The sequence below is a fragment of the Pygocentrus nattereri genome, chromosome 7 (assembly GCF_015220715.1).
Source record: "Pygocentrus nattereri isolate fPygNat1 chromosome 7, fPygNat1.pri, whole genome shotgun sequence".
Classification (NCBI taxonomy): Eukaryota; Metazoa; Chordata; class Actinopteri; order Characiformes; family Serrasalmidae; genus Pygocentrus; species Pygocentrus nattereri.
The window spans coordinates 40,303,819-40,375,364 of NC_051217.1; the positions used below are offsets into that span (position 1 = coordinate 40,303,819).

A 71,546-nucleotide genomic window follows, 5' to 3' on the forward strand; every position below is an offset into this window, starting at 1 on the left:
TTTTCTTTGAAGCGACCCTCTCGTCCCCTGGGACAAACTCCAACTGCATAGCAGCCAGTCTGGGACTCATGAGTATTTCCACACCCTGTGCAACTCCTGAGTAGGAGAAGGACCAACCCCTATCAAGGATTTTGGATCCAGAGCTGACACTGTGGGTGGAGGCAAGCCCAACTAAGATAAGATAAGATAAGATAATCCTTTATTAGTCCCACAGCGGGGAAATTCACAGTATTACAGCAGCAGCAGAGTAACAGGAGTAAGGCACTCAGTAGTAGAAACAGGAAACAGTGTAAACATTATCAACATTATAAATAATAAAAATTAAAGCTAAATCTCTAGACTATTTACAACAAAATAAGGATAATAATAAAATAAAATAAAATAAGAGTTGCATATAAATCTGTATTGCACTTAGCCTATTGCACAATGAAAAATGTTCGCATTCTGAATGTAAGTGTATATTGTATTGTATGTGGTCTACTGGGAGCAGTGCTGGTTGTACATTCTCACAGCAGCAGGAAGGAAGGACCTGCGATAGCGCTCCTTCACACACTTGGGGTGAAGGAGCCGGTCACTAAAGGAACTGCCCAGTGCTGCCAGAGTCTCACGCATGGGGTGGGAGTCGTTCTCCAGCATGGATGCTAGCTTGTTCAGCATCCTTCTTTCTCCCACCGCCTGCACTGGGTCTAGAGGAGTCCCTAGGACCGAGCCGGCCCTCCGGATCAGTTTGTCCAGTTTCTTCCTGTCTGCAGTGGAGATGCTGCCGCCCCAGCAGACCACTCCATAGAAGATGGCTGATGCCACCACTGTGTCGAAAAAGGTCCTCAGGAGTGGCCCCTGCACTCCAAATGACCTCAGTCTCCTGAGCAGGTAGAGTCTGCTCTGTCCCTTCCTGTAAAGTGCAGCTGTGTTGTCTGCACTTTACTACATCTAGTAGGTACCTCTCAACCTCCTGCAAAAGCTCTGGCTCCTTCCCCCTCATTGAGGTTACATTCCATGTATAAAGAGCCAGTATCTGCTGCAGGGGTCTGTGCCATCTAACACTGCCTATACGGCTCTGCAACAGTTCCCCATGCTGGGCCTTGTGGCTGGTGGGCCCACATGGCCGTCCCACTTTTGCCTTTTCGGGTTGAGCCCAGCCACCAGGCGCTTGCTGCGGAACACTACTTCCAAGGCCTGGCTCCAGGGGTAGGTACCTGTAACCCTCTCCCAGTCAGGGTACATGATTTTTGCATCCATTAGTCATGGATGATTTTTGGATCAAATTAGTCTGGGTCTTCAAGGCAGACCTGTTTGCCTTGGAAGTCCATACCGGTAGCATATTGCTGCAGACAACTTAGCTCTGAAGATCCCTAGACTACAAAGGGTCTTCTGCCATGAGAAGGCCCTGATCCAGGAAGGGTTATAGTAAACATGTGTGACGAGGAGCGAGGAGGCGGACGCATACGCTGAGATAAGCGACTTTTATTATGGGCAAATCCAGGGTCGTAGTCATGACAGTCCAGGTTCAAGTATCCAATATGGAGAGAATGTGGGTCAGACATGATAAACAAAAACACAGAACCTCTACCAAGAATCAAACAAACAAGATCAAAACATCTAAACACCATCCAAACAGAACAAGCTTCCAAACATCAAACATTATAAAGACCAACCCAGACCAAGGCAAACACTGGGCTTAAATACACGAGGGCTAACAGGGATCACAGGGACACAGGTGGAAACAGGTGGGGACAATCAGGGGTGGAGTAACCAAACAAGGGGCTGGACTAAAAACCAAAACAAAAACACATGGGCTAAACCAAAACACAATATGAACACATGGACAGGACTGGGAGGGGCCAATCGTGACAGTACCCACCCCCAAAAGGCGCGCACATTGAGGTGCGCCAAACAAACACAAAACAGACTGGGACCAAAAACAGACAGAACCAAACTAGACTGGGACAGAAGCCAGGACAGGACACAGGAGAGGCACAGACACAAACAGGCACAGAAGCAGAGGCAGAAACGGGCATAGAGGCAGAGGCAGAAATGGGCACAGAGGCAGAAACGGGAGAACGTGAGACAGAAGAGGGGCACAGAAACAGGAACAGAAGCGGGAGCAGAATGAGGACGAAAAACGGAGGGAGGATGAGGAGGCACAACAGAACAAGGGAAACAAGAACGCAAGACAGACCACGTAAACGACAGGGGAATGTAGACCAAAACAGAAACCAGAACAGAAACTGACACAGACAGACACTGGGACAGAAATGAAAGGAGAGACAGAGACAGGAACCACCACAGGAACAGGAAGGGGCACAGAAACAAAAGAAGGGAACAAGACAACACCAGGAACAGAAGAAGGCAGAAATGAAGGGATAAACAAAACAGGTGACACAGAAGCAGACACAGGAGGAACAGGGGGTCAACGGGGAACAGCAGACACAAGAGGAACAGGGGGTCAACGGGGTACAGCAGACACAGGAGAAATGGGGCCAACGGGGAACAGCAGACACAGGAGGAACAGGGGGTCAACGGGGTACAGCAGACACAGGAGGAACAGGGGGCCAAAGGTGAACAGCAGACACAGGAGAAACGGGGCCAACGGGGAACAGCAGACACAGGAGGAACAGGGGGCCAACGGGGTACAGCAGACACAGGAGGAACAGGGGGCCAAAGGGGGAACAGCAGACACAGGAGGAACAGGGAGCCAATGGGGAACAGCAGACACAGAAGGAACAGGGGGCCAACGGGGAACAGCAGACATAGGAGGAACAGGGGACCCACGGGGAACAGCAGACACAAGAGGCAAGGGTGGGATAGGCAGGAGCTGTGATGTCCATGGAGGCAGGCGAGCCTGCAGCGACGTCCACGGGGCAGGCGAGCCTGCAGCGACATCCACTGGCAGCGGGTCCGGGTGCGCGGGAATGCCATGGGATGCGACCACAGGATCAGGAATGCTGTGGGGTGTGGCCACGGGATCAGGAACTCAGGCTGAGGAGTCGCTTACCTGCTGCCTCCTTTGGTGGTTGGTCTTTCTGTGATGAGGAGCGAGGAGGCGGATGCACACGCTGAGATAAGCGACTTTTATTATGGGAAAATCCAGGGTCGTAGTCATGACAGTCCAGGTTCAAGTAGCCAAAACAACAAACAAGATCAAAACATCTAAACACCATCCAAACAGAACAAGCTTCCAAACATTATAAAGACCAACCCAGACCAAGGCAAACACAGGGCTTAAATACACAAGGGCTAACAAGGGATCACAAGACACAGGTGGAAACACAAAACAAAAACACATGGGCTAAACCAAAACACAACACGAACACATGGACAGGACTGGGAGGGGCCAATTGTGACAACATGAACTGAGCAGTTAAGTTTCTTGACAGAATATATGTAGGTCTTAAAATGTTTTAACTGAAGTTTTTTGTTACCACCTCTGACTTTTGGTTATCACAGAAAACTTTTCCATCCTCCATGGATGCAGAAAGCAAGAAAGTTAAATAAATAAATACATATTCTGTGACTGATTAATTTTAGGTTTTTGTTTTACTGGAACTCTCTCTACTGCTCCATATGTGACCTACTGAATGCTTTGTTTACTCTTGCTACCTCCCATGCAGCATTATTAGCCTTTTTTACTAACCTGTTTTACTGAATGCAAACTTGTATTGATCATGTCCTCTCTAGTAAGCCCTAACCTGTTCTGGATTGCTCCAGAGCTCCAGTTTTTTGTATAAAAGATGGCCGCTGTATTATTTGAAGCACTGTGTGAGAAAGATGGAAACACTAAAATCTGGAGTCTGAGCTGCTACAAGTCACCTTAAAGCTCATTTAAAAGCAGTGCAACAGCTGTCAATATTTCCACATCAGACACATTACTTTTGATACCTCCTTTGGTTTTTGGACTCTATTCCATCAATTTTTGATGTTCAATTCCAGATTTGAATCCAAAGAAAGAGAATTAAGATTTAATTTTTTTTTTAATTTTTTTTAATTGTGTGTATATATATATATATATATATATATATATATATATATATATATATATATAATTAAAAAATAATAATATATAATATAAACTTTAATATAAAATATATAAAATTATATATATATATATATATATATATATATATATATATATAATTAAAAAATAATAATATATAATATAAACTTTATGCCCTGCGATGGACTGGCGACCTGTCCAGGGTGTATCCTGCCTTCCGCCCGAAGACTGCTGGGATAGGCTCCAGCATCCCCCCGCGACCCTGACGGAGAAGCGGCTTAGAAAATGGATGGATGGATGGATGGATATATATATATATATATATATATATATATATATATATATATATATATATTGTGAAACAAGTTAATTTTGTTCAAAATCTCACTCTTTTGTGTGGGAGTTTAGGGTTAGGCTTAGGAGGTTCTCTTAAAGCTTCTATAAATAGCCACATACATGCATTAAAAATATGCATTTTAACTGTATTTTCATAACACTAACTTCACACCAAATGCAGTTATTTGAAATTTGAGTTCATAATGTGCACCTTGTAGCTTATGTTGACATAGGCAGTGCCGGTAGAGTGACAAAAAGTTATATGACTTGTTGCTTTCACCAGTGTCTTGAAACTATTTGTACAGGTCAGCTGTACACATACTCTGTACAGAATTTGTTTGTATCGTTCTATAGCATTGGTTGCATATTGGCTTGCTTATGTTCTTTGACTTGCCAAGCATACAAAACAGCGACCTCTGCCAGCTTGTTATGTCTCAGTCCTACAAAATACACCCAACAATGAAGGTTGGTTTAACCTGGAGTTGAACTATTTGTGTAAAGGGGAGAAGAGGAAAGAAACTTGAACTGGCTTACACATGCAGATATCTTCATCCAGTGAACCAAACATTTGAACAACGTGTAATGTGGAAAGTGTGTTCAGAATGTTCATGAAAAAAAATGTTCTTTTTAAACTATTTATAGTTTAATATGTTAGTATAACATTTAACAGAAACTTTATTATAAATGTATTTGATAGTATTTTAATCATAATAGTGCTGATTAACAATGTAGTACATTTAATGGTGTAAAAATGCAGTTAATTTAGCTATTAGCTAAATCAACAATTACAGCTTGATGTTAATTAGTTAAATGGTTCTGTAATAAATGATCAAGCTTCACGTGGATATATATAGTTTTTTGGTGAAAAAGAAAATGAAAAAGATAAATTACATAGTTAATATCTACATAATATCTACACTGGTGCCTGAAAAGTCGGGCAATCTGAGGTTTCACTCATGTAAACCTGTAAATAACCTTTTTTTTTTTAATATGAAAACAAATCAAAGCTATGGCAAGTGATGAAGAAAAAATGTTCAGGATTCTGTATTTTTCCTAATCATATATGAGCAATTTGGTTACACCCACCATGTTAAGGCCTTGTACGGCCGATATTTTTTCTTCCATTGAAGTTTGTGTTTAGTTTGTAGAGTTCATGCCAAATTGAGTGCAGACTGACATTAAAGCAGAAAGAGGACACAAGAAATTCTGTCATTCGTGGAAATATTTCAGTTTCTCCTTTTCACTTACACTGTTATCCTGATATTCTACTTTGTAATTAAATATTTTATTAAATTAGAAGACATTGCAAAATAGAATTTCCACTAGAAGTCTCAAATTTTGAACCTCACTGTATGTAATAGCTATATCACAAAAAGCTATTGTATGGTGTTGTTTGGCAAAATAAGAAAATATTTTTAAACATTTTTACCACTATTAACATTTTAAACACTATATATAAAAACTGAAGACACATGTAGGCTTACTGGTAATTCTGAAATGCAAATTAAATACCTATATTTGTGTTGTAGGCATTGTGAACCTTGTTTGCTGGACCATCATTAAGGGAATAAAATGAAGGAATAAATCAGTTGCTCTAAAAGGTTTACAACAAATCAGTCTTATTGAGTTTCTTCATATCTCAACTGAATTACGCATACTTAAAAGAAAAGAAGAATAACTGCATTATAATACATGCAAAACTTGAACAAAGTAAGATTACAGTTATAGGCCATGTTAATAATGGACATTTTGCTCAGTTAACTGGCACTTTACCCATAATTTGTTTTTTAGTGTTCTTTTCTGGTTTCAGTATGATTGTATAACACTTAGGAAGAAAGATGCAGAATAACAATCCAAAGCTTGAAGCCAAAATCGCAAATATCTCCACAGCTACAGTGAACTTTCCGGGAGAGCTGACATAAGCTGGGATGAAGGTGATCCACACTGCACAGAATATGAGCATGCTGAATGTGATGAACTTGGCTTCATTAAACTTATCAGGCAGCTTCCGAGCCAGAAAAGCTAAAATAAAACACAGTAGAGCCAAGAGTCCAATATAACCCAGTACAGCCCAGAAACCTATAGCTGAACCTAACTGACATTCTAGGATGATCTTTTCCTTGTAGTGCTTTAGATTTTTGAAGGGGAAAGGAGGAGATGTTGTTAACCAAAGTACACAAATAAGGACCTGTATGAGAGTGAAAGCAAGAACACTGAGTCTCTGCTGTGGAGGCCCAAACCATTTCATGACATTACTGCCTGGAAGTGTAGCTCTGAAGGCCATTAACACCACTATTGTTTTCCCCAGAACACAGGAGATGCAGAGGACGAAGGTGATCCCAAACGCTGTGTGGCGAAGCATACATGACCACTCAGATGGCTGACCAATGAAAGTGAGTGAGCAGAGGAAACACAGAGCCAGAGAGAAGAGTAATAAAAAACTCAGCTCTGAGTTGTTGGCTTTGACTATTGGGGTATTTTTATATCTGAAAAATATAATTGTTATTATTATTGTCAGAAATGTTCCAGTGATTGAAACAGCTGTCAGCAAAATTCCCATCGTTTCCTCATATGACAAAAATTCTATTTCCTTCTTCACACATTCATTCTTGTGTGAATTTGACCAGAAGTCTTGGTAGCATTGTTCACATTTAATTGAGTCTGTCAGAGAGACATAAATAACACACAAAAAAAAGATAGCATTACTGGAAAAGTAATTGTCTCAATGCATTATATATAATGTTGCCATTATCTAAAACCTACAAAACTTTAATCAGTTTAGACTTATTCTAGAATGTTTTGTTATTATAGTAGTAATACCAGCCATCAGCTTTTGTGATTGTTTGTACCTGTCATATTACTGATCTCTCCTTCTGCACATGGTATACAGTCAAAGCAGCAGATAGGCTTTCCTTTCTGCACAGCCTTCCTGGTGCCTGGAGGGCAGCTCTCACTGCACACAGACACCGGCACCTGTGATCAAAGTAAATGTTCAGTTGCCTAAACAAACATTTATTTTATACAATATATGCAAAATGTATGTGAAGTATACATGTTTTGCTGAGAATGAACAGCAGTTTTATCCATGTACCTGATTTGTATATTGTACCCACACAATTGAGGCCATTTTTATTGCTAATCGATTGTGAGCAAGTGAAGAAGAGTCATAAAATCCAACAGTGACAAACTCATGGTGATCTTCAACAGTTTGCCAATTTATTATTTCATACTTCGCCACAGGGTCACCATTTTTATCAAAATAAACCTCTTCACCATCTTTAGTTTTGAAGTGCACCCTTTTGAGTTGTTCCAGAAACTTACAAAATAAAACAAAATTTACACATTACACTTTACATATAACAAAAATTTGAATAAGAATTACATTATTGTCACTGATTTTTCTTGATGAGTTCTACAAGCATGTGCCAGACCTGTGAAGCTTTTAAGTATAATATCTGTACTTAAGCTTTTAACTTACAGTGAGAGGATCAGGCTGCTTCTTTGTTGGACATGTCTGCGTGCAGCCCAGAAGATTGTGTAGGGTATGGGCAATAGCGTATACTGCTTTATACACATTACTGAAAATGGGCATGAGGGACATGTCTGTGAATTCATTGTCCATTTCAGAGAGCTTCTCCTGTCCTGTGCACACAGTTGTATCTTCTGAGTGATTCTGCACTGTATATTTACAATTAAATAAAGCCTCCCAGAATTCATTAAATATGGCACTGCCTGCAGACTGCAGTGGATTTATATCCAGTATGAAGTCCTTCAGACCAGTCACCTTTGTTTTGGGGATAGCAAGCCCTATGGCTCCTTGCAGTATTTTGTGCTTATCCAGTCTGGATACAGTTGAATCAGAGATCCAACCTTCAGTTCCCACCCACTGGTATCCAGTAATGTTGTGCTGATAAAATACATCCAGCAAAATCTCCAAGTCCCAATAAGTGACAAATGCCACAATCACTCGAGAAGTAGAGCTTTTGATCTGCTGGATTATTCTCAGCACTTTTTCTTGTGAATATGTTCTAAAAAATGGAAGCGAATATTCTAAACAAACGCCCAGCTGCTCTGCAGCTTCGATGAATGCAGCCATTCCACTGTTACCATATTCATCATCTCTTCTGATTCCACCCACCCATGTCCAGCCAAAGTGCTTGACCATCTCTGCCAGCGCTCTGCTCTGGTAGTAGTCACTGGGAACAGTGCGCAAAAATGAGGGATATTTCTTTTTGTCACTGAGACACTCGCAGGTGGAATAGTGACTCATCTTAAAAGAGATTCACACAGTAATGACAGGTTTATATATATATATATATATTACTATATACTTTTTTGCCAGATATTAATTACATTAACACTACACCTAACTTCTTAAATGATTTTACTAATTGTTCATAGTTTTGATATTTTAAATGTGTAAATATTGATAAAATTGGCATTAAATTCTCACCACTGGAAAACTGAAAGATCCAACACTGTTTGCAATAGCCATTGATACTGGTGAGTGTGTCTCACCAATTATGGCTTGCACCTGTGCTGGCTTTGTACATTGCTCATTCAAGTTTGAATTTTCATTTCCATTAATAAGTGCCATAGCCATTCTGACCCCCATTGGTGTTGAACTGCATGTGTCATAGAGCTTGTAGCCCAGTGAAACACCAGGAAGTAAAGAAGAGCTGTTGTTGATCTCTTCTACTGCAAAGAGCAAGGACTGTGAAAACTGGAAAGATCTGAAATCAAGACTGGATCAGGGAAATAAAAAAATATTTAAAAAAATATATATATATAACAGACATTTTAAGGATGACATTTGCGTTGTTCATTACTACTGTGTAATGTAAGTGCTTAAAATACTACTCATTCATTCAGTGTATGAAAATATCAGATTGTTTTGCTTCTTACCTCATGCATTTCAGTGGAGATGGTTTGACCATGTAGGAGACTTCTGTGAGCTCCCAAGTCCTGTGGAAGGGAAAAATCCCTCCAATTATAATATCACCTTCCATAGAAAGCTGTGGGTATACAGGCTGTCCTTGCAGGCTACAGAAGGTCCCGTTTGTGCTGGAAAATTTGATGATGGCCATCACCACATGCAAGAGAGTAAAGATAGACTCCATTTGTCTGTGTAAGTATTATGTAGAGATAGTGATTGTGTGTGTGTGCAAAGTCTGTTCTTTCAACTGGTAGAACAGGAAGCGTTTGTAGTATTTATACAGATAGAAATTCTCTACGGTCATTATACACTGTAGGGCCACAGTGAAAGGAGGTGTGACTTTCATATCTGAGAAGCACTGATCTGAAAGAAGTAGGCCTAAATGTCTGTTTTCTCTTTTTTTTCCCTTTTACATAGGTTTTGGTGGTTTCATGGTTCTTTCTGTGCACTCACACTAAAAAACTTTTTTTTCTTTTTCTTTATGGTCAGCTTTTGTCACTGTTAATAAGCTAAGAATTCCATTGTTTTTTTTTTTATATTATATTTATTTGCATCATATCAACGGTTTTAGCTAAAAAAAAATGTTTGACCTCTTAAATAAAAATAATTGAATAGGTAAATAAAACATGTTGCTCTATTGCTTAAAATGAGTGACAGTTGTTTAGGGGTATTCTGTAGAAATTAAATTCGTTCTGATTATTCTCTGGAAATTGTGCTGACTTTTTAAGTGAACTGTTTAATTTCATTTAATATATTGCTTTTTAGAGGCCATATTTGGCCTGGTTAATTCCTGCACAACCCTGTTTACTGCCATTGCAGACCAACTCAAATGTGGTCAGCTTCCCCACACCATCTTACGGCTTGCTATTCATCAAAGATTATATACTTTACCACTTGCACCAGTATTTCATATATTACCTTTATTGAACATGGATTAAACCGTCAAAGTCATTGACTGAGAAATATGTGAACCTCTTGGATATGTATCTCTCGAAAATGTTGACTGAATTCTCTGTTACCACATCTAGCTATGAATCATTGCAGAAGACTTTACCTTCTAATGATGCAGAAAGCCAGTGTTAAAGTATTAGAAAGTGGACAAAACTGATTGTGTGACTGAGTGAATGATTTCAGCTTCTTCATGTTTTACTGGAATGATCTCTTCTGCTGTATGTGGCCAGACATAAGCTGCCTCCTGTGCAGCATCACTTGAATTTTTTGCTCACCTACTTTGGTGATTTCACCTTTTTTTTAATCTTATTCTGTCCAGTGATCCTGTGCCTGTTCAGGATTGGTCCAGACCTCCAGAGAATTGTAAAAAATTACCATTCTTTTATTTTAAAATACACTGTGTAAGATTTTTTATTAGAATTGAAAGACCTTACTGTGTCAGGAGGGGGAAAAGTATGCTAAAATTTGGTATCCATGGTTCTGTTGTGAGTACTGCTGTAAACCCAGAAAGAGTAATGTAAAAATCAGGATTTCATATTTTTTTCTTTGGACCACATCATACGTCTTCATATATTAGCATCACCTACACTCAAAAAGAAGCTCCAGCTAAATGTTTAGCTCTTAAAAGTAAAATCATCATTATTCTGGTGAAGTTATGCAGTTAATAAAATCTTATTCTGTGATTCAATTAAGTCAATTAAATGCATGTCAAATGGTGTAGAAAGTCATTTTATTGTTAGATCAAGTCCTTTATAAGAAAAAAAATGCAATATATATATATATATATATATATATATATATAGTGTATGAATTGAAACTCCACTGATGTTTCAGGCCTGATAGCTTTGAGAGTGAGTATCATAAAACTGGCCAAATCTCTAATAGTCAGACTCACTTTGATGTAAAAAAAAATATGCATATTAACTTAGTTTTATGCACACCAAATACAGGTATTTTCAACACTTACCAACACAAACTCAGAGAGTTGCTCATGTTTGTCTTTTCAGTGTTAAACGAAAATGAGGCTCATATTCGCACAGCCAGTGCGACAGGACAAAAAACAAACAGTGGAACTACATTTATCAATGGCTGTAATAACCTGATACTTGACTTTGATAAAGATCTCCTGTGTTGTTGGAAACATAAAATGCTGCTGTTGGAAGAGTTGTATGTCTATTTTTCAGTTTTTGACATAATTTGAAAATGCCTGTTGCCCTTTTTATTATATTTAAATTTCATGATGAATGGACCAAAAGAAATGCCCCAGAATGACTTTAGAAAATTGCCTGGTTCCATCGACTTACATTAAAACTAAAGTAGGTTAAGTTACCATTTTGGAGATACAAGGTTTTCTTCTGACAACAGCAAAATGCAGAGGCCGTTATTGAATGCTTTGCAGTTGCTTCAGGTTAGCTTAGCTTTCACCGGCCTCTCCACATTCTTTGTGCAGGTCAGCTGTACAGGTAATTTGTTGTTTTTCCTGTCTGGATGTGTTTGCACCATTAGTTTGTACGGTTGTACTATTGTACCATTTGCAAATCAGGTTGCTCATCATTTGGCTTTCCAAGTATGCAACACAATGTACTGTGCAAGTACATTTGTACTGTCTTATCCCTACAAAATACACCCAGCAATGTAACTCATGAGAGGGGTTTATAACTTCCAATTATTTGAGTGAAGGGGGAAGTGGAAAGTAACTTGAACTGGCTTAAACATGCAGGTGTACAATGAAGTGAATACATAGAAAATGTAATGTGGAAAGTGTTTATGAACTGTTTATGAAAAAAATGCTTTTTTCCTATTTAATTTAATATAGTATGTAAATCATTTAACACAAAGCAAACTTTATGATAAAATAGTTTAATAGTATTTACTGATAAATAAGCAAGCTTCAGATAGAAAAAGTGGACCTGTATTTTTGCACATAACAGTTTTTTTTTCTGGGGGAAAAAAGGCAAAAAAAATAATGAAACATTTCAAAAACAAATTACACAGATCTTCACAAAAAAAATCTACAATTGGGTACAAAAGTCTGACATCACATTGAAAATCTGGGATTGCATTCATTCAAAACCTGTCCATGAGCAAAATTGATTTACAAAGCCATAACAAGAAAAAATTAATTATTCAATATTCTGCACTCTGTCTAGATCACTATTCAGTTATGAGCGCATTTATGGCATCGACTATGTTATGGCTTTGTACAAGGCCTTTGATGTACTCCTCAGACACTTTTGCACAAGCTTTTGGAGTCATTGCCAGTTTAAGGGAACATTGGCATTAAAGCAGAAGGGCCATATGAAATAATGACATTCTGAAATGCATGTTAATATTTTAGTGAGTCTACTTTTTACTTACCTGATATGCTGATGATGTACTTTGTAGTAAAACATTCTGTATTCAATTAGAAAATGATTAAAAATAGAAGCACTTCACTAGTTAGTCTCAAGATGTGGAAAGAAAAAAAAAAACATTTATCTGATGTGAACTTGCCAATTCAGAATTGATCACAGTGGTGGTGATAGGAACCAGACTTCCAGAGCATTTATTAATGGCCCTAAAATATACTGTTAAAAAACTATTACATTAAATGGCTTCCAATACTTTACTGGTTGCTCAAGACATTTTATTATAGATTTAAAATAAGTTTTTGAGCTTAAACTTTTACATTTTTTTAATCGATTCATGGTGGAGAGGTACAGTCCCAAAAGAAAATAAGCTGCAGGGAAAACAGGTTTTGGATGAACTACTTTTGTCACATTTACCACTATAAATATGACCAACGTTACATATAAAAACTCAAAAGACACACGTGTAACTCCTGTTTTTGGAAACTCAATATGGGGAAAGAAAAAAAATCACTTTGCCTAATATTTTCAAATCAAACCACTCACTGATTTTCTTCACACCTTGAAGATTTAATTAAACTGAATTTTCTAAAAACTGGTATTATACATTTTAAAATGGGGATAAATTAAGATGACAGATTTAAGTTAAGGAACATGTTTTATTTAAAGCCATATTAATAGTAAATGTGGAGCTCACTTAACTGGCACTTTACCCATAATTTGTTTCTTAGTGTTCTTTTCTGGTTTCATTATGATTATGTAACACTTTGGAAGAAAAATACAGAATAACAAGCTGAAGCTTGAAGCCAAAATAGCAAATATCTCCACAGCTACAGTGAACTTTCCAGGAGAGCTGACATAAGCTGGGATAAAGCTGATCCACACTGCACAGAATATGAGCATGCTGAATGTGATGAACTTGGCTTCATTAAACTTATCAGGCAACTTTCGAGCCAGAAAAGCTAAAACAAAACACAGTAGAGCCAAAAGTCCTATGTAACCCAGTACAGCCCAGAAACCTATAGCTGAACCTAACTGACATTCTAGAATGATCTTTTCCTTGTAGTGCTTTAGATTTTTGATGGGAAAAGGAGGAGATGTTGTTAACCAAAGCACACAAATTAGGACCTGTATGAGAGTGAAAGCAAGAACACTGAGTCTCTGCTGTGGAGGCCCAAACCATTTCATGACATTACTGCCTGGAAGTGTAGCTCTGAAGGCCATTAACACCACTATTGTTTTCCCCAGAACACAGGAGATGCAGAGGACGAAGGTGATCCCAAACGCTGTGTGACGCAGCACACAGGACCACTCAGAGGGCCGACCAATGAAAGTAAGTGAACAGAGGAAACACAGAGCCAGAGAGAAGAGCAATAAGAAACTCAGCTCTGAGTTGTTTGCTTTCACTATGGGGGTATTTTTGTGTCTGAAGAATATAATTGCTATTATTATTGTTATAAATGTACCAATAATTGAAACAGTTGTCAGCAGAATTCCCATCGTTTCCTCATACGACAAGAATTCAATTTCCTTCTTCATACATTCATTCCTCTGTTGATTTGACCAGTAGTCCTGGTGGCATTGTTCACATTTAATCGCATCTGTGAAGTAGAGTTAAATAGCATAAAAAAAAAGATGTTTCATGCAGGGTGAAAATAAATGAAAGATTACGTATAATATTGTGATTGTGTTTTATTTCATGAAACATACAGAAAAATCTCTAGACTTTAAACAGTTTAGACTTATGTTCTAAACTATTTAATGATTGAACTAACAATACTTTCTTTGTTTCAGCTTTTGTGGATGTTTGTACCTGTCATATTGCTGATCTCTCCTTCTGCACATGGTATACAGTCAAAGCAGCAGATAGGCTTTCCTTTCTGCACAGCCTTCCTGGTGCCTGGAGGGCAGCTCTCACTGCACACAGACACTGGCACCTGTGGTAAAAAAAATGTAATAAAAAAAAAACAATAATAATAATAATTCCATATATATATATATATATATATATGGAATTATATATATATATATATATATATATATATATATATATATATATATATATATATATATGTATTACTCCCCTATACCTGATTTTTATTTTGTGCCCACACAATAGAGGCCATTTTTACAGCTAGTCGATTTTGAGCAGGGAAAGAAGAGTCATAAAGTCCAACAGTGACAAACTCATGGTGATCTTCAACAGTTTGCCAGTTTATTATTTCATATTTAGCCGCAGGGTCACCATTTTTATCAAAATAAACCTCCTCGCCTTCTTTGGTTTTGAAGCGCACCCTTTTCAGATGTTCTAGAAACTGATGTAATAGAACAAGTCACAACATTTGAAAGAGATTAATGTTTACTACTCCATAAAAATACATGATCTAGCGAAATTTTCTGAATTAGCACTACATACATGTGCTAAAGCTAAAACTGACTTTTAACTTACAGTGAGAGGATCAGGCTGCTTCTTTGTTGGGCATGTTTGCGTGCAGTTGAGGAGGCTGTTTAGTGTATGGGCAATAGCGTATACTCCTTTATATACATTATTGAAAATGGGCATCAGAGTCATGTCTGTAAATTCGTTTTCCATTTCTGACAATTTCTCCTGTCCTGTACACACCATTGTATCTTTTGAGTCATTCTGCACTGTGTATTTGCACTTAAACAAAGCCTCCCAGAATTCAGTAAAAATGGCACTGCCTGCAGATTTTAGTGGTTGTATGTCTAAAATGAAGTCCTTCAGACCTGTCACTTTTGATTTGGGCACAGCTAGCCCGATGGCTCCTTGCAGTATTTTATGCTTATCCATTCTTGCTACAGTTGAATCAGAGATCCAACCTTCAGTCCCCACCCACTGGTATCCAGTAATGTTGTGCTCATAAAATACATTCAGCAAAATCTCCAAGTCCCAATAAGGGACAAATATTATAATCACTCGAGAAGTAGAGATTTTGATCTGCTGAACTATTCTCAGCACTTTTTCTCGTGAGTAGGTTGTAAAAAATGGAAGTGAATATTCTAAACAAACGCCCAGCTGTTCTGCAGCTTCAGTAAATGCAGCCATTCCACTGTTACCATAATCATCATCTCTTCTTATTGCGCCCACCCAGGTCCAGCCAAGCTGCTTGACAATCTCTGCCAGTGCTCTGCTCTGGTAATAATCACTGGGAATAGTGCGCAGAAATGAGGGATATTTCCTTTTGTCACTGAGACACTCACAGGTGGAATAAGGACTGATCTAAAAACAGGTTCACAAACACATGTCAGGGAGTATGTTCATATAATATTAAAGGTAAGTTATGAAATACGTTCACTTGTTTCTAATAATTGCAACGTTTTAATATTTATTATTTAACATATATTATTTAATATTATATTATTTAAAAAACACTACATCAATGCTTACTAAGGGAATGCTGAAAGGTCCAACACTCTTTGCAATAGCCATTGACACTGTTGAGTGTGCTTCTCCAATTATGGCTTGTACCTGGGCTGGCTTTGTGCATTGCTCATTCAAGGTTGAGTTCTCATTCCCATTAACAAGTGCCATAGCCATTCTCACCCCCATAGCCGTGGAACCACATGTGTCATAGAGCTTGAAGCCCAGTGAAACACCAGGGAGTAAAGAGGAGCTGTTGTTGATCTCTTCTATTGCAAAAATCAAGGACTGTGAAAACTGAAATGTTCTGAAATCAAGACTGGATTAGGGAAAAAGAAGATATGCAGACATTTTAAAGATGACAAATAGAGGCTTCATTTCTACAGTGTAATGTAATTGTGGTTAATACATATTCATTAAATGTATGACAGTATATCCTTCTACTTACCTCATGCAAATCAGTGGTGATGGCTTGACCATATACGACACTTCCATGATTTCCCAACTCCTATGAAAGGGGAAAATCCCTCCAATTATCATATCACCATCCCTTGAAAGTTGTGGGTATACAGGATCTCCTTGCAGGTTACAGAAAGTTCCATTTGTACCGGAAAAATTGATGATGGCCATCACCACATGCAAGAGAGTAAATATAGACTCCATCCACCTGTTCAACTATTGAGTAAAGACAGTGATTGAGTATGTGCAAGTTTGGATGTTTCAGCTGGTTGGACAGAAAGGATTTGTAGTATTTATACAGATGGAAATGTAAATTCTCCAAGGAAATGTTACCCTGCTGGGCCTCAGACAAAGGAGGTGTGATTTTCAGATGTGAGCACCACTAATCTGAATGAAGTCTCAGTTTCTCTTTTGCCAGTTTTTTCCTTTTTATTTTTTATTTTTTGGCACTTTCTTATTTCTTTTTGTGCAGTTGTTTAAACCATATTTTAAAAATTGCCCTTTTCTATATGTTAATTAATTTTCAATATTGATACATTCAGAATCTCTGTGTCTGTTAATTATGTTATACCTCTTTATCTAGCATTAACAGTTTTAGTTAAGTATTCAAATTTCCGATCAATCCTTCTTCAGATAAAATAAATACATTGGTAAATAACTCAAACGTTTTGCTCTGTTTCTTAAACAGAACATTAATTTAGCTATATAAAGTGAATATTAAATCAGTTATGATTATGTCTTGCAACTTGTGCTTGCTTTCACATATAACATTTAGCAGAGTGATGCTCAGAGACCATTTTTGACATAGCGGTTGACAGTATACGGGTACGAAAGTGGATTCAAACATACTCTAATGATATGAATTTTATCTATTGTGGATGTTGTGATTAGCCCAAAAACAGTGATGTACAACAGTAAGAGAATCATGAAACATAGGACGTGATGCTAAGCTGTCCATTTTGCCAATGGATGGTACATGAGGTTTGCCTTGATGTTGAAAGAGGTGTGAGGGCTGTGGGAAAGATGTAATTCAGGGACACATCATCAGTAGTGTGTACCTTTGATTCAGGGGGTGTTTCAGCCTTTCAACACTAGACACCCTTATCAAAGGTGGCCAGCTACAGGGTGATCAAACCTTAGCTTGTGTCCCCGTCCCCATCACGAGAATTGCCTGGTTCTTTAAATGGCACATCCCACGGGACTGTACAAGGCAGGGGACGTCCTCTTCCCTGAGTCAAGCCTAGAGCTGACTGCATACCTTGTTCACCTTCCACCTGGAGGGTTGTGACCTGGGTTCTCAAATAAGGAATGGGGTGGGGGGATTAGTGAGCGGATGATGCTCTTTGAGCCCAGCACAGGTCCTTCTGCTTGATCCATATCCACTAGCTGCTTCTTTTAGCCGCTTCAGAGACTGATCTAATTGTTTGTCGCAAAGCCTGTCCATGGATGCCCATGTCTTTCAGCAGCCTGATGGTGGAAGAAACCACAAAACATCTGCATCCCACCTCAAACAGATAGACTTTTGCATTCTATTCTTGTTGTTGAGTGTCTGCTGCCAGTTCTGTGTAGCGCAGTTTCTTGCGCTCATAGGCCTCTTCTGTTGAATTCTTCTATAGTCCTGTTAGCTCTGTGATATAAACAGACTTCAGTGAAGGGGACCAGTGTACCTGTGTCTCGACTAAGGGTGGTTGCTGCAATCTCAGGCGGAAAGATTAGTTGCTGGCCAGTATTGACTAGCATCTTCCAGGCCCGGGCCATGGCTAGCTGTCCAGCTTCTAGTTTGGTAGGGGGATGGTTGGGCTTTTTCTGTCCCAATCGGGTGAAGGTTGGGGCTGTGATGGACTTGGTTGCTCTCAGGGGCAAGGAGTTGGTGATATTCCTCTTGCTCTCAAGAGCTACTGCCAGACTCTTGAGGACCTGGTTGTGCCTCCAGGTGTAGTGGCCTTGTGTGAGGCTAGTCTTACAACTGGTCAAGATGTGATTGAGAGACACTGGAGCTGGTGGCTCTGATGAAGCTGATGTTGCTTGCCTCCATTTCCCAGAGCTCCCTCCAGCTGAGCTTTCTCCTTTCCAGACCTTCCCACCTCATCCATTGTCCCTACTTGGCCAGAGAGACAGCCTTTGCACTTCTTTCTGCTTCCTCCTAACGGCGGACCTCCTTGACTACCATTTTCCTCCTCTCTGATGTTGAGGCCTTACGCCAAGTTGGCTTACTTGCTGTAAGGCCAAAGCCTTGTCTTCCCAGCTGGACATGCCCCACAAAGTGCTTCAGGGCTGATGTACCATGCTGCACCATATTGGATGGTGTCCATTTCCGTCCAGTTAAAAGGGGTGGAGCAGCTTTGCTGATGGTCTGGTCTCTGGAGTCTTACTTTAGTCATACTCGTCTTCAGTGAGGCTAGAGATAGGCAGTTCAAGGACCCCTTCGCAATAGAGGCTTCATGTAAGAAGTCATGGTTCACTCCATCTTCTCCTCAGTTGTTAGTGGAAGCTTGTAGATAGTTGCTCAGACACTGTTGATATTGGGTCATCACCGGTGCAGAATTTCACATCTTTAAGCTGTCCCTTGACTATTGAGATGCTTTGTGACTTGTTCGGCTTGATTTTCATCTGGGCCCACTTGATGTTCTCCTGCAGTTTTCCAAGTAGCTGCCTGGTGCATGCTGCAGTAGTGGTCAGAGTGGTCATGTCATCCATGTATGCTCAGACAGGTGGAGGGTAGATCCCATTTTTGGTTCGCTCACCCTCCACCACCCATCTTGAGGCCCTGATGATGACCTCCATGGCCATTATGAAGGCCAAGGATGAGATTGTACAGCCTGCCATGACGTCTACTTCTACGCGCTGCCATGATGTTGTAATGTCATCTGTTACGAAGCACAGTTGCAGGTCCTCAGAGTATGCTTTTACTAGATTAGTGATGGTGGCTGGAACGTGGAAGAAGTTGAAGGATTCCTAGACGAGATTCTGGGGAACTGATCCAAAGGCATTGGCCAAGTCAAGGAAGATGACATGGATGTCTCTTTTGTCTTTCTTTGCTGCTTAGATATGGTGTGAGATGATACTGGTATGCTCTAAGCAACCAGAAAACCCACTAATGCCAGCCTTCTGTACGGATGTATCAACATACTTGTTCTTCTCCAGGTAGGTGGACAACCTCTGTGCTACCATGCTGAAAAAGATTTTCCCCTCAATGTTGAGAAGGCAGATTGGCCAGAATTGACTTATGTCTGTCGCACCCTTCTACTTGGGAATTAGCACACCTCCACCCCTTCGCCATGCCTTAGGTATTATTCCTTTCTGTCATACTGTTCTCATGAGCCCACAAAGATACCATAGAACATCTGGTGCGTTCTTGTAGAGCTTATATAGTACTCCATTCGGCCCAGGGGCTCATGCTGATCTTGCGCACCGTACTGTATTCTCTACTTCCTTCCATTTTGGAGGGCCACTCTCCAGGTTGAGTTCAGGAGGTTGAATAGGTGGAATGTCATGTGGAATAACTAGTTGTTTGTGCCTTTTTGTGTCGTGGTAGACTTTTTCCAGATGTTCTTCCAGTTCGTGCTTTGGAATTTTCAGAGTTCCGCTTTTTCTCCTTAGCCAAGAGATCTTTGATGAACTTTAAGGGGGTTTTATAGAACCGTGTTCTTGTGTGTTCCTTTTTTTTGCAAAGTTTCCTCAAGTTCTCTGCTTTTTGCAAGGTTGCCAACTGACACTAGATGTCCCCCTGGAGTAACATGAGACTTTCTCTGCATCAGAGGCCTTTTTCCACTGCTTTCTTAGCTGTCTTCTCTCTCTGACCAGCCTTTCGATCTCTTGCTGCCTCCTGGATTTGGCTGGTGCTGGTGTTGATTTGTCGTTTCTCCTCATATTCACTCCAAAGTGCTCTTCTCCGTAGTGGTAGATGATGTCACCCATCCTTTCCAGCTTTTTTTTCTGCTGTGCCCACTTGTTGCTCCAGGATTTTTGTCAGGTTGTCGCTCTCTCTTTTCAACAGCTTTGGGCCACTTCACACTCGGTCTGTGCACTTTGATCTTTTCCTCCTTGGGAGGTCTCTGTGGTTGGGTGGGTTCCTGCACTGGCATTTCTGTGCTTGTATTCTCCTCCTCAGCAACAGGGGTGCTGATGCTCTGTGAACTTTCAGTCCACTGATTTGACTGGTTGCTTCGTAAGAAGTATTGGTCAATGTGAGGCCCCTGTGTCTGCTCTCTCAAGCACCCTCTCTTTTCTTTGTGGGTCCACAACCCCCTGAATGATGTTATTTTCGCCCAACCACATGTGCACACCTGAAGTGAGTGTCCTGCTGCTGCTGTGGTTGTCTCATGTGCCATGTTCTTGCTCATAGTCGTGTCCGTTCCTGGGTCTGTATACATGTTGTCAATCGTTGAGCCATCTTGTGCCCCCAGGGGGGTATATTCCTTTGTTCACTTTCTGTAGTACTTGGCGGGTGTCTTCAACAAACTGAAACAGCATTGGAGCCTGTCGCCATGGGTAGCCAGCCAATGACAGCTCCAGTGGGGACTATTCTCCCAGTCAGCTGTCTCTCTAAGCTGTCACACAGACTTTCCTATGTTGTCAGCTGTCCTTTCACAGCGGTCACTGAACGAGTCCAGATACTCAAAATCATGAAACACAGGATTTTTCAGATGGTTTTTCAGATGGTAAGCTGTCCATTGTGCCAATGGATGGTACATGAGATTTACCTTGATGTTTAGAGAAGTGTGAGGGCTGTGTATCAGACATGGGAAAGATGTAATTTCGGAACACATCATCAGTAGTGTACCTTTGAATCGGGGGTGTTTCGGCCTTTCAACACTAGACACCCTTATCAAAGGTGGCCAGCTACAGGGTGATCAAACCTTATGATGGGACATGGGACACAAGCTGAGAATTGCCTGGTTGTTTAAATGGCACAGCCCACGGGACTGTGCAAGGCATGGGACGTCCTCTTCCCGGAGTCAAGCCAAGAGCTGACTGCATACCTTGTTCACCCTCCTCCTGGAGGGTTGTGACCTGGGTTCTCAAATAAGGAATGGGGTGGGGGGATTAGTGAGCGGATTATGTTGATGCTCTTTGAGCCCAGCACGAGTCCTCCCGCTTGATCCATATCCACTAGCTGCTTCTTTTGGCTGCTTCAGAGACTGATTTAATTGTCTATCGCAAAGCCTGTCCATGGATGCCAAGGACTTTCAGCAGCCTGATGGTGGAAGAAGCCACAAAACCTGCATCCCACCTCAACCAGCTAGACTTTTGCATTCCATCCTTGTTGTTGAGCGTCTGCTGCCAGTTCTGTGTAGCACAGTTTCTTGAGCTCATAGGGCTCTTCTGTTGAATTATCCTAGCTCTGTAAGATAAACAGTGAAGGGGACCAGAGTACCAAGTCTGGCCTAAGGGTGGTTCCTGCAATCTCAGGTGGAAAGATTAGTTGCTTGCCAATATCGACTAGCCATGATGGACTTGGTTGCTCTCAGGGACAAGGAGTTGGTGATATTCCTCTTGTTCTCAAGAGCTGCTGCCAGACTCTTGAGGACCTGGTTGTGCCTCCAGGTGTAGCAGCCTTGTGTGAGGCTGGTCTTACAACTGGTCAAGATGTGTTTGACAGATGCTGGAGTTGGGCAGAGGGCACAGGTTGTGTCCTTGCCATACCACTGGTGAAAGCATGAAGTTCACCAGAGCTGCACAGGTTACTGCTGGAATCCTCTTCCACTCCTCCATGATGACATCACAGAGCTGGTGGATGCCCCACTGGTGTTCAATTGGGTTAAGGTCTGGAGACATACTTGGCCAGTCCATCACTTTTACCTTCAGCAAGGCAGTTGTCATCTTGGAGGTGTGGGTCCTTATCGAGTTGGAAAACTGCCGTGCGGAGCAGTTTCAGAAGGGAGGGGATCATGCTCTGGTTCATGCCGTTTCAGAGCATGATGCTAGTACCACCATGCTTGACTATAGGCAAGAGAAATTTGTTATTTCTCACCAGGGCACCAGTACCCATACTGAACACCATCTGAGACAAACAAGTTTATCTTGGTTTGGATATGGTTCCAATATTCCATATTCTTGGACTTCTTGTCTTTAGCAAATTGTTTCTGGGCTTTCTTGTGCATCAGCTTCAGAAGAGGCTTCCTTCTGGGACAATGCATTGATGCATTGTGCAGCGTATGGTCTGAGCACTGGATGGTTTCTCACATCCTCAGAGATTTCTTTGCCATGAGGTGCCATGTTGAGTATACAGTGGCCAGTATGAGTGAATTTTATCCAAAACACCATATTTTACAGCCCTGTCCCCCATTCACACCTGGAACCTTGTAACTCTATCGAGTCACATGACTCCAGGGAGGAACAACGACACAGTCGGGCACAATTTAGACATGCTCACTGTTTACTCACTTGTGTTGCCAGCTATTTAGACATTAATGGCTGTGTGTCAAGTTATTTTCAGATGACAGTAAATCTATACCGTTACACAAGCTGTACACTGACTAAGTTATATTCAAGTTTCATTTATATAGTGTTGTCCCATGAAAAGAATAAAATATTCGCAGAAATGTGAGGGGTGTCCTCACTTTTGTGAGATACTGTATGCACCGTCCGAACTTTTTTGGAATGTGTTGTTGGCATCAAATTCAAAATGGGCATGTTTTAAAAAACTATATAATTTCTCAATTGTTGTCACGATTGGACCCTCCCAGTCCTGTCCATGTGTTTGTGTTGTTTTGGTTTAGCCCATGTGCGTTTGTTTTAGTCCAGCCCCCTCGTTTCATGACTCCGCCCCTGAGTGTTTCCACCTGTCCCTCGTCAGCCCTGTTGGATTTAAGCCCTGTGTTTGCCCCTTGTATTTGCTGGTCTTTGTCTGAATTGTTATCTGTTGTGTTAGATGTTCTGTTTGTACTTTTTGTTCTGATTTGTCATGTCTGCCCCCCGATCAATCCGTGTTGGCTCTATGACCCTAGACTGTTTCGACTATGACCCTGGATTTGCCCATAATAAATGTTGCTTATCTCCGCATATGCTTCCGCCTCCTCGCTCCGCGTTACAGTTGTAACATTTGATATGTTGTCTTTGTAGTTTTTTCCTTTAGAAATGTGGTCACAGTGGTCTGCTCTGAGTCACTCTGGAGAGTCTGAAATAATCATTGAATAGTCAGAGGTGTCAGACTGGATTTTGTGGGAGTTTTCAGATACCATCATACATCATAACATGTTTGGTGTCATTTGCACTGCCTCAGAAAGCAGCTGAAGGTTTAGCTCATCGTATAGTATAATAATGCAACATCATTTAATACTATTATACTCATAAATATGTGATGACAGTAGTAGATAATTCACTTACATCCTTTGAAGACTTGTCCTTCAACAAGTTTTGTCTGTGATGTCTTTGAATACTGTTTCAACATACACATTTCCACCATAAGGTGTTTTAACATGCACAGTTCCACCATAGGGCGTTTCAACATGCACAGTTCCACCATAGGGTGTTTCAACATGCACATTTCCACCATAGGGTGTTTCAACATGCACATTTCCACCATAGGGTGTTTTAACATGCACAGTTCCGCCATAGGGTGTTTCAACATGCACATTTCCACCATAGGGTGTTTCAACATGCACAGTTCCACCATAGGGTGTTTCAACATGCACATTTCCACCATAGGGTGTTTTAACATGCACAGTTCCGCCATAGGGTGTTTCAACATGCACATTTCCACCATAGGGCGTTTCAACATGCACAGTTCCACCATAGGGTGTTTCAACATGCACATTTCCACCATAGGGTGTTTCAACATGCACATTTCCACCATAGGGTGTTTTAACATGCACAGTTCCGCCATAGGGTGTTTCAACATGCACAGTTCCACCATAGGGTGTTTCAACATGCACAGTTCCACCATAGGGTGTTTCAACATGCACAGTTCCACCATAGGGTGTTTCAACAAGCACATTTCCACCATAGGGTGTTTCAACATGCACAGTTCCACCATAGGGTGTTTCAACATGCACAGTTCCGCCATAGGGTGTTTCAACATGCACAGTTCCACCATAGGGTGTTTCAACATGCACAGTTCCACCATAGGGTTCTTGCAATCCAAAAAAATCGTATGTAGTGGAACTTTTAAAAAGGCCAGATTGGATACCTTATTAGTCCAGGGTCTTGGACCCTTTGCTCTAGTGTTGTCGTGATGTTGAAATTTCCAACTTTATTAAAAGTTTTTTGAAAGGTATCAATATGCAGTACTACTACTAAAGAAGGAAAGAGTATCAGAGGATTATTTATATTTGTTCATGTCTTTTATTTTTTAGAACACACACAATAAATAAACTTAGTTTTTTTTTCATCAATCAAATCAAATTATTTTTATTCCGTTCAACATTCAGTTAAATAAAATGTCAAGTGTTTTAGAAATGTTAATTTTGTTAGACCAGGTCAAGAAAAGAGCAAAAATATGCATATTATTATATAAAGACACATTTACTTTGGCTTAGTCACGTAATACAATTAAAATATATCAAATGCTTTTGCTTTCTTATAGCAAAATAACATTGCCCTACAAGTGTGATGGTAGTCTATGAATTTAAACTCTGCTGCGTGTTTGATAGCTTAAAAAAGGGTAAATCATAAAAACCTCAATAATGGCCAAATCTCTGATAGTAGTCAAACTTGGCTTGACTTAAAAATATGCATCGTTGAATGCATAGTGGTTGCTTCAGTATAGCTTAGTTTTTAGCAACCTCTCAAAACTCTTTGTACAGGTCAACTGTATAGGTGCTCTGTAGATTTCAGTGTTTTACTAGTCTGGCCTACACATACAGATATATTTCTAGTGTACAATGAAGTGAAAACATACTCAAAAGAAAGTGTAATATAGAAAATGTTTATGAAGCATTCATGATAAGTGTTCTTTTTTTAACTGAAATGTGCTTTTTAAAATTGATTTAATGTAAAGTATATAACTTAAGGCAAACATAAACTTTGATATAAAATGATGTAATAGCATTGTACTAATAATGCAGTGATTTAATTTTATAAAACATTCTAAAGTGATGAAAAATAGTGCTTTTGGAAACAATAGCTAATTTTTAATTGAGCTAATTATTGCTACTAAAATGCTAAACTGTAGTTAGCTACTAATTAATTAAATGTATTTAATAAATGAACAGGCGTTAAGTAAATGGAAAAGGTATACATTTTTACATGTTCCAATTTTTGGGGGGAGAAAGAAAAGAAAGAAACTTTAATGAAAAATATTTTTGTCAAAGCACTAATTATTCAGACTTTTACAGTAAAGCTGTAAATCAACAGAAGAATCTTTGCAAATTTTAAACATTTAAAACAAAGTTTAAAATTTAGCATTACTGCCATTATCAAAATTACATATTAAATACTCATACAACAATCATTCAATTAATTGGCTTTCTTGTGTTTTAGACACTGTGACCTTTGGTTCCCAAAAGACAATTTTGAAATTATCATTTTGTTTCTCAGTTGAAGCCACACTTTTTGATTTCTTTTACATCTCAAAAATTTAATTATGCAGATTTTATTTTTAACTTAATGGTGTTTCTCTTTAAAGTAATGTTTTAAGGCGTTAACACATTAATATTACAGTTTCAGGTCTCATATGCATTATGGAAAGCCATATTAATAATGAATCTCACTTAACTTTACCCATTATTTGCTTTTTAGTGTTCATTTCTGGTTTCATTATGATTATGTAACACTTTGGGAGAAAAATACAGAATAACAAACCAAAGCTTGAAGCCAAAATGGCAAATATCTCCACAGCTACAGTGAACTTTCCAGGAGAGCTGACATAAGCTGGGATGAAGGTGATCCACACTGCACAGAATATGAGCATGCTGAATGTGATGAACTTGGCTTCATTAAACTTATCAGGCAGCTTCCGAGCCAGAAAAGCTAAAACAAAACACAGTAGAGCCAAGAGTCCAATATAACCCAGTACAGCCCAGAATCCTACTGCTGAACCTAACTGACATTCTAGGATGATCTTTTCCTTGTAGTGCTTTAGATTTTTGAAGGGGAAAGGAGGAGATGTTGTTAACCAAAGTACACAAATTAGGACCTGTATGAGAGTGAAAGCAAGAACACTGAGTCTTTGCTGTGGAGGCCCAAACCATTTCATGACATTACTGCCTGGAAGTGTAGCTCTGAAGGCCATTAACACCACTATTGTTTTCCCCAGAACACAGGAGATGCAGAGGACGAAGGTGATCCCAAACGCTGTGTGACGCAGCACACAGGACCACTCAGAGGGTCGACCAATGAAAGTAAGTGAACAAAGGAAACACAGAGCCAGTGAGAAGAGCAGCAGGAAGCTCAGCTCTGAGTTGTTTGCTTTGACTATTGGGGTATTTTTATGTCTGAAGAATATAATTGCTATTATTATTGTCATAAAGGCACCAATAATTGAAACTGCTGTCAGCAAAATTCCCATCGTTTCCTCAAACGACAAGAATTCAGTTTCCTTCTTTACACATTCAGTCTTATGTTGATTTGACCAGTAGTCTTGGTAGCATTGTTCACATTTAATCGAGTCTGTCAAAGAGAGATAGATAACATGAATAAAAAAAAAAAAGTTAGATGCACCGGGTAGGTAGTTGAAGGAATATTTTCCACATATTATGGCTTTTTTATCTCATAAAACATGGAGAATAAATTCTAGACTTGAAAAAGACTCATTTGTAGTAACAGCGGTAATACCAACTATACTTTGTTTGTTTCAACTTTTGTGAATGTTTGTACCTGTCATATTACTGATCTCTCCTTCAGCACATGGTATACAGTCAAAGCAGCAGATAGGCTTTCCTTTCTGCACAGCCTTCCTGGTGCCTGGCGGGCAGCTCTCACTGCACACAGACACCGGCAACTATGATTAAAAAAATGTTTAATAACCTAAAAAAATATTGGTACAGATTACACAAAGGTTATGTGAACCGTACTTTATTGAGAAAGCATTCTGTCACTGTACCTGATCTGTATTTTGTGCCCACACAATAGAGCCCATTTTCATGATTAATTGATTTTGAGCAGGGAAAGAAGAGTCATAAAGTCCTACAGTGACAAACTCATGTTGATCTTCGATAGTTTTCCAATTTATTATTTCATATTTTGCCACAGGGTCACCATTTTTATCAAAATAAACTTCTTCTCCTTCTTTGGTTTTGAAGCGAACTCTTTTCAGATGTTCTAGAAACTGGATGAAATAGAATAAAGTTTGAAACAGTATAACACCTACTACTTCACAAAGTGAACCATTTTAGTTGACTTTTTTAAAAAATGAATGGTACACAATTGTGCCAGAGCTGTGAAACTGTTAAGTTGAAGATCTATGTTTATATAGACACTTACAGTGAGAGGATCAGGCTGCTTCTTTGCAGGACATGTTTGTGTGCAGCCAAGAAGGTTGTGTAGGGTATGGGCAACAGCATATACTCCTTTATACACATTACAGAAAATAGGCAGCAGTGACAAGTCTGTGAATTCATTTTCTATTTCAGACAGTTTCTCCTGTCCTGTACACACTGTTGTATGTTTTAATTCATTGTGCACTGAATATTTGCACTTAAACAGTGTCTCCCAGAATTCAGTGAAAATAGCACCGCCTGCAGATTTCAGTGGATTTATATCCAGAATGAATTCCTTCAGACCCGTCACTGTTGTATCGGGTATTGCTAGCCCTATGGCTCCTTGCAGTATTTTGTGCTTATCCAGTCTGGCTACAGTTGAATCAGAGATCCAAGATTCAGTTCCCACCCACTGGTATCCAGTAATGTTGTGCTCATAAAATACGTTCAGCAAAATCTCCAAGTCCCAATAAGTGACAAATGCTACAATCACTCGAGAAGTAGAGCTTTTGATCTGCTGGATTATTCTCAGCACTTTTTCTTGTGAGTAGGTTCTAATAAATGGAAGGGAATATTCCAAACACACGCCCAACTGTTCTGCAGCCTTTGTAAAAGCAGCCATCCCATTGTTACCATAATCATCATCTCTTCTTATTGCGCCCACCCAGGTCCAGCCAAACTGCTTGACCATCTCTGCCAGTGCTCTGCTCTGGTAATAATCACTGGGAACAGTGCGCAGAAATGAGGGATATTTCCTTTTGTCACTGAGACACTCGCAAGTAGAATAAGGACTGATCTAAAAGCAGATTCACACATATGTCAGGGATTACGTTCAGTCATCATCTTTTTCCACATTTTAACTACATTTACCATGAAGTTATAGAGTGGTTTTCATAGGTTTTATTACTTTAAATATTTCAATGAATATAATATTGTAAATAAAATGTAAAAAAAAATACACAAAAGCTTACTACTGGAAAGCTTAAAGGGCCAACACTCTTTGCAATAGCTGTTGATGCTGATGATGATGTCTCGCCAATTATGGCTTGCACCTGGGCTGACTTTGTGCATTGCTCATTCAAGGTTGAGTTCTCATTTCCATTAACGAGTGCCATAGCCATTCTGACCGCCTTAGCTGCAGAAGTACATGTGTCATAGATCTTGTATCCCAGTGAAACACCAGGGAGTAAAGAGGAACTATTGTTGATCTCTTCTATTGCAAAAATCAAGGACTGTGAAAACTGTAAGGCTCTGACATCAAGGCTGGATTGGGGAAAAAGGAAAGAAAAAATACCCAATAAGCACAGACATTTTAAGGATGACAAATAGAGGCTACTGTGAAATATAACTGTAAAATAATACATGTTCATTCAATATCAGAACATTTTAGTTTGTCTTGCTTCTTACCTCGTGCAATTCAGTGGTGATGGTTTGACCATATATGATGCTTCTGTGATTTCCCAAGTCCTATGAAAGGGGAAAATCCCTCCAATTATGATATCACCATCCTTAGAAAGTAGTGGATAAACAGGCTCTCCTTGAAGACTACATACGGTCCCATTTGTGCTGGAAAAATTGATGATGGCCATCACCACATGCAAGAGAGTAAAGATAGAATCCATCAACCTATTTTATTATTGAGTAAAGATATTGAGAATATACAAGGTCTGGTGTTTCAATTGGTTTAACCTGAAGCATTTGTATATTTATACAGATGGAAATGCAGATCCTCTATGGTAATGTTACCCTGCTGGGACACAGTTAAAGGAGGTGTGACTTTCCAATGTAGGCAGCACTTATCTAAGAGAAATAGGCCTCATTATCTCTTTTATCTGATTGTTTTTACTGGTTCTTTACCAGTTTTTAACACTTTGTTTGTGTAGTTTTCTGAAAATATTTACTTTTTTCTTAATGTTCATCATTTTCAGTGTTGATTATAAATCTCTCTGTAGTTGTATTTATTAGTAAATCATTAATTTTAGTTAAATGTCCGAATTTCCAACCAGTCCTTCTTAAAGGATGATAAAGGAATAGGTAAATAACTAAATTGTTTTCCTAAACTGCTTAAAGCAAATGGAATCTGTTAGGGATATGCAATGGAACTTTTATGATTATGTATTGGCGTTTATGCTGGCTTTCTCATTTAGCTCTCATTATACAGTGTGCTTTTTAAAGGCTGTATTTGACAATATACATCGATCAGGCATAAAATTATGGCCACTTCCTTGTTTCTACACAGTTTCTTCATTGTCCATTTTATCAGCTCCACTTACTGAATAGGTGCACTTTGTAGTTCTACAGTTACAGACTGTAGTCCATTTGTTTCTCTGCATACTTTGCTAGCCCCCTTTACCCTGTTCTTCAGGGGTCAGGACCCACATTGACCCTCACAGAGAATATATTATTTGAGTGGTGAATCATTCTCAGCACTGCAGTAACACTGATGTGGTGGTGGTTAGTTTGTGTGCATTGCGCTGGTCTGAGTGGATCAGACACAGCAGTGCTGCTGGAGTTTTTAAACACCTCAGTGTCACTGCTGGACTGAGAATAATCCGCCAACCAAAAATATCTAGCCAACAGCGTCCTGTGGCCACAGCTATATGCTTGGGTTACTTCTACTGCCTTTAATGCTGTCCAGTGAGCTTTTGCCTGTTCATGAGTGTGCCAGAAAAATATTACCACTACATTATTTAAAGCAGGACAGAATATTATTTTGTTAAAATTGAAATGAGTTTACGAAGTAATGAAATTAGATCTGGTGCCCATTTGCTGCACCAAGATTTCCTTTAATCAAAGGTGGAAGAAGTACAAAAGCCCCTTACTTAAGTAAAAGTACTAGTAATCCAGAAAAAAAAAAATACTCGAGTGACTAAGAAATTTTACCCAAGTGGAAGTATGAAAGTACACAGCTATAAATGTACTTGAAGTAAAAAAAAAAAAAAAAAAAAAAAAATCTCTAATTTTTTTTTTTAAACAGTTTTTATTTCAGCAGTAAATATTGAACACCAGATCAAATAAATCCTTTTAAGTAAGGAACAGAGTGGGTGGAGTAGGAGTTGCACACACAAAACCTGCTCATGTCCTGCAGCGTCATTACATCAACATAAATCATCACATCATCAACACAAAACATAAATAAAAACAGAATATGCTGATTTGCAAATCCTTTTCAACCTATATTCAATTGAATACACTACAGAGACAAGATATTTAATGTTGAAACGGGTAAACTTTATTGTTTTTTGCAAATATTCACTCATTTTGAATTTGATGCCTGCAACATGTTCCAAAGAAGTTGGGACAGGGGCAGCAAAAGACTGGGAACATTGAGGAATGCTCAAAAAAACACCTGTTTGGAACATTCCACAGGTGAACAGGTTAATTGGAAACAGGTGAGTGTCATGATTGGGTATAAAGGGAGCATCCCTGAAAGGCTCAGTTGTTCACAAGCAAGGATGGGGTGAGGTTCACCACTTTGCGAACAACTGCATGAGCAAATAGTCCAACAGTTTAAGAACAACATTTCTCAACGTGCAATTGCAAGGAATTCAGGGATTTCATCATCTACAGTCCATAATATCATCAAAAGGTTCAGAGAATCTGGAGAAATCTGTGCAAGCAAGCGGCAAGGCAGAAAACCAACATTGAATGCCCGTGACCTTCAATCCCTCAGGCGGCACTGCATTAAAAACCCACATCATATTACCACATGGGCTCAGGAACACTTTGTCAGTGAACACAGTTCATCGCTCCATCTACAAGTGCAAGTTAAAACTCTGCCATACAAAGTGAAAGGCATACCCAGAATCGCCGCCGGCTTCTCTGGGCCCGAGCTCATCTGAGATGGACTGACGCAAAGTGGAAAAGTGTCCTGTGGTCTGACGAGTCCAATTTCAATTTGTTTTTGGAAATCATGGACATTGTGTCCTCCGGGCCAAAGATGAAAAGGACTGTCTGGATTGTTATCAGTGCAGTTCAAAAGCCAGCATCTCTGATGGTGCGGAGGTGTGTTAGTGCCCATGGCATGGGTAACTTGCACATCTATGAAGGCACCATTAATGCTAAAAGGTACATACAGGTTTTGGAGCAACATCTGCTGCCATCCAAGCAACGTCTTTTTCAGGGACGTCCTGCTTATTTCAGCAAGACAATGCCAGGCCACATTCTGCATGTGTTACAACAGCGTGGCTTCGTGGTAAAAGAGTGTGGGTACTAGACTGGCCTGCCTGCAGTCCAGACCTGTCTCCCACTGAAAATGTGTGGCGCATTATGAAGCTCAAAATACGACAACGGAGACCCCGGACTGTTGAGCAACTGAAGCTAAACATCAAGCAAAAATGGGAAAGAATTCCACCTACAAAGCTTCAACAATTAGTGTCCTCAGTTCCCAAATGCTTATTGAGTGTTGTTAAAAGGAAAGGTGATGTAACACAGTGGTAAACATGCCCCTGTCCCAACTTCTTTGGAACGTGTTGCAGGCATCAAATTCAAAATGAGTGAATATTTGCAAAAAACAATAAAGTTTATCCGTTTGAACATTAAATATCTTGTCTTTGTAGTGTATTCAATTGAATATAGGTTGAAAAGGATTTGCAAATCATCGTTTTCTGTTTGTATTTATGTTTTACACAATGTCCCAACTTCATTGAAATTGGGGTTGTATTTCCCTCGATACAAAACAATAGCAACCAATCAGAAAGCTGGATTCCACAAACACAACCATCTGCATCACTCTTACTATAAAGCGTGCTCACCATAGACACAAGATCTGCCTACAAAAATGCAAAACAGTTAAAATCAGCCAACTGAGATGTACACAGTTAAACCTACAAAGATTTACACACTTAAAACCTAAAAATGATCAAACCCCAAAGCGCAGGTTGCTGCCCCGTCGGGCAGATCTAAATGAAGATGAACGTAAAATCAAACCGCTCATGTGCCAAGATGAGGAAAAACAGCACAGCAATCTTTAAAAACAAAATCTAATTATTGTAGGCAAGAAGCATATTGCCATGGCAGGATGAAACATATCTATTGTCTGTTTATGTCTTATGTGTAGTGACTCCATCCAAATGTCCCTACAGGCTGCATTATTTAAGGTGGAACAGGGAAATGAAGCTAACTTCAGCTTCATCAAGTCTCTATCTACTGTTAGAGTTTCAATCACAGTCTCAGGGCTGTATCATTTGAGACAAGGGCTGCCTACGTTACTATAGATATACATTTGGATGTAACATTTACAGTTTTAGTGTTCTTGTGTTGTGTTTATCCATTAATTTGCAGTACCCAACCCCCAATTCTCATGACTATTCTGAGAAAGACCATAAATGCAGGTTTTATTCAGACTCGACATTCATATTAATTGGTGATTCAGTGCTGTCACTTTCTGTGGATTCCATTTTCTCATCTGTTCATTTTTCTTGCTTTTCTGGCCTGCTCACTGCTGGGGCCTGTAAGCAGTGAACGTAGCTAATCACAAATGTTTACTCGGCTTCCTCCTCTGCTGATTCACATCTCGTAGGATGCCTATTTGTGCTTCATTGGATAAATAAATAGATCACTACAATGAAATTGACCAGCCTATTTTGTAAATGTAGTTATACAAAAGTACAGCAGTTTCTTTTGAAATGCAGTGAGTACAAGTAAAAAGTATTAAGTGACAAAAAAACTCAAATACAGATAGTAAAAAAAATAAAAGAATACCTAAAAAAAAAATGTACTTCTCTATTTACCACCTCTGCCATTAATACCTGAAATAGCCATTAAAATGTCAGAGGTGTCAGATCAGATTTTGTGGCACTTTTTAGAAGCTGTCACACATCTTTACATATCGACATTATTTGCACTGGCTCAAAAAGTAGTTCAGTGTTTAACTCTCAAATGCAAAATCAACATTAGACTCTTAAAGATATGATAACAATAGTAGATAATTGACTTGCATCCTTGGAAGATGCATTTTTCACCAAAAATATTACTGTGTTCTCTTTAAATGCTCCTTCAACAAAATGTTCTTCTGCCTGTTGCAGCAGTTCCACAGTTCCAGAGTTCTCTAAAACCCCACATTTTACATAGTGCAACTTTTAAAATGTTCAGTTCAAATACCAGTATGATTGTGTAACACTCTGGACGAAAGATACAGAATAACAAGCCAAAGCTTGAGGCCAAAACGGTAAATATCTCCACAGCTACAGTGAACTTTCTAGGAGAGCTGACACAAGCCTGGATGAAAGTGATCCAAACTGCACAGAATTTGAGCATCTTAAATGTGTTGAATTTGGCTTCATTAAAGTTATCAGGCAGCTTCTTGATGTAGGCAATGAACAACAGCATATACTGTTTTATATAGATCACTGAAATGGGGCATCAGAATCATGTTTTTATTTCATAAATAAAGTGGTTCACGTTTGCACAGGCAGTGAAGATAGAGTGACCCGAGAAACAAAGAAATAATGAAAGTACATTTATCAACCATAATGAAGTAGTGTTTCATTTTTTGATAAAAAATGTATAATTTAATTTAAAAAGTAATCAGTGAACCAAAATAGTTTAATTTTCATTTAATTAGTTCATAATTCCATTTGGATCTCACTCAGTGCAATAAGCAAAATGTACAAATGTAGACAAGAAATTCATGGTATAAAAGCACATGCAGGGATTTATAAGGAGCTTTCAAATGATAGCATATCAAGATTACTGTTGTATTGTTTATATGCTTTATATGAAGCCATATTAATAGTGAACATGCTACTCACTTAACTGTGCCTTTACCCATAATTTGCTTTTTAGTGTTATTTTCTGGTTTCACTATAATTATATAACACTTTGGGAGAAAAATACAGAATAACAAACCAAAACTTGAAGCCAAAATGGCAAATATCTCCACAGCTACAGTGAACTTTCCAGGAGAGCTGACATAAGCTGGGATGAAGGTGATCCAAACTGCACAGAATATGAGCATGCTGAATGTGATGAACTTGGCTTCATTAAAGTTATCAGGCAGCTTCCGAGCTAGAAAAGCTAAAACAAAACACAAAAGAGCCAGAAATCCTATATAACCCAGCACAGCCCAGAAACCTACTGCTGAACCTAACTGACATTCTAGAATGATCTTTTCCTTATAGTGCTTTATATTTTTGAAGGGGAAAGGAGGGGATGTTGTTAACCAAAGAATGCAAATAAGGACCTGTATGAGAGTGAAAGCAACAACACTGAGCCTTTGCTGTAGAGGCCCAAACCATTTCATGACATTACTGCCTGGAAGTGTAGCTCTGAAGGCCATTAACACCACTATTGTTTTCCCCAGAACACAGGAGATGCAGAGGACGAAGGTGATCCCAAACGCTGTGTGACGCAGTACACAGGACCACTCAGAGGGCCGACCGATGAAAGTAAGTGAACAGAGGAAACACAGAGCCAGAGAGAAAAGCAGCAGGAAGCTCAGCTCTGAGTTGTTGGCTTTGACTATTGGGGTATTTTTATACCTAAAGAATATAATTGCTATTATTATTGTTAGAAATGTACCAATAATTGAAACAGCTGTCAGCAAAATTCCCATCGTTTCCTCATATGACAAGAATTCAATTTCCTTCTTCACACATTCATTCCTGTGTGTATTTGACCAGTAGTCTTGGTAGCATTGTTCACATTTTATTGAGTCTGTCAGAGAAAAACAAATGACATGAAAAACAAAAAATATAGATGCACATGGAAAGTAATAGAAGGAATACATTAGATACAGTACTACCACTATCGTATCGGCTTTTTTATCTCATAAAACATGAAGAATAAATTCTAGACTTGAAACAGACTCATTTGTAGTAACAGCGGTAATACCAACTATACTTTGTTTGTTTCAGCTTTTGTGAATGTTTGTACCTGTCATATTACTGATCTCTCCTTCAGCACATGATATACAGTCAAAGCAGCAGATCGGCTTTCCTTTCTGCACAGCCTTCCTGGTGCCTGGAGGGCAGCTCTCACTGCACACAGACACCGGCACCTGTGATCAAACAAAAATGTTTAAAACCTCAATATACAAATGAAACTCTCTATAAAGTATGCATGCTTTTTTGAGACCAATCTGCAATTTTATTTTTACCTGATGTATTTTTTGTGCCCACACAATAGAGGCCATTTTGACTGTTAATCGACTGAAAGCAGGAAAGGAAGAGTCATAAAGTCCAACATTGACAAACTCAATGTCATTTTCAATAGCTTGCCAATTTATTATTTCATATTTTGCCACAGGGTCACCATTTTTATCAAAATAAACCTCTTCACCATCTTTGGTTTTGTAGTGCACCCTTTTCAGATTTTCTAGAAACTGACAGAACAAAAGTTTAAATTACAACATTTGGAAGATATTAACACTTGCTGCTTTGTAAAAATGTCTAACATGACTGCATGTATAGCATGGGCTGATTTTTATGGATTAGTGGTAACGCTTGTACCAGAGCTGTTAAGCTCTAACATCTGTGCTTAAACAGATTTTAAACTTACAGTGAGAGGATCAGGCTGCTTCTTTGTAGGACATGTTTGCGTACAGCCAAGAAGGTTGTGTAAGGTATGGGCTACAGCATATACTGCTTTATACACATTAATGAAGATGGGCATCAAAGACAAGTCTGTGAAGGCGTTGTTTGTTTCAGACAGCTTCTCCTGTCCTGTGCATACTGTAGTATCTTTTGAGTCATTCTGCACTGTATATTTACAATTAAACAAAGTCTCCCAGAATTCAGTAAAAATGTCACTGCCTGCAGACTGTAGTGGATTTATATCCAGAATGAAGTCCTTCAGACCCGTCACTGTTGTTTTAGGTATAGCTAGCCCGATGGCTCCTTGCAGTATTTTGTGCTTGTCCAGTCTGGCTACGGTTGAATCAGAGATCCAAGATTCAGTTCCCACCCACTGATATCCAGTAATATTGTGCTCATAAAATACGTTCAGTAAAATCTCCAAGTCCCAATAAGTGACAAATGCTACAATCACTCGAGAAGTAGAGCTTTTGATCTGCTGGATTATTCTCAGCACTTTTTCTTGTGAGTAAGTTCTAAAAAATGGAAGTGAATATTCTAAACAAACGCCCAGCTGTTCTGCAGCTTCAGTGAATCCAGCCATCCCACTGTTACCATAGTCATCATCTCTTCTTATTGCGCCCACCCATGTCCAGCCAAACTGCTTGACCATCTCTGCCAGTGCTCTGCTCTGGTAATAATCACTGGGAACAGTGCGCAGAAATGATGGATATTTCTTTTTGTCACTGAGACACTCGCAGGTGGAATAATGACTAATCTGAAAACGGATATACAATAGGTACATCATGTGTTATGTTCAGTCATTTTTTATCAATATCTTAAGTAATTTCAAATTTTCTATTTTTTAACAGTTATTATATTTTCATAGTAATAATAATGACAAAAATGATCAAATAAATACTTACTAAGGGAATGCTGAAAGGTCCGACACTCTTTGCGATAGCCATTGAAACTGATGACTGTGTCTCACCAATTATGGCTTGCACCTGTGCTGGCTTTGTGCAGGGCTCATCTAACGTTGAGTTCTCATTCCCATTAACAAGTGCCATAGCCATTCTAACACCCATAGCCGTAGAACTACATGTGTCATAGAGCCTGTAGCCCAGTGTTACACCAGGTAGTAAAGAGGAGCTGTTATTTATCTCTTCAATTGCAAAAATCAAGGACTGTGAAAACTGGAAAGTTCTGAAATCAAGACTGGATCAGGGGAAAGAAAAACAGATATACATGTCCATTTTACATGAAGATGACAAATATTAGCAGTTTTCTGCTGTGTAATGTAGCTGTTTAAAATAATACAGATTGTTTTTCTAATTTAAGAAAAAATCATAATGTCTTGCTACTTACCTCATACAGTTCATTGTTGATGGCTTGACTATGTAGGACATGTCTGTGATTTCCCAACTTCTATGGAAGGGGAAAATCCCTCCAACTATGACATCACCATCCTTGAAGAGTTGTGGGTATACAGGCTCTCCTTGCAGACTACATACAGTCCCATTTGTGCTGGAAAAATTGATGATGGTCATTACAACATGCAAGAGAGTAAAGATAGAATCCATCCACCCATTCAATTACTAAGTAAATATAGTGATTATGTTTGTGCAAGGTCTAATGTTTCAGCTGCTTGGACAGGAAGGATCTGTACTATTTATACAGATAGAAGTTCAAATCCTGTTGGGAACTGTTGGGCTCACAGTCAGAGGAGGTGTGACTTTCAGATATGAGCAGAACTAATTTGAGAGAGGTGGGCCTCAGTGTCTCATTTTCCTTTTTTTTTCCTTTGTATTGTTTATTGTTTTCTTATGTATAGATTTGTTAAAAACCTTGCATTTTTTCTTTTTCATCGAGGTTGTTTTTATTATTATGTCATACTAACCCCCCACTCCCCACCCCCCCTTTGGAGGACAACTTTATTTTATTACATTCTCTGACTGCCACAGCTTAAACAATGATAACAACTGTAACAATAATCACAACAATGATAAATAATAATAGTAGATATTAAATGACACAGATCAATAAAAAACTGTGTTGGCCCATATGAACACACACAGACACACACACACACACACACACACACAATGTGGGATAGACAGACAGAGCCGTAAATGTTGAAGATGAATCAGAATTAACATGACACATCAAGGTAGGACAGACTACTGCTTTTGTTGTGGAGTAATTGTGGCAGGTAAACATTTAAAGATGCAATATGTTGGTGTATGTATTTGTGTGTGTGTGTGTGTGTGTGTGTGTGTGTGTGTGTGTGTGCGTGTGTGTGTGTGTGTGTGTGTTGCCATTTGACTATTTTCTAAAGCTATTGCTCTAGTAGGAGCAATCACTTTGGATAATATTGCTATGTACTAGATTTCCAGCACGTAATATCTATAGAATTGCTGGTCTTCATAGTTCATCGTTGTGGCTATGACAGAATTGAGAAACATGAATGGCTTTTTATTATGTGCTTGAAAAGTAGAAAGTCTGATAAGGAGAATTCCTTGCAGGCTTCTTGTTCTGTTTCTAACCCTGAATAATATTTTTCTTTGGAGTGTCTGATGTCTGCCCCGATGTAGATATATTGTATATCGTGATAGATAATATGGGTGAAAATTCAGTGCATCAGGTCCTTGTAGTTAGTTATTTATTTATTTTTAAAGTGTACTGAGTTTGATTCTAGGTTTTTTGCTTCTCCAGGAGAACTGTGGTACTGCAGGGTCCAGTGATTGGAACCCGCAATTGAGTCATTGAACAGGGATCCTCATGAATAGGTAATTTTTTTTTGGAAGGATCGGCATTTTTACATTTCTTATTCTTCTAAGCAGAGAAATCAGGAAGTTTATCCCGTAAATCATTCTCTGTTGTTTTCAGTTGTGGCTTGAAATTGAGAAAACGCAGCTGACGTCTTGGAGGATATATTTATGCCTAGGTAATTAATATTGCCCATAGAGAAGGCATGGGATAGTTTGGGATGTAACATTACAAGTTCCCTCATTATTAGGGATCATGAAAGATTCATTCCGATTAATTGAGTAACTAGTTATTTTGGAAAATCATTTTCTAGTCATCATACACAAAGGAAAAGAAAAACAGTTTGGAAAAGAAAATAAGATCTCACTGATAAATATGCTCAAGACCAAAAAGAAGAATTGCAACTGGAATTAAATTATTTTCAGTTGCAACTTAACTTAAAATAAATAAATTAATTAATACATATACACTTCAAACACAATAACAAGTTAGGGTAATACCTGGTAAATCAATTAAAACAAAATAAAAATTCAGTACCCGTTATAAAGAACTCAGCAGAGGAGTCCTTGCTCACACTGCAACAGATAGCAACAAAACCTACCCCTGCCTTCATTAAGCACCATCTGGTTGCAGGCAGCGTGGATTTCCAGCAGGTGAAGTAAAATGAGACTGGGGCGTGGTCAATGATTACAGTTGGGTGTTTATTTTATTGTTGGAGATGCTACAGGTTTACTAGATAAGAAAAACTCTTCTTGAGCATGTTTTGTAAACAGGTGAGTAATATTTATATTCTCGTCTGTGTAAGTTACTTAATCTTCAGCCATCAAATAGACTTAGAAGAGTTATAAATCAAGGGAAATATTTCATTAAATTGAGGCCATCTCAATGTTTGATGCTCTGATAGACGTACGTTTTTTGTAAGCACCACACATCAGCTTGTGATTTAAGTAAGTGAACCAGTTTCTTGCATATTCTTGGTTAGAAAATTAAAAAGTTTACTTGTGTTTAGATTTTAATAAAAATATGTCTGTGAGTGATTGTTAGAATCACAGACTTAAATATATGTGTTTGAGTATTTTAAAGTGTTGATGTGATCACAACAATGGTGGTGTTCAAGACATTTTTGTGCATTATATTTGAAGCCCATTTTACACCAGGATGTGCCACACAGTGCTGCGTGCAGTACGCTCCTACGTCAATCAGTATAGCCATTCACACAGCCATGAAAGTCACGTGTCACAAGGTGGTAATGTGTGCATGCAGTGAAAAGGTATGCTTTGGGTCATTTCTGACATGTGCCACGCACTGCATGCCAGCAGTTTCTGTGCAGAAACAGTAAAGAAATGCAGTGTCTATGCTATAATATACAATCAAGGCTAATAAACAAATCAACAAGTCTAGTTTTAACTCTGACAGATTAATTGCAATCCGTTGAGTAGGTTAATCTTGTGAACACAGACATCTCTTGTGCTTTATATAGTGCTATATCACCTGGTGAAAAAGTCAGCAATCAAGGCAGCTAGTGAAAATTTTATTAGTGATCTGTTTGTCATCTACATAAAGTTAATATGAGTAATAAACAGACAGTTCAGACATTTATATTATGTGAAAACACAACACAAACATCAACCATTCATGCGTCGCGGCTGAGAAATGAATTTTCATCTTAAAACATCTACAGTTCCTTCACGTTATTTATACTGTGATTATTTAACCCTAACCTTACTGTTGTTGAGACTCAACTGATTATCGCCAGAAAGTTTGTTAATCATTTAAATAACTGTAGATTATTTATAGGAGACCATCCAAATAAAGTTAGTCCAAAAAGATTTTTTTGTTCTTTATTTCCTTAAGAAACGTCTTAGGAAAAAATCTTTCATGGTCCCTGTCACTTCCGTTCATCTGCTTTTAACTAGTTTTTGTTTAACTAACTTTTTGCTCAAAATATTCCATTTTTTCTATTATGGGTCTTGTAGAAGTTTTGATTTTGGTACCAAGTCTGTGAACAGGAAAGTGTGTTTACAGTTTCAGAAGGAAGTGTGAGAATACATTGCGTGAAGTTTTTCATTATTTTGTGAGGGTCGTCAGCCTTCTCTTCTTCAGTCACGGTGAATGTGAGATTGTTATGTGTGCCGCAGCACTGAATTTCAAGACCAGTTTCCTTAATTGACTTATTCTCCTTGTGAGTTGTGTCCACTCTTTCTGATAATATTTGTACAGTGGAGTGTGGTATAATTCAAGTTAGGACTTTGACTGGGCCACATCAAAACCTTTTGAGCCTCTCAGAAGTAGACTTGCTTGTGTGCTTTGGTTTATTGACCTCCTGCATAATCCAACTGCGCTTGAGCTTCAGAGAGCACAACTTGTGTTTCAATCAATTATGACAAGCTGTCCAAGTCCTGCAGAAGCAAAGTAGCCCCAGACTATCATGCTACCATCACCATTTTTAACTGTTGGAATGATGTTCTCATGCTGGGTATGGTGTTAGCTTTATGACAGATGTAATGAGACCCCAAAATTTCCCCCTTTGACTAATCAGTCCTCAGAATATTATCCCAAAACTCTTGGGGTGTCATCTAGATGTTTTTTGGCAAACATGACACAAACCTTTGTGTTCTTTTTGTTTAGAAGTGATTTCCGCCTTGCAGCAACTACATCAACCAAGAATAGGAAAACATTTCACTGTCAAAACTACAGCAGTGTCTCATCAGTTCCTAAATGATTACAGAGTGTTGTTAAAAGAAGAAGTGATGAATAGTGACATAGTGTACAGTACACTTGTTTGTGAGATACATACAGTATTGTGCTCACAAAATACGTTCCAGTAAAAAATAAGTGGGTCCAGGTCCAGCCGAACTGGTTGACCATCTCTGCCAGTGCTCTGTTCTGCTAATAATCACTCGGAATAGTGCACAAAATTAGGGATATTTCCTTTTGTCACTGAGACACTCACTGGTCGAATAAGGCCTGATCTAAAAGCGGGAAAAGGGATTACGCTCAGTCATAATGTTTTGCCACATTTTAGCTACATTTACCATGAAGTTATGCAGTGGTTTTCATAGGTTTTAATGCTTTTATTATTTCAATGGATATACTACTGTCAAAAAATGCACAAAAGCTTACTACTGGAAAGCTTAAAGGACCAACACTCTTTGCAATAGCTGTTGATGCTGATGATGATGTCTCGCCAATTATGGCTTGCACCTGGGCTGACTTTGTGCATTGCTCATTCAAGGTTGAGTTTTCATTTCCATTAACGAGTGCCAGAGCCATTCTGACCGCCTTAGCTGCAGAAGTACATGTATCATAGATCTAGAGTGAGACTCCAGGGAGTAAAGAGGAACTATTGTAACTCTTCTACTGCAAAAATCAAGGACTGTGAAAAATGTAAGGCTCTGACATCAAGGCTGGATTGGGAAAAAAGAAAAGAAAAAAGACCCAAATTTGCACAGACATTTTAAGGATGACAAATAGAGGCTACTGTGAAATATAACTGTAAAATAATACATGTTCATTCAATGTCAGAACATTTTAGTTTGTCTTGCTTCTGACCTCGTGCAATTCAGTGGTGATGGTTTGACCATATATGACGCTTCTGTGATTTCCCAAGTCCTATGAAAGGGGAAAATCCCTCCAATTATGATATCACCATCCTTAGAAAGTAGTGGATAAACAGGCTCTCCTTGAAGACTACATACAGTCCCATTTGTGCTGGAAAAATTGATGATGGCCATCACCACATGCAAGAGAGTAAAGATAGAATCCATCAACCTATTTTACTATTGAGTAAAGATATTGAGAATATACAAGGTCTGGTGTTTCAATTGGTTTAACATGAAGCATTTGTATATTTATACAGATGGAAATGCAGATCCTCTATGGTAATGTTACCCTGCTGGGACACAGTTAAGTTTGACTTTCCAGTGTAAGCAGCAATAATTTAAGAGAAGTAGGCCTCATTATCTCTTTTATCTCTTTTTAAATAGCTTTTAACATGTTCTTTGTGCAGTTTTCTTAAAATGTTTACATTTTTCATGTTCACCATCTCTCTGTAGTTGTATTTATTATTATGTCATACTAATTTTTACATCAGGGATTTTAGTTAAATGTCCAAATTTCCAACCAGTGCTATTTAAAAGGATAACATAAGACTAGGTAAATAATTAAATAGTTTTCCTAAACTGCTGTTAGAGTTTCAATCACAGTCCCAGGGCTGTATCATTTGAGACAAGGGCTGCCTATGTTACTATAAATATACATTTGGATGTAACATTTACAGTTTTAGTGTTCTTGTGTTGTGTTTATTCATTAATTTGCAGTACCCAACCCCAAATTCTCATGACTGTTCTGAGAAAGACCATAAATGCAGGTTTTATTCAGACTCGACATCCATATTAATTGGTGATTCAGTGCTGTCACTTTCTGTGGATTCCATTTTCTCATCTGTTGATTTTTCTTGCTTTTCTGGCCTGCTCACTGCTGGGGCCTGTAAGCAGTGAACATAGCTAATCATACATGTTCACTCGGCTTCCTCCTCTGCTGATTCACATCTCGTAGGATGCCTATTTGTGCTTCATTGGATAAATAAATAGATCATTACAATGAAATTGACCAGCCTATTTTATAAATGAAGTTATACAAAAGTACAGCATTTTCTTTTGAAATGCAGTGAGTACAAGTAAAAAGTATTAAGTGACAAAAAAACTCAAATACAGATAGTAAAAAAAATAAAAGAATACCTAAAAAAAAATGTACTTCTCTATTTACCACCTCTGCCATTAATACCTGAAATAGCCATTAAAATGTCAGAGGTGTCAGATCAGATTTTGTGGCACTTTTTAGAAGCTGTCACACATCTTTACATATCGACATTATTTGCACTGGCTCAAAAAGTAGTTCAGTGTTTAACTCTCAAATGCAAAATCAACATTAGACTCTTAAAGATATGATAACAATAGTAGATAATTGACTTGCATCCTTGGAAGATGCATTTTTCACCAAAAATATTACTGTGTTCTCTTTAAATGCTCCTTCAACAAAATGTTCTTCTGCCTGTTGCTGCAGTTCCACAGTTCCAGAGTTCTCTAAAACCCCACATTTTACATAGTGCAACTTTTAAAATGTTCAGTTCAAACACCAGTATGATTGTGTAACACTCTGGACGAAAGATACAGAATAACAAGCCAAAGCTTGAGGCCAAAACGGTAAATATCTCCACAGCTACAGTGAACTTTCTAGGAGAGCTGACACAAGCCTGGATGAAAGTGATCCAAACTGCACAGAATTTGAGCATCTTAAATGTGTTGAATTTGGCTTCATTAAAGTTATCAGGCAGCTTCTTGATGTAGGCAATGAACAACAGCATATACTGTTTTATATAGATCACTGAAATGGGGCATCAGAATCATGTTTTTATTTCATAAATAAAGTGGTTCACGTTTGCACAGGCAGTGAAGATAGAGTGACCCGAGAAACAAAGAAATAATGAAAGTACATTTATCAACCATAATTAACTAGTGCTTCATTTTTTTGATAAAAACTTGCACTGTTATCCTTATAATTTAATTAAAATAGTGTATTAAATTATAAACCAGTGCAACATCAGAGCGTTGGATCCCACTCAGTGCAATAAGCAAAATGTACAAATGTAGACAAGAAATTCATGGTATAAAAGCACATGCAGGGATTTGTAAGGAGCTTTCAAATGATAGCATATCAAGATTACTGTTGTATTGTTTATATGCTTTATATGAAGCCATATTAATAGTGAACATGCTACTCACTTAACTGTGCCTTTACCCATAATTTGCTTTTTAGTGTTATTTTCTGGTTTCACTATAATTATATAACACTTTGGGAGAAAAATACAGAATAACAAACCAAAACTTGAAGCCAAAATGGCAAATATCTCCACAGCTACAGTGAACTTTCCAGGAGAGCTGACATAAGCTGGGATGAAGCTGATCCACACTGCACAGAATATGAGCATGCTGAATGTGATGAACTTGGCTTCATTAAAGTTATCAGGCAGCTTCCGAGCCAAAAAAGCTAAAACGAAACACAGTAGAGCCAATAGCCCTATATAACCCAGCACAGCCCAGAAACCTATAGCTGAACCTAACTGACATTCTAGAATGATCTTTTCCTTGTAGTGCTTTATATTTTTGAAGGGGAAAGGAGGAGATGTTGTCAACCAAAGCACACAAATTAGGACCTGTATGAGAGTGAAAGCAAGAACACTGAGTCTTTGCTGTAGAGGCCCGAACCATTTCATGACATTACTGCCTGGAAGTGTAGCTCTGAAGGCCATTAACACCACTATTGTTTTCCCCAGAACACAGGAGATGCAGAGGACGAAGGTGATCCCAAACGCTGTGTGACGCAGCACACAGGACCACTCAGAGGGCCGACCAATGAAAGTAAGTGAACAGAGGAAACACAGAGCCAGAGAGAAGAGCAGCAGGAAGCTCAGCTCTGAGTTGTTTGCTTTGACTATTGGGGTATTTTTATATCTAAGGAATATAATTGCTATTATTATTGTCAGAAGTGTACCAGTGATTGAAACAGCTGTCAGCAAAATTCCCATCGTTTCCTCAAATGATAAGAATTCTATTTCCTTCTTTACACATTCATTCCTGTGTTGGTTTGGCCAGTAGTCTTGGTAGCATTGTTCACATTCAATTGAGTCTGTCAGAGAAAGAAAAGTAACATGAATAACAAAACATTATATGTATTAGGTAGACATTATCTTCTTTCAAAACATGGAGACAAGCAGTTTAGACTTAATTATCCCAAAAAAACTTGCATATTTTTCTGTAATACCAACAATACTTTGTTTCAGCTTTTGTGAATGTTTGTACCTGTCATATTGCTGATCTCTCCTTCTGCACATGGTATACAGTCAAAGCAGCAGATAGGCTTTCCTTTCTGCACAGCCTTCCTGGTGCCTGGAGGGCAGCTCTCACTGCACACAGACACCGGCACCTGTGATCAAAGTAAATGTTCAGTGACCTAAAAAGACATTTATTTCATGCAATATATGAAAATTTATATGAAGTATGCATGTTTTGCTGAGAAAGAACAACAGTTTTATCCCTGTACCTGATTTGTATTTTGAGCCCACACAATAGAGGCCATTTTTACTGCTAATCGACTGTGAGCAGGGAAAGAAGAGTCATAAAGTCCAACAGTGACAAACTCATGTTGATCTTCAATAGTTTGCCAATTTATTATTTCATATTTCGCCACAGGGTCACCATTTTTATCAAAATAAACTTCTTCACCTTCTTTGGTTTTGAAGTGCACCCTTTTCAGATGTTCTAGAAACTGACAGAATAGAAAAAAAAAGTTTAAATTATATGTCAAGGAGCTTAACACTGACTCCTTAAAGTGCAGCATTTTAGCTGATTTTTTTATTTATTAGTACTACACACATGTGCCAAAGCTGTGAAACATTTAGTCAAAGATCTGTTCTTCAACAAACTCTTTACTTACCGTGAGAGGATCAGGCTGTTTCTTTGTAGGACATGTTTGTGTGCAGTCAAGAAGGTCATGTAGAGTGTGGGCAACAGCATAAACTGCTTTATATACATTGCTGAAAATGGGCATCAGGGTCATGTCTGTGAATTCATTGTCCATTTCAGACAGTCCCTCCTGTCCTGTGCACAGTACTGTATGTTCTGAGTCATTCTGCACTTTATACTTGCACTTAAACAAAGTCTCCCATAATTCAGTAAAAATGGCACTGCCTGCAGATTTCAGTGGATGTATATCCAGAATGAATTCCTTCAGACCCGTCACTGTTGTTTTCGGTATAGTTACCCCTATGGCTCCTTGCAGTATTTTGTGCTTATCCAGTCTGGCTATATTTGAATCAGAGATCCAAGCCTCACTTCCGACCCACTGGTATCCAGTAATGTTGTGCTCATAAAATACATTCAGCAAAATCTCCAAGTCCCAATGAGTTGCAAATACCACAATCACTCGAGAAGTAGAGCTTTTGATCTGCTGGATTATTCTCAGCACTTTTTCTTGTGAATAGGTTCTAAAAAATGGAAGGGAATATTCTAAACAAACGCCCAACTGTTCTGCAGCCTTAGTGAAAGCAGCCATTCCACTGTTACCATAATCATCATCTCTTCTGATTGCGCCCACCCAGGTCCAGCCAAACTGCTTGACCATCTCTGCCAGTGCTCTGCTCTGGTAATAATCACTGGGAATAGTGCGGAGAAATGATGAATATATTCTTTTGTCACTGAGACACTCGCAGGTGGAATATGGACTGATCTAAAAACAGATTCACACACGTATGTTGGGGATTATGTTTAGTCTTTTTTTTTCTTGCCAGATATTAACTGCGTTTAACATTAAAACAAACAAATTTTTGGTATTTATAATTTTGAAGAAAAAAAAAGTAATAGTAATAATAATGACAAAAATGATCAAATAAATACTTACTAAGGGAATGCTGAAAGTTCCGACAGTCTTTGCGATAGCCATTGAAACTGATGACTGTGTCTCGCCAATTATGGCTAGCACCTGTGCTGGCTTTGTGCATTGCTCATTCAAAGTTAAGTTCTCATTTCCATTAAGAAGTACCATAGCCATTTTAACCCCCATAGCTGCAGAAGTACAAGTGTCATAGATCTTGTAGCCCAGTGAAACACCAGGGAGTAAAGAGGAGCTGTTGTTAATCTCTTCTATTGCAAAGATCAAGGACTGTGATAGCTGGAAGTCTCTGAAATCAAGACTTTTGATTTGAGACAACCAGAAATACACACACAGTGTTTTATTAATTCTGTGTAACGTAACTGTTTGACATCATCCATATCCATTCATATTTGGAAATCTCAATCTCAAAATCTGTTTGTCTTACTACTTACCTCATGCAGTTTAGTGGTGATGGCTTGACCACATAGGACACATCTGTGATTTCCCAAGTTCTATGAAAGGGAAAAATCCCTCCAACTATGATATCACCATCCTTAGAAAGTTGTGGGTATACAGGATCTCCTTGCAGCCTACAGAAATTCCCATTTGTGCTGGAAAAATTAACCATAGCCATTACCACATGCAAGAGAGTAAAGACAGACTCCATCCACCTATTTAATTCTTGAGTAGGAAAAATAATTGAGTATATAGAAGGTCTGATGCTTCAAGTGGGTTTGACAGAGGGATTTGTGATATTTATAACGATACAAATGCAAATTCTCCACGGTAATGTTAGGACCACAATCAAAGGAGGTGTGACTTTCAAATGTGAGCAGCTCTCCATCTCTGTTTGTTCGTTTGCATTTTTCGAGTGCTGTCTTTTTTTTAAATTTTTATTTAACACGTTTTTTTTCCTTTTTCTGTTTGTAATTTTATATTATTCTTTTTTATGTTCTACATTTGTAGTTAAATATCCAAATGTTCTTTTAATCCCTTTTAAATTAATGTGTTGTGTGTTCATTAAATGCAGTGTTAGAGGAGTGTTGGAGTATTTAGCATTATATATTCTTACAATAGACTGTATAACGACCTCACCTACCAGCTCTAATGTGGCCTGCTCCTACACATCATATAATGGCCTGTTAAGCATGAAAAATTAGGTTTCAACACCAGCAGCCTATTTTAAAGATTATATCTTTATTGAACATGTATTAAACAGTCATGGTAATTAACTGAAAAGTATGTTAAATGCTAGAATATGTATCTCTTGAAAAGGGTAATTGATGTCTCTATTTGCAGCTTTGGCTATTAGTGATCACTTAAGACTTTGCCATCTAAGGATGCCTAAAGTCAGTTTCCAGGTTCTTGCTGTTTTAATGGAATTTTCTCTTGAAAGCTCTAATATCTGACCAGCCATATGCTTTCATTTAGTGCTTCTGCCTTCTATGCAGCATCAGTAGCCTTTTGTGCTAATCTGTTTTGCTGAACGCACATCTGTTCTATCTACTGAGCCTGTGCCAGATCAAGATTGCTCTATTTTTTCCTTGATGTCCTTTATGTTATTTAAAGCTGTACTATGTAAGATTTCATGTTTAAATCAAAAGAAGTAGCATTATTGATTCGGAAGGGAACAAAGCTCACTAAAATTTGTTGTCTGCTCCTCATTCTTTTATTTTGATTATTAGTATAATACAATTAAAATGTTTCACTCCCTTGTGCTTTATCATTAAAGGTACAACTGTCAATCCTGATATCTCCTTCCAATACGTGTGATTATAGTCTAGAATTTTAAACTCTACTATGTTGAATATTTCCAGCCTAATAGCCTCAGATAATGTCCAAGTCCCTGATAATAATCTCACTCACTTAAAAATATTCAAATAACTTCATTTCATAACTGTGACTGTTCAACCAAGTGCAGTTGTTTGAAATACTTGCCAACACAAAATCAGAGTTGCTCATTTCACCCTTACATCTGTCTTCTTAATGCCTAACTCAGTTAAGGCTTATTTTCACACAGCTGTGTAGATAGAGAGATAGAAAGAGGATAGAATGTATCAGTAACCACAATAAATTAATTTCTAATTTGAATAAACACCACATGTTCAGTTGACAAAACACATAAATACAGAGGCTGTTATTAAACACTTTGCAGTTATTTCAGGTTTCCGTAGCTTTCAGCAAAACTATGAAACTCTACAGGTATTCTGTAGATGTCAGTGTTTCCCTAATCAGAGTTTGGACCATTAATTTATATTGTTCTGTAGCTCAGTTTGCAAATCAGCTTGCTTATGTCCTTTGGCTTGCCAAGTATGCACACAATAGCCAATGCCAAATTGTATTGTCTCAACCCTACAGAATACACCCAACAAAGCAGAATTCATCAGAAAGCTTATGAAGGTGAAACTGAAGATTGTAACTGTATGCTTACCAATATTGTAATAATCTACACACACTATTATGATGAAGAATGTCTATTGAACAATACATTCATAAACATGTATAACGATAATAGTCTCTTGTATGGTCTTTAAATTAAATTTGTATGCCTATAGCCTTGAAAATAATAGTTGCAAATTCTCATAAAATAAAAAAAATAAATAAATACATAAATTAATTAAATAAAATGCACTATGGCCTAAACCTCCGTTCTTTGCTGGCTACTTACTGGGTCCGCCTTGTTGCCAGCTGTACTAAACATTCTCTTTTAATACAGAGCAATGCTGTTGTAATATATGCAGAATGTGGTTTGACAATGTCTTCCTGAAATAATCAAAGCCTTTCCTGGAAAAAAAAAAGTCTGGATGGCAGCATGTGTTGCCAAAACATGTATATCGCTGCTGTCGGGAACAAAACCTCGTATCTCCATATTTGGTGTTTTTCAGTTTTTGACATAATTTGAAAATGTCTGTTGCTCTTTACACTGTGTGTACAATTCATGATGACTGGACCAAAGGAAGTGGCCTAAAATGACTTGGAAAAACATCTGGTTCTATATACTTACATGAAAATGAAAGTAGGTTTTTTTCTTCTCCTGTAAAGTTCAAATTTTGGAGATACAAGGTTTTGTTCTGACAGCAGCGACATATTCAGCATTAATGGTGCTTTCACAGATGTGCACATCTCCCATGCCGTGTGCGTTAACGCTCTCCTATACCATCATGAATACTGACTTTTATACTGTGCACTATAACGAGCTGAGTGATTTGCACTACAAATTCAGGTGCGTTTTTCATGCAGTGGGACCTGAGGCACAAATACTGCAAATACTGTTTTTGGGCCTTGTCCCTTGTATACAGAGATTTCTCCAAATTGTTGGAATCCAATAATGTTATTATGTACCATACATGATGAAAAGCAAAAGTTCTTGAACTTTATTCTTGAATTCTTGCACTGTTTGCTTGTGCAGTCTTTCACAGAGTGGTGAACCCGTCCTCATCTTTACTTCTGAAAGCCTCTCCGAGGTGCTCTTTTTATACTCAGTCATGTTACTGACCAGTAGTCAATCAACCACCAGATGTGTGTGTTTTTTTTTACCATTTCATAACTTTACCAGCCTTTTGTCCAACTTTTTTGGAACGTGCTGTTGGCATCAAATTCAAAATCGGCATATATTAAAAAAAAAAAACAATAAGATTTCTCAAATGATTTGCACATCATTGCATTTTGTTTTTATTTACATTTTGCGCAGTGTCCCAACTTTTTTGGAAATGGAGTTGTATTTCTTGGTGGAATACTCATGTATGTAGATTATTGTTAATAATAATAATAATCTGATAAATTGTATATTTTATATGTCGTGTTGCCCATGGTTATATAGCAGCAGTAAGCCACTTGAGGCTATACTTAAGTTAATTAATTAATTGATTGATTGATTGATTAATTAATTAATTAAGTGACCCTTATTAGTCCCACAACAGGGAAATTTCACCTCCGCATTTAAAGGCCTTGAGGCCTGTGGTTTTATTACAGGAGAAGAGTTTTAGAGAACTAAGAAAATCTTTCTTGAGATTAAATCGTAGCATTGCACTGCCTCTCATAGCTTATTGCTTTATTATCGTTGTTATTATCATTATTATTATTATTATTAGTAGTAGTAGTAGTAGTACTAGTGGTTGTATTGTTCAGTGCTGTCAAGTTATTTCTGAGTCATAACAACCATATGGATTATGTTTCTCCAGAATATTCCTGTCTTCTGTTTTGGTCTTCAAGTTTATGAGTGACTGAATAATTATTCCTCTAATTGTATCCATCCTTTTTTTGGTAATTTCCTTGCTCTTTGTCATTCAGCACTTTAAAGCATAATGGTCTTTTTTAATTAATTGTTATTGCTATCAAGATGTTTCTAACTACTGGTGACCATATGGATTGTGAAAAGTGCTACCAATAACACAGTGGTTTCTTATGTGGAAAAATGTCTGAGCTACTATAGCTACTGTAATGACCTAAATGCTAGCTTAATAGTTTAATGCTAATAAACTAAATGGTTCCATAATAAATGATCAGGTTTCAGGTAAGTTGAAAAAGTAGACATATATTTTTTAACATAAAACAACTAATAAGAAATATGCCAAAAGCGAAAATTACAGATTTTGACAAAACAACTACATCCATGTAAAATGTTGAACCATTTTAAATAAGGCAAAGCTATGACAAGTAAAAATAAATATACATGATTCTGTGCTGATTTCTTTGTCCCTATTCAAATGTAAGCACATTTGTGACAGTGTACATATCAAGATCTTTGTACAAAAAAGTAATTGTTTTGTCTTATTACTTTCAGTGAAGATGATTCTCAAGTAGATTTGGTGTAGTCAGCAGAAGCTTTTTCTCTGTTGCCTGATGCCTGAGACATATTTTTTTTTATTATAATTGTGGAATAGGGTTTTAGCCTTTCAACATATTATTATTAGTAGTATTAGTATTATTAGTATTATTATTATATTTTTATTATAATGTTATTTTTGCTCAGTTTTACCGTTGTTATCAACTCAAAAGACAGATATAGGTTTACAAGTTACTTTAAATAGTAAATGAAATGGCTATAATGGTGTTGTAGACAATATTTACCCCTGGTTCCTAGGGCCAATTTAAGAAAATTCAGTCAGTAAGTTTCTCTAAAATGTTCACATTAAAGCACTCTTATTCATTTTGTCTGCCTTACAAAAAAAAAAAAAAAAACAATTTCATTGGCAATATTCCAAAATAAAATATTATCAAAATTTTTCAGCATGTAAACATATAAACATTACAGTTTTCAGGGCCATGTGCTTTATATGAAGCCATTTTAATAGTGAAAGTGCAGCTCAGTTAACTGGCGCTTTATTCATAAGTTGCTTTTTAGTGTTCATTTCTGGTTTCATTATGATTATGTAACACTTTGGGAGAAAGATACAGAATAACAAACCAAAGCTTGAGGCCAAAATGGCAAATATCTCCACAGCTACAGTGAACTTTCCAGGAGAGCTGACATAAGCTGGGATGAAGGTGATCCACACTGCACAGAATATGAGCATGCTGAATGTGATGAACTTGGCTTCATTAAACTTATCAGGCAGCTTCCGTGCTAGAAAAGCCAAAATAAAACACAATAGAGCCAAAAGTCCAATATAACCCAGCACAGCCCAGAAACCTATAGCTGAACCTAACTGACATTCTAGGATGATCTTTTCCTTGTAGTGCTTTAGATTTTTGAAGGGGAAAGGAGGAGATGTTGTTAACCAAATAACACAAATAAGGACCTGTATGAGAGTGAAAGCAACAACACTGAGTCTCTGCTGTGGAGGCCCAAACCATTTCATGACATTACTGCCTGGAAGTGTAGCTCTGAAGGCCATTAACACCACTATTGTTTTCCCCAGAACACAGGAGATGCAGAGGACGAAGGTGATCCCAAACGCTGTGTGACGCAGCACACAGGACCACTCAGAGGGTCGACCAATGAAAGTAAGTGAACAGAGGAAACACAGAGCCAGAGAGAAAAGCAGCAGGAAACTCAGCTCTGAATTATTGGCTTTGACTATTGGGGTATTTTTGTGTCTGAAGAATGTGATTGCTATTATTATCGTCATAAAGGCACCAATAATTGAAACGGCTGTCAGTAAAATTCCCATTGTTTCCTCATATGATAAGAATTCAATTTCCTTCTTTACACATTCAGTCCTGGGTGTATTTGACCAGTAGTCTTGGTAGCATTGTTCACATTTTATCGAGTCTGTCAGAGAGAAACAAATCATTTTTTTTTTTTTTAAAGTTTGAGGCACAGGGAAGGTAGTTGAAAGAATGTATTAAATATAACATTGCCTTTGTCTTCTGACACTAAAAACACCAAAAATCTAATCAAAACAAAAATCAAAAACAATTTTGCATTAATCACAAATATTCTAACATGAGTTACAGTAATACCATTAATCCTTTTTTTTTTGTGTGTGTGAATATTTGTACCTGTCATATTACTGATCTCTCCTTCAGCACATGGTATACAGTCAAAGCAGCAGATAGGCTTTCCTTTCTGCACAGCCTTCCTGGTGCCTGGAGGGCAGCTCTCAGTACACACAGACACCGGCATCTATGATCAAAGTAAATGTTCAGTGAATGATGTTCAATGACATTTTTTTGAGATATTATACAAACTTTATATGAAGTATGCATGCTTTGTTGAGACCAAAGTACATTTTTATCCTAATACCTGATTTGTATTTTGTGCCCACACAATAGAGGCCATTTTTACTAATAATCGATTGTGAGCAGGGGAGGAAGAGTCATAAAGTCCTACAGTGACAAACTCATGGTGATCCTCAACAGTTCGCAAATTTATTATTTCATATTTAGCCGCAGGGTCACCGTTTTTATCAAAATAAACCTCTTCACCTTCTTTAGTTTTGAAGCGCACTCTTTTCAGATGTTCTAAAAACTGAATGACATAGAATAAACTGTAGGTTACAAAATTTGAAAGAGATTAATACATACTACTCCAGAATAGTTCAGGGTTTTGGTTGATTTTTTCTGATTTAATGGAACATGCATGTGCCAGAGCTGTGAAATTTGAAGTTGAAGATCTGTGCTTAACAGACAAACTTACAGTGAGAGGATCAGGCTGCTTCTTTGTAGGACATATTTGTGTGCAGCCAAGAAGGTCATGTAGGGTATGGGCAACAGCATAAACTGCTTTGTACACATTACTGAAAATAGGCATCTGGGTCATGTCTGTGAATTCGTTTTCTGTGTCAGACAGTTTCTCCTGTCCTGTGCACACTGTAGTGCCTTCTGAGTCATTCTGCACTTTATATTTGCACTGAAACAAAGTCTCCCATAATTCAGTAAAGATGGCACTGCCTGCAGATTTCAGTGAATTTATATCCAGAATGAATTCCTTCAGACCCGTCACTGTTGTTTTGGGTATTGCTAGCCCGATGGCTCCTTGCAGTATGTTGTGCTTATCCATTCTGGCTACAGCTGAATCAGTGATCCAAGATTCAGTTCCGACCCACTGGTATCCAGTAATATTGTGCTCATAAAATATATCCAGTAAAATCTCAAAGTCCCAATGAGTGACATATGCCACAATCACTCGAGAAGTAGAGCTTTTGATCTGCTGGATTAATCTCAGCACTTTTTCTTTTGAGTAAGTTCTGAAAAATGGAAGGGAATATTCTAAACATATGCCCAACTGCTCTGCAGCTTCTGTGAATCCAGCCATTCCACTGTTACCATAATCATCGTCTCTTCTTAATGCACCCACCCATGTCCAGCCAAAATGTTTGACCATCTCTGCCAGTGCTCTGCTCTGGTAGTAATCACTGGCAATGGTGCGCAGAAATGAGGGATATTTCCTTTTGTCACTGAGACACTCACAGGTGGAATATGGACTGATCTGAAAGCAGATTCACACAGATATGATCAGTGATTATGTTCAATCGTATTTTTTCTTTTTCATCCCTGTTATTAACAGTATTTAACATAGAAGGTCAGCATGATTTTACTTGATTTTAATAGTTAAGGTGTTTTTGTAGTTGCGACATAAAAGTTATGATAAAAACGTTTTGTGATAAAAAATTGCATTAAGGCTTACTACTGGAAAGCTTAAAGGCCCAACACTCTTTGCAATAGCCATCGATGCTGATGACTGTATATCACCAATTATGGCTTGCACCTGTGCTGGCTTTGTACATTGCTCATTCAAGGTTGAGTTCTCATTCCCATTAACAAGTGCCATAGCCATTCTAACACCCATAGTCGTGGAACCACATGTGTCATAAATCTTGTATCCCAGTGAGACACCAGGGAGTAAAGAGGAGTTGTTGTTGATCTCTTCTACCGCAAACATCAAGGACTGTGAAAACTGGAACTCTCTGAAATCAAGACTTGATTAGGAAAACAGCAGATGTACAAAGACATTTTAGGGATGGCAGATAACAGCTTCATTGCTACTTTGTAATGTAACTTTTCAAAATAATACATATTCATTCAGTGTATGACAGTCTCACTTTATCTTGCTACATACCTCACACAATTCATTGGTGATGGCTTGACCTTATAGGACACATCTGTGATTTCCCAAGTCCTGTGAATGGGAAAAATCCCTCCAACTATGATATTGCCATCCTTAGAAAGTGGTGGATATACAGGCTCTCCATGCAGGCTACAGAAATTCCCATTTGTGCTGGAAAAATTGATGATGGCCATCACCACATGCAAGAGAGTAAAGATAGAATCCATCCACCTATTTAACTGTTCAATTCAGTTAATGTACAATGTACAGTATGTACAATGTCTGCTTCAAATGGGTTAGAGAGGAAGGGTTTGTAGTATTTATACCGATGGAAATGCCAAATCTCTATGGTAAATTTACACTGCTTGGCCACAGTCAAAGGAGGCGTGACTTTCATATGTGAGCAGCACTAATCTGAATGCACTAGGCCTCAGTATCTCTTTTGCCTGTTTTTTTTTTTCTTTGTATTGTGTTTGGGTCTTTCTTTTTTGTGCATTTTTTAAACTGTCATTTTGCTTTTTCTGTGTGTTTATTTTCTTATTTTGTAATATTTTATTTCTTTTTATTATTATGATGTTCTTTCTTTGGTTAAATATCCAAATGTCCAACCAGTCCGTCTTAATGTAAAATAATACATAGGCAAATGACTAAAATGTATTGCACTGTTGCTTAAAACAGAAGAAAATCACTTGGGGGTATATAGTAGAAATTAAAATCAGTAATGATTATGCCATGGAGCTTGTGCCTGCGTTCTTATATAACTATGTGTGTTCATCTCCTGACAACTGATAGTTTTATGTACTGTTCACTTCACCTGCCAATTGCAGAAATAACTGCAATCAAATGGTCACATAACTTGTGATGAATCTTTTACACCAATGTGGAGGAATTTTGGCCCACTCTTTTTTAGTGATCCATTCAGAGGTGGACCGGCTTGTGCTATGTTTTGTCCTTTATGGATCCTACAAGGGAAATTGAAGTGCTGTCTGGGGTAGTGGGGGGTTGCCCAAGTGCCTTGCCCAAGGGCAAAACCAGTTATGCCTAGTCAAGCATGGAATCCTTCCATTTGATGGCTCACCTCGCCTACCACTAGGCTACCAGCCACCTTCAGATCATTGTCTTCTGCTTATCTCAGCAGCTTATCTCAGCTGAGCTATAAGTCACAAACTGACAGGCAGACATTCTTCATCAGGATTTGCTCATAGAGAGCAAAATTCTTGGATCCATCAGTTATGATGTTTTCCAGGTTCTACAGAAGCAAAACAGCCCCAGACCATCACACTACCACCACGATGTTTGATTGTGGTGCTATGATATTGGAATGCAGTGTTAGCTTTATGCCAGATATAATGGGACTCATTTCTTTAAAAAAAACACTCTTTACTCCACAGAATATTATCCCAAAACTCTGGGGGTCATCTAGATGTTTTGGCAAATGTGAGACAAGTCTTTGTGTTATTTTGGTCAGCAGTGGTTTGCAGCTTGTAAGTATCCCATGAATATCATTTTCGCCCAGTGTCTATCTTATTGTAGAATCATGTACATCAACCTTTACTGAGACAAGTGAGACCTACAGTTCTTTAGAGGTTCATATTGGTTCTTTTGTGATCTCCTATATGAGTCATTGATGCATTATTTGCAATTTGATGTTTTGCTCAACATCAACATTACAATGTTAAAGATGTGATGATATTAGTAGAATTCACTTTAATTGTCGGATGACCTATTCTTCACTGTACACAGTTCCACCAGAGAGTTCTGCAAATCCCCACATTTTACATTTTTTAGTGTAGCTTTTCAAATGGCCACATCAGACACTAGTTTTGGTACCTACTTTTGTTTCTTTCTTGGACCCTCTGCTCTAGTGTTGTCATGATACTGAAATTTCCAACTTCAATGCAAATCATTGAAAAGTGTTGTTTCTCTGTACCAAAGAAGGAAGGGGCATCAGAGAACTGAAGATCTTTTTAATGTTTGTCTGTTTGTTTTGAGAATCTTAGGAATTTTTTAGAATAACCACATACGTAATACATTAACATGATTTTTCTTGGGAATCACATTAGTAAACCAGAATCTCACTCTGAGATTGTGACATTCAAAATTCAGTTAAATGTTCAAATGTCAAATTTACCAAAATTAATTTTGATATTTGGTCAGATTAAGAAAAAAAAATATGTTAAATATGCATATTATTCTACAAGCCCATTTCCAAAAAAGTTGGGATGCTGTACACAATGCAAAAGAAAACAGAATCCAATGATGTCCAAATCATTTGAATCTTAGATTTAATTGAAAATAGTACAAAGTCAACAAATCAAATGTGAAACTGAGAATATGTATTATTATTATTATATATTTTTTTATATATGCCTATTTTGAATTTGATTTCAACATCATGTTCCAAAAAAATGGGAGTTGGGATGAGGGCATGCTTACCACTGTGTTTCATCACCTCCTCTTTTAACAACACTCTGTAAGCTTTTGGGGGCCATTTGCTATAGATTTGAAAGTAATATGTGTTGCCATTTTTGCCTAAAATAGGATTTTAGCTGTTCAACAGTTCGGGGTCTCTTTTGTTGTATTCTTCATTTTATAATGTGCCAAACATTTTCAGTGGGTGACAGATCTGGCAGGCAGGCAGGCTAGTTTAGCAACCAGACTATTTTAATACAGAGCCGTGCTGTGGTTTGACAGTGTCTTACTGAAATAAGCAAGGCCTTCCCTGAAAGAGAAGTCATCTGGATGGTAGCATATGTTGCCAGAACATTTATATATCGTTCAGCATTAATGGTGCCTTCACAGATATGCCATGTGCACTAACGCACCCATATACCATCATGAATACTGACTTTTTTAACTGTGCAGTGATAACAAGCTGAGTGGCCTTTAGCATGGAGGACACAGTGTCCGTGATTTCCAAAAAATAATTTAAAATGTTGATTTGTCGGACCACAAAGCACACTTTGCCTCAGTCCATTTTAAATGAGCTCAGGCCCAGAGAAGGTGGCAGCATTTCTGGATCCTGTTTCTTCTTTGCATTTTAACTTGCATTTATGGATGCAGCATTGAACTGTTTCCACAGACAGTGGTTTTTACATGTGTTTCTGAGCCCATGCAGTGATTTCCACTACAGAATCATGTCCCTCACATACAGAGATCTCTCCGGATTATCTGAATCTTTTAATGTTATTATGCACTGTAGATGATCCAAAGCAAAAGTTCTTTGCTGTTTTATTTTGAGAAATGTTATTCTTGAATTGTTGCACTGTTTTTGGAAATGGATTTGTATATTTGTTTAAAGAGGAAGGAGCAAAGTATCTTGAACTGGCTTAAACATGCAGATATATAACGTCAATCTATATATGTAATTATTGATTTGCTGGATTGAAGGTCCAGTAAGATCAGAGTAACTCTGTTGAGATGTGTAGATTGTCCATGGAGATCACCATGATGATGACTCAAAGCTGTATTGACAGGCATATAGACAGATACACCAGCACTACTGGCTGTTCTGCAGCCTGATTGACCAGGGGAATCTCGGAATCAGCTGGTTCTGGACATTTTACACATTTTACACATGTACTGTTGAGGGCTGTGTAGAGCATTTTAACAGGCCCCATCACCTCCTGGTATGGGAACTGCTCTGCCATTGAGCGGAAAGCTCCACAGAGGGTTGTGCAGACAGCCCAGCACATCACTGGGGTCCAATTCCCAAACGTCCTCGATTTATAGACCAGCCGCTGCCTGAGGAAGACCAGGAGGATTCTAATGGCCTCCAACCACCCAAGCCAATGTCTGTTCTTACAGCCGCCAAACAGAAGGGAGTACAGAAGCATAAAGTCCAGAACCAGCTGGTTCTGAGACAGTTTCTTCCCCTGGGCCATCAAGCTGCTGATCAGCCAGTAGTGCTGGTGCATATAGGCCTGTCACTACACCTCTGAGTCATCATTATGATCTCCATGGACAATCTACACATCATCCACAGCAACAGACTTACTCTGATTTTACTGCACCTTGAATCCAGTAAATCTATACTTACACATATAGATCTTCTATCCATATCTTGTATAGCCTGGAAGAATTCTCTATCACTATTCTATCCCCTGTGTACCCTGCATCTCACTTATTATCTACCTCAGATAAACCTTTTTTGTTTCTTCTGTATTTTAATTCTACAAGTGGACTACAGGCCTAAGATTTTCACTCACCTTGCGCCTGTTTTAATGTTATGTGACAACATGATTTGATTTGATTATTAGCTAATTTCTTATTAAGCTAATTATAGCTGCACTAATAAGGTAAATGCTAAGCAAAATTTAGCTTAATGCTTATTAGCTAAATGGTTCTGTTATGAATGATCTTCCTTCAGAAAGTGAAAAAAGTAGATATATATGTATGTATATATGCACTACATTGCCAAAAGCCCTTCCTGGATCAGGGCCTTGTGAAGGTGGAAGGGCGTGTGTGGTCTAGGGATCTTCAGAGCCAAGTCATCGGGAGCAATATGCTCCTGGTAGAGTCTCCCAGGGCAAACAGATCTGGAGTGAAGACCCAGACTAACTCGATCCAAAAACTCCATGCACAACGGACACAAACAATTGTGTACCCTGCCCTGGAGAGGGTCACCGGGACCTACCCCTGGAGCCAGGCCTGGAAGTAACGTTCCTGGGCAAGCACCTGGTGTCTGTGCTTATGCACCAACCAACAGGTCAGAGTACTTGGCCTTCTTGGAGCGAGTGGGCATGGTTCTGGAAAGGGTCCCGCCTACAGGCATGACTGGGAGACCTGGAGAGGCGTGATTGGGAAGAACAGCCTGCCCAATCTAAACCCAAATGGTGAATTGTTATTGGACTTCTGTGCCAGGCATGGATTGTCCATAACGAACACCAAGTATGAACACAAGGATGTTCATAAGTGTACATGGTACCAGAGCTCCTTGGGTCAAAGGTCAGTGAAGGACTTTGTCATTTCATCTGACTTGGGATCATATGTTCTAGACACTCGGGTGAAGAGAGGTGCTGAGCTGTCAACTGATCACCGTCTGGTGGTGAGTTGGATTGGATAGCAGTGAAGACTGATGGTCAGACCCAGTAGGCCGAGTAAATAGTGAGGGTGTGCATTGCACTTGGTGATGTAAGGCTCGGATGCAGCTGCGCAACCATGGAAACCCATTCCATGAAGCTCTCTACGCAGTATTCTTGAGCTAATCTGAAGCCCCCATGAAGTTTGAAGGTCTGTGGTAATTGACTCTGCAGAAAGTTGGCGACCTCTGCTCACTATGCACCTCAGCATCCACTGACCCCGCTCTGTCATTTACGTGGCCTACGACTTTATGGCCAAGTTGCTGTCATTCTGAAAAAATTCTGAAAAGTTTTAACTTTTAACTATGGCTAGGTATGGCTAGGTCACGTAAAATGATAAATTCAGGATTCTGCACAATGTCTAAGTAACTGACAGTGTCATTCAGAGTTACCTGTTTTATAGACAAATTTGTTCAAATTTGATGGTGACAGGATGCAGGGCCTGTATTACAGAAACTTCCTATTTTTGTCTTGAGCTCTGACAGGTCAAGATAAGATAAGAAGCAAGTCCTATATTTACCTTATCATACATTATCTTGCCTTTATCTTTTCTTAAAGCTAGTTAGCAAATCTTAACTTACTTGATCGATGTTGATGATCAACTGCTTTATGTTACCTAGCAGCAAACCAGTGCATAATCAAAATAAGCGAATTAGCCAGACAACTACCTACCATTACTGGTGTTAAAAGTCTGACTAGAGAGATAACATTTCAGAGTTACGAAATTTTTTTATAAATGGCCCTGGACCTCCAAAGCATTTAGTACACTTAAAAGATATCTCACAGAAAGCTATGCATGACTTGATTTCTAATACATTGGCTTTTTCCTATTTTTCTGTTTAAAAAAAGATGTATTTCTATATATAGCACATTTTTTTATTTTCCACTATAACTTTCAACATTAAAAAAAATTCAGATGACAGGTGTAAGTTCACTGTTTTATTTTATTTTTAATAGTGAACGTATTTAATATATGTCTGTTGTGGACAGTTGGTTCCTAGGACTGTTTGAAGAAAATTCAGTCAGTAAAATTCTCACTTTTCATCAAACTTGTGCCATTCATTTCGTTGTCTTTTGTGTGTTATGAAAATTGAGTTGTATGTATGTATGTATTGCATTGCACATTAAAATAATGTGTTTAAAAATGTAAACATATTAACATTACAGTTATAAGTGTCATATTCTTTATTTGAAGCCGGTTTAATAGTGCATGTGCATCTCACTTAATTGGCACTTTATTCATAAGTTGTTTTTTAGTGTTCATTTCTGGTTTTACTATGATTATGTAACATTTTGGAAGAAAAATACAAAATAATAAACCAAAGCTTGAGGCCAAAATAGCAAATATCTCCACAGCTACCGTGAATTTTCCAGGAGAGCTGACATAAGCTGGGATGAAGGTGATCCAAACTGCACAGAATATGAGCATGCTGAATGTGATGAACTTGGCTTCATTAAACTTATCAGGCAGCTTCCGAGCCAGAAAAGCTAAAACAAAACACAGTAGAGCCAAAAGTCCTATATAACTCAAAACAGCCCAGAAACCTATAGCTGAACCTAACTGACATTCTAGAATGATCTTTTCCTTGTAGTGCTTTAGATTTTTGAAGGGGAAAGGAGGAGATGTTGTTAACCAAAGCACACAAATTAGGACCTGTATGAGAGTGAAAGCAAGAACACTGAGTCTCTGCTGTAGAGGCCCAAACCATTTCATGACATTACTGCCTGGAAGTGTAGCTCTGAAGGCCATTAACACCACTATTGTTTTCCCCAGAACACAGGAGATGCAGAGGACGAAGGTGATCCCAAACGCTGTGTGACGCAGCACACAGGACCACTCAGAGGGCTGACCAATGAAAGTAAGTGAACAGAGGAAACACAGAGCCAGAGAGAAGAGCAACAAGAAACTCAGCTCTGAGTTGTTGGCTTTGACTATTGGGGTATTTTTATGTTTAAAGAATATAATTGCTATTATTATTGTTATAAATGTGCCAATAATTGAAACAGTTGTTAGTAAAATTCCCATCGTTTCCTCATATGACAAGAATTCAATTTCCTTCTTCACACATTCATTCCTGTGTAGATTTGACCAGTAGTCCTGGTAGCATTGTTCACATTTAATCGAATCTGTCAGATAAATCACATGAATATAAAAAAAAAAAAAGAATAAATTAGACAAACAGGGAAAGTAATGGAAATAATGCATTACAAATAAAATTGTCTTCTGTGTTTTTGGTTTACAGTTATCACAAATATTCTAAAATTTTCTCATCGCAGTAGTGATACCAACAATACTTTTTTGTTTTTTCCCCCAATTTTTGCAAATATTTGTATCTGTCATACCTGTCATATTACTGATCTCTCCTTCAGCACATGGTATACAGTCAAAGCAGCAGATAGGCTTTCCTTTCTGCACAGCCTTCCTGGTGCCTGGAGGGCAGCTCTCACTACACACAGACACCGGCATCTATGATCAAAATAAATGTTCAGTAACCTATAAAACATGTATAGATATTATACAAACTGAAATATGCATGCTTTATTGAGACCATATGCAGGTTTGACCTTATACCTGATTTGAATTTTGTGCCCACACAATAGAGGACATTTTTAGTGCTAATCGATTGTGAGCAGGGAAAGAAGAGTCATAAAGTCCAACAGTGACAAACTCATGGTGATCTTCAACAGTTTGCACATTTATTATTTCATATTTTGCAGCTGGGTCACCATTTTTATCAAAAAAAACCTCTTCACCATCTTTTGTTTTGAAGCGCACTCTTTTGAGATGTTCTAGAAACTGATGAAGTAGAATAAACTGTAAATTACAAAGTCTTAAAGAGCTTGGATAACATACTTATCCAATAATGTTCAGTATTTTAGCAGATTTTTCTGAATTAGTGCTATGTGCATGTGCCAAAGCTGTGTGATCTGTTCTTAAACAGAATTTTAACTTACAGTAAGAGGATCAGGCTGCGTTTTTGTTGGACATGTTTGTGTGCAACCAAGAAGGTTGTGTAGAGTATGGGCAATAGCGTATACTCCTTTATACACATTACAGAAAATGGGCATCTGGGTCATGTCTGTAAATTCATTTTGTATTTCAGACAGTTTCTCCTGTCCTGTGCACACTGTAGTATCTTCAGTGTCATTCTGCACTGTGTATTTGCACTGAAACAAAGTCTCCCAGAATTCAGTAAAAATGGCACTGCCTGCAGACTGCAGTGGATTTATATCCAGAATGAAGTCCTTCAGACCAGTCACTTTTGACTGGGCTAAAGCTAGCCCTATGGCTCCTTGCAGTATTTTATGCTTATCCAGTCTGGCTACAGCTGAATCAGAGATCCACGATTCAGTCCCCACCCACTGGTATCCAGTAATGTTGTGCTCATAAAATACATCAAGTAAAATCTCAAAGTCCCAATGAGTAACAAATGCCACAATCACTCGAGAAGTAGAGCTTTTGATCTGCTGGATTATTCTCAGCACTTTTTCTTGTGAGTACGTTCTAAAAAATGGAAGTGAATATTCTAAACAAACGCCCAGCTGTTCTGCAGCTGCAGTAAATGCAGCCATTCCGTTGTTACCATAGTCATCATCTCTTCTTATTGCACCCACCCAGGTCCAGCCAAACTGCTTGACCATCTCTGCCATTGCTCTGCTTTGGTAGTAATCACTGGGAACAGTGCGCAGAAATGAGGGGTATATTCTTTTGTCACTGAGACACTCGCAGGTGGCTGAAGGACTGATCTAGAAACAGATTTACACATCTGTGTCATTGATTATTTTTACTTTTTTATTATATATAATATAAAATAATATATATATATATATATATATATATATATATATAAAATAATTTAAAAATAATAAAAAGTAACTGGTCAGAGATTAACTACATTTAACATTACATGTATGTTCTGGCATGATTTTTATTAGATCTAAAGACTTTTTATATTTTAATAGTTATATTTTTGATGAACTCTGTATAAACACTTACCATGGGAATGCTGAAAGGTCCAACACTCTTTGCGATAGCCATGGATACTGATGACTGTGTCTCGCCAATTATGGCTAGCACTTGTGCTGGCTTTGTGCATTGCTCATTCAAGATTGAATTCTCATTCCCATTAAGAAGTGCCATAGCCATTTTAACCCCCATAGTTGTGGAACCACATGTGTCATAAATCTTATAGCCCAGTGAAACACCTGGGAGTAAAGAGGAGCTGTTGTTGATCTCTTCTATTGCAAAGATCAAAGACTGTGAAAACTGGAAGTCTCTGAAATCAAGACTGGATTAGGGAAAAACAAATACACACCAACAGTTTGACAGTGACACTTAGAAGCTTTTTTCTACTTTGTAATTTAACTGTTCACTCTATGAAAATGTAATTTTGTTTTGCTGCTTACCTCACACAATTCATTGTTGATGGCTTGACCTTATAGGTCATGTCTGTGATTTCCCAAGTCCTGTGGATTGGTAAAATCCCTCCAACTATAATGTCACCATCCTTAGAAAGTGGTGGATATACAGGTTCTCCATGCAGGCCACAGAAATTCCCATTTGTCCTGGAAAAATTGATGATGGCCATCACCACATGTAAGAGAGTAAAGATAGACTCCATCCACCTATTTAACAGTTCAGGAGAGTTAATGATTCAGTATGTGCAAGGTCTGATGTTTCAAGTGGGTTGGAGAGGAAGGATTTGTAGTATTTATAGAGATGGAAATACAAATCCTCTACGGTAATGTTACACTGTAGGGCTGCACTCAAAGAAGGTGTGACTTTCATATGTGAGCAACACTAATCTGAAATAATTAATTCTTGTTTATATCCATTCACTTATGCAGTCTTGTGTTTTGTTTTGTTTTTTTTTTCTTTTGCTTTTTGTATATTTTTGTCTATTTTTTATTTTACTATATTTTTATGATAAGATCCTACATAGTTTGCTTAAATATCCAAATTTTCTTCCTTGAAATGAAAGTAAATTAATATGTAAATAACTAAAATGTGTTGCTGTATTTCTTAACTAAAATCACAGTCTGTGAGAGGCATGCTGTGAAAATTGTATCAATTGTGCTTTTGCCATGAAGATTCTGGCATTCTCATTTGGCTAGATGCATTCATTAAAGAGTAACTACACCTTAAGACTATTTTTTTCCATTAACAGCTGAAGTGCACTGCTCTGTGACAATCAAATATACCCCCCTTGTTTAATATTGTGATCACATCTTTTATACAGAAAAAATATATAATTTTTATTGAACTTTTTTCCCACTTTCCATAGTTCCATTGTTGCTTGCTGTTGATTTCTGTTCAGTGAGTGTGTGTGCCTGAGGTTCGATTGATGAAGGGAATGTGAATTTGAGGGAAAACTGAATGGGATGCAACTCCTGTAAATGTAAAAACCTGGTCACATCTGTGAACAACCTGTTTGGCACAACACAGTCCCACTGTAGTACCTTGTGCTTGGAATGAAACAGGCAGCATGCTAAAAGTTCTGATTTCTTAGATGCAATGGATTTCAATTGAATAAAGTGGATTCCTCTGACCACTGTCTGAGTTTTATTCAATTTGACATCAAGGTTGACATTGAAGTTCTGCAAGCTTTACATGGAACTGGTGTTACATGCGATTCAGTTCCCACTCAAATTCATGATCCCCTGTATAAAGCTACCCCCGGAGCTGACAAGGACACAAGCAATTCATACTGACCAGAAGAGCCTGGTGCTACCGTCGAGACTGTAAATAAAGACGGGGTAAGCACGGAGATCTGCATACTACGCTCAGGGTAAATCACAGCAGCCAGCACTACCTAGCATCTTCCTCGCCAATATGCAGTTTCGGCTGAACAAGCTGGGCAAATTAAAGATCTGGGCTCTCACACAGAAAAGGCTTATGGACTGTTTTGTTTTGTTTTTGTTTTTTTTTCAGAAACCTGACTAAGCAACAATGTTTCTAACAGCGGGATGGAATTAGAGGGGCGTACTCTCTTCAGAGCCGATAGGTCAGCCACAGCCTTAGGTAAGATCTGTGGTGGTGTTGTTTGCATTTATGTAAACAAAACATGGTGCACAGACTCTGTCATTGTTGATACCCAGTGCTCTGCTGGTCTGGAATTCCTGATTATTAATTGCAGACCTTTCTATATTCCATGTGAGTTTACCTGCATTGTTGCTGCTGTAGTTTATCTGCTCACACCCCACAGACACTAGTGCTAATGTGACCATGAAAGATCTTTGTGTTGCTTTTAACAAATTGCAAACTGGACGGACCCTTTATTGTTGCTGGAGACATTAATCACAGTATTTTGAGATCTGTACTTCCAAAGTTTCATCCGAATGTCTCCTGCACCACAAGGGGACAAAGAACTTTAGAACACGTTTATACCAGTGTGGCTAATGCCTCTAAAACCACTCCCCTCCCCCACCTCAGACAGTCTGACCACCACCCTTTGTTTCTGCTCCCCAAGTACACCCAGTTTCATCAATTATGAACCCCACAACAAGATCTGTAAAGATCTAGATGGAAGGAGCTGACTTCTTTCTTCAGCACCAGTTCCAGCACACACACTAGAGTATGTTTGCAGCCTAGGCCACCATAGACTCTCATAACAACATTATCATCTACACCAATTCTGTCCTAGAACATATCAACAGCTGTGTGGACAGAGTGACAACAGATTCTGCCTTCAGGTCTGGAGATCAGAAGGCTTACAGCTCAGCCAGAGCCAACTTCAGAAGAAGTATCTCAAAGGCTAGATATTTTTACAAACAGCAGATTGAAGAGCACTTCAACTCTTCTGACCCCTGGCATATGTGGCAAGGCATACATTTGATTACTCACTTTAAACCACCCAGCACTATGCCCCCTACCAACTGTGTCTCAATCTCTGATAAGTTCAACTACTCCTATGCCTGCTTTGATAGGGGAAATAAGGTGGCCTTTCCCAAAACAGATTCACCACCTGATGAGCAGCCACTCACGCTCTCCACCGCAGATGTCTGTTGCACTCTGAGCTAGGTGAATGCACAAAGGCAGCCCCTGATGAGGTACTGGTAGTGTGCTAAAAGCCTGTACTAAGCAGCTGTCTGGGGTCTTCACAGATATTTTCAATCTGTTGCAGGCCCAGGCAATTGTCCCAACAAGCTTTGAGACATCACCATTGTGCCAGTGCCAAAGCACTCGACTGCTTCAGCTCTGAATGACTCACACCAGTTTGCCTACTGCTGCAACAGGTCAACAGAGGATGCCATTTCCATGGCGTTCCACACTATACTGACCCACCTGGACTGTCAAAACTCATATGTCAGAACGCTGTTCATTGACTTCAGTTCTGCATTTAATACATTGGTCCACTCCAAGCTGATCTTAAAGCTTAGCCAGCACATCTGTGTGCAATTGGATTCTGGACTTTCTGACTGACAGACCTCAATCTGTTAAATTAGACAAACTCCTCTCCTTCCCCATCACCCTGAATACCAGCGTCCCATAAGGCTGTGTGTTCAGCCCTCTTCTGTACTCCCTGATCACCCATGACTGTGTTCCTATTAATGGCTCTTACTCCATAATCAAGTTCGCAGATGACACCACGTGATAGGTCTGATCAGAGGTGGCAATGAGATGGCCTACAGGGATGAGGTTCAGCACCTGGTGGCATGGTGTGAGGACAACAACTTGGTGCTCAACACCCAGAAAACCAAGAAGATCATAGTGGCCTTCAGGAGGTTCAGGAACCAGACACTCCCCCATCTACATCAGCAGAGCTGAGGTAGAGTGCATGTCTGACTTCAAGTTCTTTGGTATCCACATTGCAGATGATTTTACCTGGTCCCTATAAACTCCTCTGTCATGGTCAAAAAGGCACAACAGCATCTTTACTTCCTGTGGAGCCTCAAGAAATCTCATCTGTGTCCCGGGATACTGGTGAACTTTTACTGCTGTACCATTGAGAGCATACTCACAAACTGCATCTCAGTGAGTTACAGCAACTGCTCCGCATGTGACTGCAAAACGCTCCAGCAGGTGGTGAAAACTTCCCAGTGCATCACAGGTGCCCAGTTACCCTGCATTGAGAACACTTTCCATAAACACTGCCTGGGCAGGGAGAGAAACATCATTAAGGACGTTTCTCATCCTGACCATGGACTTTTTACCTTTCTCCCATCTGACAAGTGTTACAGAAGTCTCTGCTCTCACATCAGCAGACTCCGGAAGAGCTTCTTCTCTGAGGCTCTGACCCTGCTGAATTCTTCACTGCTACTTTAACCATATCACCACACTCAATGCCCTATATTGCACTTTATATTCTAGTATTATTTCTCTATTCATATTTGCACAGTCTATTGCTGCACTATTCATATTTGCCCCAACAATTACTGTGCAAATTTACTTCTTTTACAAATGCTGCTCTTAAAGGACATATTACCATATATCCACTCATTCTGCTTATATGTATATTTTTACTTGCATATCTATATGTTTTTAACACTATATACCATCCTTCTGCAATTTAAGTGTAAATGATACTGCATTTTGCACTTCTGGTTAGATGCCAACTGCATTTCATTGGCTCTGTACCTGTACTCTGGACAATGACAAAGTGTACTCTAATGTAACCTAGTCTAATAAACCAAACCTTTGGTATATGTGCTCACTTTACAGAAATCAATGGCAAGCAACAAAACAGAAAAAGTCTGAGAAAGGCTGAATGGAGGAAAGGTTGACATCATCGGTAACAATGGCCATTTAACATTTACATTTCCTGAATCGTGTCACTTTCCGTAGTTCCAGTGTTGCTTGCCACTTATTTCTGTTCTTTGAGTCACGCGCCTGAGTTTCATTTGTGAAGGAAGACATGAATCCTCAGTTAAGCGGTCCTTCAAGTTATCTAGCCGCATGTTAAACATTATCAATCTTTATTACAAACTGAAATCAGATTAATTGGGTTATTTACAGTTGATACAGACAGTTGTCTTATTGCAGCCTTGACCGGTGTTGCTGAGGGTATTTAGCTCAGCGCATGAGTGTGGTTATCTCCTCGCTTTAGGGTCCTGTACTCTTATATTTATAAGCACAGCACAAGTAGGGCATCATCAGGAGGGCGGTAATGTTGTCTGACTGATTTGCATACTGTGACTTGGTACTCCAGTACCAAGATATGTCATCCGCACCTTTAGCAGATTTGAACCCCAGAGACGCTGGATTGTTGGGAGAAGTTGCTCTTGAAGGATGTTTAGATACCATTCTTTATTCATGATGGTGTTCTTAGGCAAAATTGTGAGTGAGCACACTACCTGGATGAGAAGCAACCCTACACATGAATGCTCTCAGGATGCTTTACTGTTGCCCTGACACAGGACTTATGGTAGCCTTTACCTTTACTTCTCCAGAGAATATTTGGGGTGGGTCCTATGCTGCCCCTCCTGACACCAGGAACCTTCAAAACCTTTAACTCACTCTGCATGCAGATGCTCCCACACCTGCCTGCTACCATTCCTGAGTGAGCTCTGCACTGACCGATGGTGATCCAATCCCGTAGCTGAATCAACTTTATTTAGAAGACAGTCCTTGCATTTGCCAGAATTTCTTGGGAACCCTTAAGCCTTCTTCACAGCAATTGAACTTGAATCCAGTAAATGGTTGATTTAGATAGGGGCAGCAATGTACTTGCCTGTGATGCCCTTTTCATGCAGAGAAATTATGACTGCACGTGTTTCATTGGATGAAATCCAAACGACAGTGATTTCAAGCATCACCCCCCTTTTAAAGCAACCTTTCTGCTCTTCTAATTGAATCAGCATGGCAGAGTGATAGCTACTACCTTGTCCTCATTACATTTTTTCCTGAACTAATGAAAAGATTGCTGAAATTATCTTAACAGGTCATTTTGTGACAGGACAGACATGCAGTCAAAATGGGGGTTAAATTTTAAACTTTATATGGGACAGGACTCGTAGCCACTGTAGCTGAGAGAGAACGGGGGTAATATGAGCTGAACACTTAGTATGGGTAAGAAATCTAGCCACAGAGTTCTGAATGTACTGTAGCTTTTGGATAGACTTTACAGGGAGACCAACAAAGAGGGAGTTACAGTAGTCAATACGGGACATAATGAAGGCATGAACCAGAGTTTTGGCATCTTTATCAGTCTGGAACGGTCGGAGACGAGCAATGTTATGTAAATGAAATAATGCCGTCTTAGTGAGGAACTTGATATGCAGATCAAAATTAAGTGTTGAGTGGAGTAGAACACCAAGATTTCTAACAACAGGTGCAGGCTTAGCGAGCCACTAATGCTAACTGAAAAACTGGATGAGTTTGATAGTAAATATTTAGGGCCAAGCAGTGAGACTTCAGTTTTATCAGTGTTTAGCATGAGAAAGTTATTATGCATCCAGAGCTTATCAGAAACACAATCAATTAGTGTACTGGGAGGGGAATCTGAGGGTGTGTGTGTGTACTGAGATATAACTGAATATCATCAGCATAACAATGG

At 38.6% G+C, this 71,546-nt stretch overlaps 5 protein-coding genes and 3 pseudogenes across 5 annotated transcripts; all 8 read right to left on the reverse strand.

The window, feature by feature from the left end:
- Nucleotides 1-6,083: 6,083 nt before the first annotated feature.
- LOC108434044 (extracellular calcium-sensing receptor-like) lies at nt 6,084-9,450 on the reverse strand. The gene is made up of 6 exons (XM_017708957.1): nt 9,236-9,450; nt 8,784-9,075; nt 7,809-8,600; nt 7,422-7,646; nt 7,180-7,303; nt 6,084-6,991 (listed from the first exon to the last, which is right to left on the reverse strand). The coding sequence occupies exons 1-6, from the start codon at nt 9,448-9,450 to the stop codon at nt 6,084-6,086; spliced, it is 2,556 nt and encodes an 851-aa protein (XP_017564446.1).
- A 3,808-nt stretch (nt 9,451-13,258) lies between these two features.
- Nucleotides 13,259-16,610, reverse strand: LOC108434045 (extracellular calcium-sensing receptor-like). Its single transcript, XM_037539896.1, has 6 exons — nt 16,396-16,610; nt 15,975-16,266; nt 15,015-15,806; nt 14,656-14,880; nt 14,379-14,502; nt 13,259-14,166 (listed from the first exon to the last, which is right to left on the reverse strand). Exons 1-6 carry the CDS (start codon nt 16,608-16,610, stop codon nt 13,259-13,261), a joined length of 2,556 nt encoding a protein of 851 aa, XP_037395793.1.
- A 9,445-nt stretch (nt 16,611-26,055) lies between these two features.
- On the reverse strand, nt 26,056-29,388 carry LOC108434088 (extracellular calcium-sensing receptor-like). Its single transcript, XM_017709001.1, has 6 exons — nt 29,174-29,388; nt 28,738-29,029; nt 27,771-28,562; nt 27,391-27,615; nt 27,165-27,288; nt 26,056-26,957 (listed from the first exon to the last, which is right to left on the reverse strand). The coding sequence occupies exons 1-6, from the start codon at nt 29,386-29,388 to the stop codon at nt 26,056-26,058; spliced, it is 2,550 nt and encodes an 849-aa protein (XP_017564490.1).
- Nucleotides 29,389-34,514: 5,126 nt separating this feature from the next.
- On the reverse strand, nt 34,515-37,862 carry LOC108434089 (extracellular calcium-sensing receptor-like). Its single transcript, XM_017709002.1, has 6 exons — nt 37,648-37,862; nt 37,206-37,497; nt 36,266-37,057; nt 35,865-36,089; nt 35,642-35,765; nt 34,515-35,422 (listed from the first exon to the last, which is right to left on the reverse strand). The coding sequence occupies exons 1-6, from the start codon at nt 37,860-37,862 to the stop codon at nt 34,515-34,517; spliced, it is 2,556 nt and encodes an 851-aa protein (XP_017564491.1).
- A 6,965-nt stretch (nt 37,863-44,827) lies between these two features.
- On the reverse strand, nt 44,828-48,145 carry LOC108434046 (extracellular calcium-sensing receptor-like). The gene is made up of 6 exons (XM_017708959.1): nt 47,931-48,145; nt 47,506-47,797; nt 46,543-47,334; nt 46,150-46,374; nt 45,909-46,032; nt 44,828-45,735 (listed from the first exon to the last, which is right to left on the reverse strand). The coding sequence occupies exons 1-6, from the start codon at nt 48,143-48,145 to the stop codon at nt 44,828-44,830; spliced, it is 2,556 nt and encodes an 851-aa protein (XP_017564448.1).
- Nucleotides 48,146-52,846: 4,701 nt separating this feature from the next.
- Nucleotides 52,847-56,196, reverse strand: LOC108434047 (annotated as a pseudogene).
- Nucleotides 56,197-62,513: 6,317 nt separating this feature from the next.
- Nucleotides 62,514-65,672, reverse strand: LOC108434048 (annotated as a pseudogene).
- Nucleotides 65,673-70,985: 5,313 nt separating this feature from the next.
- Nucleotides 70,986-71,546, reverse strand: part of LOC108434049 — a 5,035-nt pseudogene continuing 4,474 nt past the window's right edge.

Coding starts and splice junctions, on each gene's coding strand:
- LOC108434044 (XM_017708957.1), bottom strand. CDS start 9,450: ATGGAGTCTATCTTTACTCTCTTGCATGTGGTGATGGCCATCATCAAA. Junction 8,601..8,783: donor GATCTTTCAGTTTTCCAGTG/GTGAGAATTTAA, acceptor ATCTCTTTTAAG/ATGAGTCACTATTCCACCTG. Junction 7,647..7,808: donor AGCAGCCTGATCCTCTCACT/GTAAGTTAAAAG, acceptor TTATTTTGTAAG/TTTCTGGAACAACTCAAAAG.
- LOC108434089 (XM_017709002.1), bottom strand. CDS start 37,862: ATGGATTCTATCTTTACTCTCTTGCATGTTGTAATGACCATCATCAAT. Junction 37,058..37,205: donor GACCTTTCAGCATTCCCTTA/GTAAGTATTTAT, acceptor ATCCGTTTTCAG/ATTAGTCATTATTCCACCTG. Junction 35,423..35,641: donor AGAGATCAGTAATATGACAG/GTACAAACATTC, acceptor TTTCTCTGACAG/ACTCAATAAAATGTGAACAA.
- LOC108434045 (XM_037539896.1), bottom strand. CDS start 16,610: ATGGAGTCTATATTTACTCTCTTGCATGTGGTGATGGCCATCATCAAT. Junction 16,267..16,395: donor TCACCACTGATTTGCATGAG/GTAAGTAGAAGG, acceptor TCCCTAATCCAG/TCTTGATTTCAGAACATTTC. Junction 14,503..14,655: donor GGGCACAAAATAAAAATCAG/GTATAGGGGAGT, acceptor TTTTTACCACAG/GTGCCAGTGTCTGTGTGCAG.
- LOC108434088 (XM_017709001.1), bottom strand. CDS start 29,388: ATGGATTCTATCTTTACTCTCTTGCATGTGGTGATGGCCATCATCAAT. Junction 28,563..28,737: donor GCCCTTTAAGCTTTCCAGTA/GTAAGCTTTTGT, acceptor ATCTGCTTTTAG/ATCAGTCCTTATTCTACTTG. Junction 27,616..27,770: donor AGCAGCCTGATCCTCTCACT/GTAAGTGTCTAT, acceptor TATTTCATCCAG/TTTCTAGAACATCTGAAAAG.
- LOC108434046 (XM_017708959.1), bottom strand. CDS start 48,145: ATGGAGTCTGTCTTTACTCTCTTGCATGTGGTAATGGCTATGGTTAAT. Junction 47,798..47,930: donor TCACCACTAAACTGCATGAG/GTAAGTAGTAAG, acceptor TCAAATCAAAAG/TCTTGATTTCAGAGACTTCC. Junction 47,335..47,505: donor GAACTTTCAGCATTCCCTTA/GTAAGTATTTAT, acceptor ATCTGTTTTTAG/ATCAGTCCATATTCCACCTG.